The 71291-nt window shown below is 47.3% G+C and overlaps 5 protein-coding genes and 1 pseudogene across 5 annotated transcripts; 4 read left to right on the forward strand and 2 right to left on the reverse strand.

Annotated features, from left to right (window-relative positions):
* Positions 1-20356: 20356 nt before the first annotated feature.
* Positions 20357-21531, forward strand: LOC121833272 (annotated as a pseudogene).
* An 11450-nt stretch (positions 21532-32981) lies between these two features.
* LOC121833197 lies at positions 32982-34356 on the forward strand. Its single transcript, XM_042286323.1, has 4 exons — positions 32982-33364; positions 33659-33790; positions 34001-34123; positions 34211-34356. The coding sequence occupies exons 1-4, from the start codon at positions 33157-33159 to the stop codon at positions 34354-34356; spliced, it is 609 nt and encodes a 202-aa protein (XP_042142257.1). The 5' UTR covers positions 32982-33156.
* LOC121833198 lies at positions 34357-35251 on the forward strand (the record flags this gene model as incomplete). Its single annotated transcript, XM_042286324.1, has 1 exon — positions 34357-35251. A coding segment is annotated over one exon (828 nt), but the record flags the coding sequence as incomplete, so codon positions are not given.
* A 250-nt stretch (positions 35252-35501) lies between these two features.
* On the reverse strand, positions 35502-46025 carry LOC121833199 (the record flags this gene model as incomplete). The annotated part of the gene is made up of 4 exons (XM_042286325.1): positions 35502-36450; positions 38243-38354; positions 39879-40050; positions 45883-46025. Coding segments are annotated over 4 exons (1224 nt in total), but the record flags the coding sequence as incomplete, so codon positions are not given.
* Positions 46026-50911: 4886 nt separating this feature from the next.
* On the reverse strand, positions 50912-53173 carry LOC120841327 (neprilysin-2-like). The gene has a single exon (XM_040212208.2). It carries the CDS (start codon positions 53171-53173, stop codon positions 50912-50914), a length of 2262 nt encoding a protein of 753 aa, XP_040068142.2.
* A 9119-nt stretch (positions 53174-62292) lies between these two features.
* Positions 62293-63033, forward strand: LOC120842889. Its single transcript, XM_040214095.2, has one exon. It carries the CDS (start codon positions 62293-62295, stop codon positions 63031-63033), a length of 741 nt encoding a protein of 246 aa, XP_040070029.2.
* Positions 63034-71291: the final 8258 nt, after the last annotated feature.

Below are 71291 nucleotides of genomic sequence, written 5' to 3' on the forward strand. Positions count from 1 at the left end.
TGCGTCTCCGACTGGTGTGTTTACCGCGTCTTGAATTGTGTTTCCCATTTCCCCCAATTTATCCTAACTACGTCAAGGGGGTATCATACTGTTCCCTGTCATGGCGGCGTAGTAACGGAGGTCTGTGCGAAATAGGTATGTTCTGGGATAGGTCGCTTTATGCAGCATGAGAGTTCACGGGAGCTTCTGTACCATGAGTTGAGACGCTGACATAATAGACTCGCGCTCGCTCATCACTATCGCCGCTACTCCTTCATGCAAGCAGCACTGCGAGAAGATCACACGCCTGCTTCTGTGACGAAATCTGATGCTACTTCACGACACCTTTCAGTGTACCGCTAGTGTAGGGCGCTAAACAGTCCATTCCAAGACACATTAAAAAAGAACGTAACTAGTGGTAGCCATTTTTTATTTGCGTAATCTTACAGGTATATGCAAATCAGTGTTTTTAAGTATATCTACATTTAAGAAGAAGCTACTGCTCGGGATTTTGACCGTTTTACTAACACTTTGTCTAATGTGTGTGATTTATGAGCCCTTCTAAACCACTCTGTTTTTTGCTAATCAGAGTATTAAAGATTTTATAAAATCACAATTCATAATGCCACTATCTTCGATCGGATGTGCCACACTCACGCAAGGATGGAGTGTGGCTCTGGGTCTTTGTCATGACATCGCCCGCTACATCATCCATTAAAGCACGGACGCCCAGGACCATAACTCTTAGTAACTGCAGTTAAGTTGTTACTACCGCCGTTCTTCCGTCGTCAGTGAACATCGTACTTCACAAATAAAGACACTGAAGGTACGTGCATAAAAAAACTCACCCTTCATCAACTGTTCTCTGAACTCACGTCACGAGCAGGGTAGAAGAGAAGTAAAATACGACAAACAAACACAAAAGTATCTGGTACACAGGCAGCCTATTAAAACTGGGTGTTTGTGTGTGCGCGCGCGTGCGTGTGCGTATGTGTATGTGTCCTTTTCTACTTCCCATGGTCTCAAGAATTGTGTCATATCCAAACTTACCAGCTCGTTTGCTCCCGAACTTTCAGAATGTAGATACGGTCAAAAAGATGTTAATATTCTTGAGAAAAAACTAAAAACACACACACACAAAAAAAAGCGTTGAGGAGTCTTAGGAGTGCTATCCATTAAATTTGATAAATATCTGGCTTTTTCTTTGTATTCTTTAAAGGATAGATATTTGCGAGCGAATATTCAACGAACAACCGACGAACTTCTCACGGTGCCATGTTCGAGTTGCCTGCGGCGCAACATCCCATGTCTGACGCCAGGAGCAAAGCGAATGCCGCCGGACAAAATTCTTCACTTTTTCCGCTCAATAGGGTCCCGCCTAATGTTAATTAAAAGGTTTCCAGAGTAAGGAATCGTGTGTTCAATCGCCGCCCTTGCCTGTTTCAAGCTGGATGATCATCGTACCGGCTTTAGGGTTGTGTATCACTACTGCCTGGTTCCGTCAGTTTCGCTGGTGTGGAACGAGCCCCTGCAAGTCAATCAGATTTGAATTCAACATTGCTGCCTCTGGAAGTAATGCTGAAAAGTCGGTTTGTGCGCGGCTTGCAAGACGATCATTTACAAAAACGGTTGTTCACGGAGGTCAACTTACCCTTCCAGAAAGCACGTTATATCGCGCTGCGGACAAGGAGCGCCGCTCAACACAAAAGAAAAAGGATAGACCTGTTGCAAACCGTACAGCGCCACGACGACAGGGGAGTTTGGGAACCCTCGGTACAGATCACGCGCTTTGTCGTTGCGCCTCCGCGAATACGCGCGCGTCCCGGCTGCTACCGCCAGCAGCCGTTGCAGTCATCCGCCATCTCGCCCATCCGAAAAGTCGTACGTCGTTGGCGGCGTACCGTATCTGTGGCAGCGTAAAGGCATGGCGACAGGTGAACGTACTTGAATACGTTATTCGTCGTCACTTACCTTCGCGTAATGAAGTGTCACCGAATCCACTTATTTGGCATCCCAACCGTGGCAGGTCTCGACCAGGTTCGACAAAGCAATGGTGCAGCAGACGACAAAGCCGGTACAAAGGAGAGGGATGAGAAAGGGGCAGCGGTTGGCTCGTCGCTCGTCCGGCTCGGCTGCTCAAAAGGTGTCGCCGTGGTAACCTGCGCCTGCTCGCATATGTGCCACGCGGGTGGGAGTGGCGTACCGAGACTTCAATATTCGTGGCCCGGCGCGCGCGGGTTTTTGGAATCAAAGGGTCTATCGAAAGCTGAGGCGCCAGAGGTTCACGAAATGCTTAAAGCGAAGACACCGTTCAGACAGGCAAACAATAAGAAGTGAAGAACACCCGAATTATGAAGACGTTAGAGATGCCAGGAACAGCATGCTGCCACCTTCTACAGATTTCGCAACGCACGATTTTTATTTTGCCCCAAGATGGGCCACATGGAAAAGTTTTGCTTCGCGAAAAACAGAAATCAAGTAACGTAAGCATACTAAACATAACGTGAATAAGAAAGAAAACATTTTCCAGGTCACGTGAGCACTACCATGTGTTGCGAATGCGAAAGAATGCATATCGTTCCTCTGCTCTCTTAGTTCGTCTGCCGTGTACTGGGGTGGACGGCCACGTTTCGCTACTGCCGAGGTTGCCGAGGGAGTTCCCTCGTGAAGCGGCCGCCAATGGCTATTTAGGAGCCGTTTTCTCAGCCAATGGGAGAATGGAGACTTCTTTCGCGTTTTTTGCAATTACAGACGCCGGCGGCTCCGCTCCATGGGATGGTTAATTCAGTAGGGTGAACACTTAAGCGAGTTAGTTTTGCATAGTTAATGGTTTCGCAATAATATCATCTGACTCTGACGACTGGTTCTTCGGAACTTCAGAAGATTTACATGAGTTCAATGCAGTGCTGCTACAAGCACGTCACCGAAGTTCTTGGCACCCCTCAACATTGAAGAGCGATTCTTGGAGTTTGAAGTAGACTCGGGAGGGCTGTACTCTCAGCAGCGACGGTACCTATCGTCAGATGTGGCCAAGATATTTCCCGAGGCTAGACCAAGATGATGGGATCTTACACATCTGATTAAGAGCAGGAGTGCGAGTGCTCGGTACGGCGAATGTACATGTGTGACACTAGTACCAAAACTACGCGCTGCCCCCGGTGATGACTCGAGGAAAAGGCTCCCGCTTACTAGGAAGAAACTGGTTCAATGTACTACGAAGCTAGGTGCGTGGAGTACATTACGTCGCCATCAATGACGGCGTAACAAATCTACAAGATACACACTGGAGTGTTTTTGATTCCAAGATCACCCGACACAATGGCCTACAAAGACATCTGGTGCTCAAGGATGACGCTACGCTACATTTGTTGAAGGAGCCATGAAACAACTTTTCTACTTTGCTAAATACTACTGAGAATTACTCCCCAACGTTAATAACTAAATAAACTTTATAGGCCTTTGACTTTTTTAAATAATCAATGGAAGTCGCAAGAACGATATCGAGAAATATCAGCATTGTTATCCCTCGACTTGGAGCCAGAACAAGCGGCCACATGGCCTGGTGCCTATCTTATGCCACCAACTTCAATAATACACACGCGATGGGGTTCGTAAAGTAGTAAACGCGTGCTGAACTCAAAGCATTGTTAGGAGTTCGGCTATTCTCAGCAGCGCAGTGTTTGGACACGAGCCACTACCCGAGTTTCCACCGAGGCATTGGCCGTTACGAGTCGAAGTCGAGGGCTCACAGAGTTCTCGTGTTCAATCCATGAGACGGGCTCGACTGTCGTCAAACGTGTATTTTCAATCCCACAATTACGTAATCAAGCCTTGCGAAGTCACGACTGCGACAAAGGAGCTTCTGAATCAATGGCAGTCTGTGTGAGTACACTTAGGCCAGACTAGCATTTGTACGCCTCTGCAAAGTCATAAACATTCCATCTCGATATCGTTTTATGACTCCTTGAAGGCACATCCGGTGCAGTTTTCGATGCGTTCGGAGAACAGTAGAGGCATAACTATAATGTTTCAGCCACCAAGGTACCCTTGAACCAACTCAACGCTCGCAGTGGGCCGCACGAGTTGTGCTCGTGCGAAAGAAAGATGGCGCGATCAGGTTCTGCGGATCGAGACTACCATAGCACGGTAAACAAAGAAGCAATGACGGCCGTGTTCCGAACGCCCGCACTTCCAGAGATGCTAGCACCTCTGCACGGCGGATCACTATTTTCAACTCTGGATCCCACTGAGGACTACCAGCAACAGCATATTACAGCAGAGACGGCGGAAGTGTTGGCCGTCAACACCACAGAAAGACTGTTCAAAGTCAAAAGGATGCCGTTTTGTAATTTAGCAGTTCCAGCGATTTTACAAAGATTCATGGAGACAGTGTTGCAACTTGGCAGGCATTCTACAAAGAACGACGTCATCATCATCATTATCATCAACCCCATTGGAACATCAATTCAAGTCAAATTTATTTGTGATCACATCAGGCAAACAAGACAAGCAGCAGTCAGACAAAAAACAGCTGCAAAAAACAAACAAAAAACAAAAATGCAGAATGAAAGAACAAGAAATATTGCATGAATTCAAACGTATTTTTATACAAATATTTGATGTAATGAATAGTTTAAGCCCAAAAATTACGCGAAAAAAACGAACGTTAAAAACACGAAAAACAAATCATATTACATAACTAAGCCCTGCGCGCGTAACAGCTGGATCATCCGCATCCGATCCGTATTCGCAGGCTTTGTATCCAGATCCGATCCGCATCCGCATACTCCGCGTCCGCATTCGAATCGCATCCGAACCGAAATCGGTGAATTCCTTTTACAGTGTGAAATCGAGCGTGGATATATAACACAAAGCATCTGCATGGCATCTTATAAGCCGTCTGCTTAGTTTTGTACCAAGAACGTCTCGTGAATACGGTGAAAGTCATTTCATCGCATTCTGTTTTATCGTATGAATATTATCAGTAATCATCCTTCTAAGGACACTTCGCATCGCTGGGAAGATGATCGCAGTTATAAGATCGTATTGGGGGACCGTGATCCCTCTGTCCAAAAAATGCGGTCGAAAAAACACTTTTTTTTTTTTTTTTTACTTTTTGCTTTGTAAAATTCACTTATTGCAGACGCACATTTTATGAACCTAAAAATTAACGAAGGACATTGCATTATTTTATTTAGGATAAACAATGAAATAGTGGGAGAAAAAAGGCGGTCACTCGACGCTGTAAAGTACTCGCATATAAGGAGCGAGTACACCACTGGGAAAAAATCACAATAATAGACAGTTTTAATGGACCGTACGCTATAGCTTTGCGTACGCAAGGAAATTGCGGGTCGTGAGTGCGCATGCGCAGAACGCAATAGAAGGGCTAGCGTATTGCGTATGCACGCCACGCTGGGGATTTTCCGTGGCGGGCTAGCGGGCTTTGCGGGACGCTCTCGAGAGATCTCGGGCTCAACGAGAGCACCAGTTTCAAGATGGCGGTTGCCTCGACTGGCGCAGCAAGGGTGACGTGGTGTTTTCGAAGTTCTGTGTTACGTGAAATTGCGTGGTGTTAAGCTCGGCGATTTTTTCTGGGACCTACCGCGGTCGAATCAGATCACCCTGCAGCTAAAGGAGTGCACAGTGGAAATGTTCGCCGCTCGCAGTGTGCGTCGACGCTGCGATCTGCTCAACGCTAAGCCTAATCCCACAGTTCATCGCCAACGGACGAACGACTCTAAAAGAAATCGCCGAAGTTCTCGCTATGCACTGGACATCAGGGTCATGAATTTCATTCCGCGATAGCATTCATAAAAGGTGCCGTTTCCACGGGACGACTGACGGAGGCTCCGTGATCGAATTTGGCTACGCACTCGTACTCGTAGCGTCTGTACCCCAAAGAAAAGCGCGCTTGACAAGACAGCTGTGGCTTGGTTTAATCTGAAATAAAATGATTGGACACTTTTTCTTTTTCAATATATTTTTCGAGGAGCATGGTTGCGCTAAAAGCACGCGTAATTCTACGGCTCTAGCAAATTTAACCAAGATCATGCGCGGTGTTCACTCTAAAACGTAACGCACAACTAAATTCGGTCCCAGCAGGTCATTTTTAGCGTACGCTATCCTATTGCGTATTGCGTACGTAAGATCCAGCAACGCTATACTAAAACTGTCTAATGATGTCAACAGCTCCGATCGGTTTCAATCTTGAAGATGAACTGCATGATCCGAAACATACTTAGAAACAACTTGTCAACTGTCGAAAAAAGAAGAAAAGAAAACGAACATACATAGATATATATACTGAGGGCGTAGCCTAATCCTTCCTATGAACCCTAAGACCAACTTTTGTTGTCGTGTGAACTGTAGGTAACCACTGGGCCGTGTGCGATTGGAGGGTGAGGTATAGATGACGCGTATAAAAGAAGCGTCCTGAATAAAATTTAGTAGCTGTGCTTGAGACGTGTTTTGTTTGTCCCCTCTTTGTAGCCTCCGTTTCAAGTTTAAAACATAGAACATACACACAACGTTGTACTTGTCGTCGAAGTTGTTGTGTACAAGAAACAAAATATCGTCATCATGAGCAGATTTTAACTCGTTTGCATCCCTTAAACTAAGGCCAGCTAATGAGAAGTATCTTTCCCTTTTTACAACTTGCTCGCCGTCTGCCACTCAGTCCTTCGGGAGAGATGCACTACGCCCCAGGGAGACATGCTGCCTTGTTGGCTGGTACAGAACGCCAAGTTCATTTCACAAGCCCAAAGATATAATGTCCCGTAACAAGCTTGTGACGACAGAACAGAAAGCATGTTATCCTGTTGACAACAACAAAGATCGACTACACAGAACAACAACATAGCAACAAAGAGTAGAACACGGCGTGCTTTGCTGGAATGATTACAGCATTTCTCATTTTCTTAAACTTGTAGACGCTTGATTGGGTTTTGAGTCCGCGTCGATCGATGTAATTCAGGTTGGTCTTCATCAGTTGAAGCTGGAACCTCCTGCTGTCTTGGCGCCTCCTGGTTGCCCGACTTACGGACGAATTGGGGGTCGACCGGTTGTTTCAGCAACCAGTCCTCTGAGTCGTCCTCGAGTGTTCCCTCTCCTCCAGGCTAAACTTGTCTGCTGCGGACCTGCTCCATCTGTCGACGGACTGTTCCCTCTGGAGTCTCCACGAGTAGCATCCTCGATCCAAGCTTGGTCTTGACCGTTCCCGGGGACCATCTTTGGCCTTGACCGAAGTTCCGGACCCACACGGGTGCTTCAAGGTTCCAAGGTTTCATTGGCTCCTGCGCATCGTCGGATAACATAGGGCGGACTGGCACATACATGTCTTGGCGCAAACGCACCCGGAAGCCAAGAAATAATTGCCCTGGAGACTTCCCTCAAGCGAGCGGCGCCCCACGGTAGCTGAGAAGGAACTACCCTAGCCTCTTTTCGAAATCTCCCTCACTTATCTTGCCAAGACCGTTTGCGATAGTTCTGACGGCGTGTTCAGCTAACCCGTTACACTGAAGGTAATAAGGCGCGCTGCGAAGGTTACACATACGGTTCTCCTTCAGGAACTCTTCAATGCGCTGACTAATCAGCTGAGGTTCATTATCGGACACGATCGTTCTTTGCAGCCAGACCTGCTAAAAGGTTCTCGTAGTTCATTCACCGTGGTTTCTGGTGTGGTCGATCGTATCCGACAAGCTTCAATCCATTTTGAGTGGGAGTCAATGACGATTAGAAACATCTTGCCTTCGATCGGTTTGCAGAATCAAAGTGTACTGGCAACCATTTTTCTTTTGTTTCCGGCCAGTTGACATTGGGGACACTTGTACACAGCGAATACAACGCCTGCATATTTGTTTCACCTCACCGCCAAGTCCCGGCGACCAAAACAATGACCAAGCATTCCTCTGCATGGCCGATACCCGTTAGTGGGATTCGTCCAGCAGCGTCAGCATGTCCGGGTGAGCCTTTTCAGGAATCACCAGGCGTCCACTTCAGTAAAGCAGTCCACTGCATGTTGATAGCTCCCGTTTTCTAGTAAAGTATGGCTGCAACTTGACTGTACGTTCGATAGCCTAGAGGGTCAGCCGTTCTGAACGTACCACCAGCCCTGCATCAACGTATAGTCCGCTCTTGTTAGGTTCTGGAATCTCTGTCTGGGCATGAACGATTCGCCTACAACCTGCATTGTCAGCACGTATTTTAGAAGATCCTCCTCTATTAGTGGTCCTTGCTCTGGAAGTGGCAGTCGGCTCAATGCTTTGGCGTCCACGTACTTCTTTTCTGGCCAAAATTCTATGCTGTACCGAAAGTCACTGAGGAGCAGTGCCCACTGATGAATTCGTCCGGATGCCAGCAACGGAGCGGGCCGGTCTTCTTGCAATATTTCCACGAATGGTTGATGGTCCATGACTAAGACGGATTCGCAGCCAAGCAGGTAGTCGTGAAATGTAACCACGCTAAACACCAAAGCAAGAGCTTCTTTTTCGAGCTTCGAATAGTTTTACTCGGCTGACGCTAGTGTCCATGAGCGAAAAGCTATCGGCCTATCGACGCCATTGACCTTGAGCGGGAGCACAGCTCCCACCCCGGCTTGTGACGCGTCACACTCCAGTCTCAGAGGTTTATCGGGGACAAGAAATGTTAGGATCCGTGACGTAAACAACACCGCTTTTGCCTGTTTTACGGTCTCCTTCTGCCGAGGCCCCCAGTTCCACTTTTGATCTCTACCGAGCTGCGCGTACCATGGCGCTAGCAAGGTGGACATATGGGGCAAGAACCGGTGGTAGTATGTCAGTAGCCCAAGAAAGGAGCGAATTTCGCTACGTTTGCCACAGTCGGAACATCTCGGATGGCCTCCAAGTTTTTTGAAAAATGGCCGGCGCCGACGCAATTCCAAAAGGTAGGCGATTGAAACTAACTAAAAAGGCTGCGAAGGGTATTGATCAGCACTAGGTTCTTAGACTTGCATTTTTTCCTTTATTTGTTTTGCTGATTTTATCAATCCGCATAGGGTGCAGAGATAAGGCATGATGCCTAACAGCGCCTCTGCCCTCTGCAGTTCATACAACGGAAATAACAACACAAGTCACAGTGAGAATAAATAACAAGACAGCCATTGTCATAAAAACAAATAAAAACAGTCATTATAAAAATATCTGAAAACATATGGAATACAATGACGCAACTCAAACTACGCAAGCGGGCCAGTCTTGAACAATGACGGACGATATGCTTTTCATAACACAGAAAATAAATAAAATAAATATAAAGATAAAATATAAAAATTTACCCACATTTCTACAAATCTACAAAAAATATAAAACAAGGATTTATAAAACAAAGGGAAACAAGCTAAACCAAAACCGAAAATGAGGCTACAAATTCGAAAATGAGGCTACTAAAGTTTTATATACGTTACGTCTCATTGAAAATAAATATAAATAGATGTACAGTGCCCCTCAAACTTAACGCCGCCACTAGATCGTCCGGTTTATTCACTTGTTGAGCTATTCCTGAACCTACTGGTCGAACTACTTGGTGAACATTCGCGTCTCCGATAAGAACCCAACCAGGGGAAGGTATTCGAGCAGCTGCAGCGACCAATTTATCTTTGGATAGCATGCAATAGATCAATATTTGAGCAACCGAGTGGCGGCGTTAAGTTTGAGGGGCACTGTACATGCCTTCAATAGATGAAAATACGATATCACAGCAAACCAAAGCTCGTCTGCAGTCTTTTTTGAACCTTAGAAAAGGCGAACTGAAATTAACATCAATACCGTGGGAATTTAATAATTAAGTACTCATGAAGGATAAAGTTTGCCTTCAATACTTTGTTCGTATGCTTGGGAGTCTACATTAGGGGTCTCGTAAAGTGCATGCATTAGAATGAGGTATCAGTGTAAAATAGAGATACTTTTGTAGATCCATTAAAATAATTTAAATTTAAATATATGGTCTGCCTCTAATATATTTAACGAAGAGTGGTTGAGTACTTAAATTTCTTACATTGCCTCTTACATTTTCGCAAATACGAAGAATTCTTTTCTGAAGGAAAATTTGTTGTATTTAGATGTAGTGGTCGTTCCCCACACCAACATAGCATAACTCATCTTAGAATAAAAGAGAGCGTAATATAATGCCATTTTAATCCATGTGGGTAGTAAATATACCAGATTAATATTATATATTAATATATTATTAATATTAATAGTATGGATATGAGCTCTTCGCTAAACCAGACTGCCAAGAACTTTTGATTTGCAACTTGTTCTATAACGGTATTTTCAAATGTAATGTTAATAGAGCTGTTGTCTGGCTTGCGTTTATCTTCAATCTATTTACTCGCAGCCTATTTGAGAAATTAATGAGGTAGGCATTGCAAGCATTTTCTAGGTACCCTTTGTCACACCAGGACAAGAGACATTTGTGCCATCCGCATACATTACTAACTTTCGGGGCCTTGTATTATCGCTATGCCGTTCACGTAAACTATGAAAAATAAAAGACCTACAATGGAGCCTTGAGGAACGCCGTGCCGTATTCTAAATTTACTAGATGTTAGGTTCTTAATACAGACGATTTTTATGAAATTTTCTATTAGTTTTAGCGCAACTCTTCTTATACCTTAACTTTCAAGATTTTTAAAAGGATATCATGTTGAAAAATATCGAAGGTTTTTTGTTTGCTTTTTTTTATACTAGAAACAAACCAAACGTGAGCTGTTCCTTTTGCACAATTTCGCCCTCAATGTCTAGGAGTGCTTGCTCTGTTGATTTATGTTTTTAAAAGCCATATTGCTCTTTCGTTATTATGTCCTACTTCTGAAAAAACCTAGTTAACCTATTATTGATTACGGGTTCATAACTTCTTGAGAATATTGGAAGATGAGAAATTGGTCTGTAATTATGAATATCTGTTGCTCCAGCTCCCTTGTATACAGGATAAAGTCGGTTATTTTTTATTCGTCCGAAAAGTCACCACTTACAATCATCTTGTTTATATTATCGTATAGTAAAGGACTCAGCAGAGCTACTGTACATTTAATCGGCAGTGCCTTTATTCCGTCGTCACCGGCGGAAAAAATTGTTTTGAGCTGGCAATAATTTTATTAACTTCCATTGGCATCGTCGGAGCTAGCATTATGCATGCAGACGTATTAGCGGTCGTTCTGTATTCATCCGTCTGATCAAGTTGCTCAGTGTACTTGCCGTGACTACCAAAGTGCTGATTTATTTTTGTCGGCAAGTGCTTTACCAGAGACACTTTGATTATCTACTAGGGTATGTTCCAAATGGTTGTTTCCTACCCTTCTATTGGTTAGATTGTTTACTCTGTCCCATATTTTTTTATGGTCATCGTGACTGCGCTCGAATTCATTTAGAAAATATTGCCTCTCGCCGGGCCGATAAAGTAACGCTCGGTCACGGACTTCCAGAACGTTCTCGTTTATTCTTGCTCCGGACGTAGCTTCTATCGTTCCCCTGCTTTCTTGTTCTAGAAAGTGCGTGTTCATTCTCGCCCCGAGCGCGCGACGTTCGAGCCTTCTTTGCCGAATCTTCGAGATGTGACACACTCTAGATAAAGGGTCTCAAACTCATTCGAGTGTGGGGGCCAGATTGCTCACCCCGAAAAGGCAAGGACCACCGGAGAACCCCCCCCCCCCCCCCCCCTTTTCCTCTTCGTTGACCCTTGTTCTTTTGGTGCAATGTTTTGCTATTCTGGAATAAAACTATAAACAAACAATCAGCAGTGTTGTTTCACGCTGCAAACGCCAACTGTAACAGTAACACCCCAGAGATTTTCTAGAGAAGGAACCTTGTGCTCTGCTTTTCGTAAGCTCAAAGTTTTGCCAGCTTTAGCTTTCATTTGCATATAAAACTACTCTGGGCCAACTTCTGATGTTATGAGAAGATTTAAAACACGAACGTGCTGGCAGTTTTTATTAGATCGAGAACAAGCACACCGTCCTTGACCCGTCGCATAACTCACTATAGTTGGTTGCAACCTAAGAACGAAGGGCGAGGGTAAGACGGGCCGGAGAGGAGGAAGCAGACGGAACCCTGGAGAAGAGAGGGGGAAACCTCCTTCTCTCTTTAGCGTTCCCTCTGCTTCCTCCTCCCCGGCCCGTCTTACCCTCGCCCTTCGTTTTGTGGTTGCAGCGGACTATTAGCTCAACGGACGTAAAAAGGATACCTTCATATGGCAGCTTTTTCTTACCAAGGGAGAAAATACCTGCGTTATAAATTTTTGTCAACTTGAACGCCGAGCTTATAGCTTTATCTTCGGCAGTTGCTCCTGCTAAGCAGCAGTTCGTGCAGCCGATGTGTCTCCCCGAGCAAAGACCTCGCGCTTGTGGCCTAGTAGTGGTAGTGCCGTTCTCGTTGATTTATATGAGAAAAGGCCGAGAAGAAAATATTTAAACAAAAGTAGTACACCGTCCAAAAAAAAAAAAAAAGCACAGACACAACAGATTAGTACAAAATGTGTGAACATGTTATATGAGCAGAGGCTACAGGCTGCAGAGCTCTTCTTCGGTCGAAAATGAAGCGACAATATAAAACTATATTTAATGGCGTTCGAGGCATGGGAATTGAGGTTCGAGTCCGCGGGATGCTTGCGGGCCGCATCCCAAAAAGTCGCGGGCCGCGTGTTTGAGACCCCTGCCGGGCTAGATCAACGTTACTGGAGCAAGCTCAGTTTCACAGCTCCCTATTCTTGCCTGCAGAGGTGAGTGGCCCAGGTGGCGGTCACGAGAACTAGCGGGGCTGTAGTCATGTCTTGCTTCCCTCTCTCGCGAGTTGTCTACTACCACTGCATTGAGAGCTTCCTTTTCTTTTTCTTTTCTTCCTTTTTTTTTCTTTCATGTGTATAACAGCGAAAAAAAAAAAAAAAAGATGATGAAGATGAAGTGTAATACACCACAGAGATCAGAGTCAGCGCATTGTGAGCGTTCTTTCTTTGACTGTTCAAAATTTATCTTTGTGTGCGTCTGTTTCCTTGCGCTGTGAAGTGTTAGTATGAATCACCAACTCGCCCAAGCTCAAGTATTGCTATACAAAATTGGCGGGCTAGACATCCGGAAGCAGGACTCGACTGCAGCGCTGCTAGTTCTCGTGACCGCCACTGAGCCCACGTCGCGGGCGGAGCTGTGAAACTGAGCTTGCTCCAGTAACGTTGCTCTAGATCAGGGGTGGCCAGGCTGACGCGGCCTAAGAGCCGCAAAGGAAACCACGAAACTTCTAAGCGCCGCCGAAAAAGGGGGGGGGGGGGGTAGGCACAACAAACACCGATGCCTGGTTACCCCCCCCCCCCCCCCCCCCCAAAGCATAAAAAAGCAGCTTGCGGGTCACAACTGCAAGCCGGTAAAAATAACAATGAAAATGTTCCTGGTCCTTTGTGAACTTCAACATAACGTTTGTGGCTAGTGATGGGACGAATCTTTATCCCGAATCGAGATTCGGAGCCGAATCTCACGCGAATCGCAGAAGTTCGGAAAGATCCGGAGCGTTGCCATGGTTGCCAGATCACATTAATGAGTGTTTCAATTTTTCGTGTTGTTAAATTCACTAAATTCTACAAAGTGCACAAAATAATGTTGTAATATATCATAGTAATAAATAAAATCTTACGCTTAAGGCTACGGTCCCACGGCAGCCATCTTGAACAAGGCGTTGGTTCAACCAATAGATGGCGACCCGCACCCGTGGTGTGGTCGAAACATTGGTTCACAGTGGGATGGCTCGAGCACCATCACGTTCCCCTCGTGGCCTTGCTCGCGCCGCTACCAGCTGTGCTCAGCTAGCTCAAGTGGCGTGGCCCAGAAAACGGATGTATGCGAGAATGTCAGGCTGGGTATAAAGTGTTCTCTGATATGGGGACATGCAGTTCGGCTGTTGTAAATCTTACCAAGAAGGAATCAAATGTTGATTGACGTGTCAATATTATTATTATTATTATTATTATTATATTCTATCAATGAAAATGTTCTCTGCAGGAATGCACGCTGAGGAGACTCAATCTTCCAAGACACCAATGGAAGCGGACGTCAAGTAAACTGCTTCGCGATTTACGGTACTTACCTCACCATTTTAATGACGACTAAAAAAAAGGTCGCGAAATATTATGTTTCACGGGGTCCGGAAGATGTTGTAAAGGTTGTTACATTATAGGTTCCCAGAAAACAGACGCCGTTGCAATATTTTCGGAAGTACCGACACACATAATGTTGTAAGTACAGCTTAGGAGGAATATGATGAAAACCATCAGAAGAAATAGGAAGACGTTTATTTGCAATGAAGACGCAATGAATGAACGGCGTTTAGCGACGGCAAGTTATGAGCGTTCGGGAATTTATAAGTTGACGTGATTTCTAACTATGGACATGCGGACAATGAAGGCCAGTTTTGTCGGGAGATGATGTTGCGGTGATGAACTGATATCGTACGACTTATGGCAGACGAACAAGCAAGTTTCTTCTCAACGAATGGTAAGTGTCCAGTGTCAAGCACTACACGTGGCTACCGACGTTGTCGACGTTTCGAACACTTACCGCTTTCGACAAAAATCCTGGCACCTGGGCTAACTTTGTGGAAAGACTCGAAGTCTTCCTTGAGTCCAACGCCATCATGAACAGTAACTGAAAAAGATCCACTATTCAGTCGGTGGGTGGCGAAACGTATCCACATCTGCGGAGTCATGGGCGATGCGTACTCTAAGCGGCTGGAAGTTTACACGATGCCTGCCACGACGTCCAGACACGTCATTGACTTTCTACGGTCTCTTACCTACCTTTGCCCTACCGAAAATACTTTTCTCTGATAAAGCACCAAATCTTGCTTCAAATGAAATAAACAAGTTTTTGAAGAAAAAAAAAACCGGCATCAGGCATCACATTAGTACACCATACCATCCTGCAACTAACGGGCAAGCAGAACAGATGGTGTGCGAAACGAAAAAAGCCCTTTTGAAGCTTACGGAAGAAGCAGTTCAGTGAAGAATAGCCAGATTCTTGCTCCGGCAGCACGCGACGGTCTCATCTTACACAGAAAAAAACCCGCCGAAGCAATATTCGGCGGACGAAGAGCCGCACCCCTCGATCTCTTGATACTATGGCCTACAAACAAAGATCGAGATTCCAAGATCGGGAGTAATGGCAGTTTATTCGGTCGGACAACTCGTCTACGTGAGGGATTTCAGTGGAAGCCGGGCCTTCCATGTAAAACGTGAGTAGAAAAGGCTCTATGTTGGTTGACTAGAGGTGTCATCTCTCTGAATACGTTGGATATCAATGCCCTTAAGTGTAAATATAACTAAATCACAAAACTCTCTTTGTGTATTGTGTAACTGCCCTTGTATTTGATAGTAGAAGCTATGGTGGTGATTTGGACCTTTCACACAGGCAACTTTTTCTTATTTTTCGCCTCATACTCCTTTGCGGTTTAAGTATGCTTCAAGAATCTTTTGGAACGGGGACACTTTACGTCAACAAGGCCCACTTGTTCCAAGTAGTCAATCAGGGAATGCTGCTAAAAATCCGTCCCTCATATTAACGAATAAGCCGCACTTCTGCACAGTGCAGTTTTCCTGTTCCACATACAGTTATAAAGCAGCATCCTCATTGATTCTACCATATACTGTTGCGGGTGAAGAAAGTCTTTGGATACACGATACTTGAAACAAGTCTGGCACTGTACTTTGTGGTTCGACACCCACTAATGTCGTCGTCCTTATAGAGCCTCATGATTTAATCATTACCTCGTCACCTCATATTGTCACGGGTGGTGACCAAAATAAAAGGAAATAAACGGGAAGAAATAAACGTTTAATGTGGCGAACTTGTGCTAAAAAAATAAAGGGAGAACAAAGATAATAACAGAGCGTCGCGGGCGTCGAAGTCGGCGTAGCAGCACAGTCGAACGCTGGAGCGAAAACTGACTCCGGCTTGCCTGCGGAGCCGCTTTTGTACAGACGTTGGCTTCTGGAGCATTCGACGTAGAAGGTTCGACGCGTAGAAAATTCTGACCTCGAATCAGCTAGACGGTTCTCGATTTCACCAGAACATCACATTACAGTGTTAACAAAAATGCATAGCCGCGGCCAGGAATCGAACCCTGGCCCTTCGCGTGGGAGGCAAGCGCGATAACCGTTAGGCTACGGCCGCGCTGCCTACTTGGCGCGCGGCATTACTCCCCCCTTAAAAAGTGCATCGCCCCGATGCATTTCAAAACAAAACAAACCACATAAAAAGAACGGTAAACTAAAGAGTCACTCGAAACACATCAGATTCAGAGTCCTATCGAGCGTAGTACGGCTTCAGGCGCACGACGTGGACGACTTCAGGTCGTGGTGGGCGGCGTGATGATGTTCTTGTTCCGTCGGGCATCACCTCGTAGTTCAGCTCGCCGAGGCGACGAAGTACCTTGTATGGTCCAAAGTACCGTTTCAGCAGTTTCTCACTGAGGCCGCGGCGACGGATGGGCGTCCACACCCACACCCTGTCTCCGGGCTGGGAGTGAACGTCCCTGCGACGAAGGTTGTGGCGGCCCGCGTCGACGCGTTGCTGGTCTTGAATCATGAGTCGGGCGAGCTGGCGGACTTCTTCGGCACGTTGAGCAACCGCCTGGGCGTCGTCGCTCTCATTGTCAGATGGCTCATGGGGCAGCATTGCGTCCAGCATGGTCGTTACCTTCCGACCATGTACCAGCTGGAAAGGGGTGAATCCAGTGGTCTCCTGAACCGCCGTATTGTAGGCAAACGTGACGTAGGGCAACACCTCGTCTCACGTCTTGTGCTCTACGTCGACGTACATAGAGATCATATCGGCGATTGTCTTGTTGAGTCGCTCGGTCAGCCCGTTGGTCTGCGGGTGGTATGCAGTGGTTCGACGATGGCCGGTGCCACTGAGACGAAGGATCTCTTGCGTCAGCTGGGCAGGAACGAAGATCCGCGATCTGTAATCAGAACTTCGGGTGCGCCGTGCCGGAGGACGATGGACTCGATGAAAAACTTGGCGACTTCCACAGCAGTCCCTGAAGGAAGAGCTTTCGTTTCGGCGTACCGCGTGAGATAATCTGTGGCGACGATGATCAAGCGGTTCCCCGACGTCGAAGGCGGAAAAGGACCAAGTAGCTCCATTCCGATCTGCTGGAAGGGTGTAGTTGGAGGAGAAATGGGCTGCAGAAGTCCGGCCGGCCTCGTCGGCGGTTTCTTGCGTCGCTGGCACTCGTGGCATGATCGTGTGTATAGGTGGACGGTCTTGGGGAGCCGAATGCGGGCCAGTGTCCGGCTGTAACCAAGGTGTCCGGATGTCGGGTCGTCGTGGCAGGCTTGGAAGATCTCCTCTCGAAGGTCACTCGGGATTACCAGCAACCACGGTGTGTTGTTGTCGCCGAAGTTCTCTTTGTAGAGTACACCTGTCGGATGGCGAAGGTCGGCAGTACTCGTGAGAAGACACGTGGCACGGTACTCCTGCCCCCTTCCAGGTGCTCGATTAATGCGCGCAGCTCAGAATCGTCCCGTTGACGTCGTGCCATATCGTCGGTGTTCACTGCTCCTAGGAAGCACTCGTCGTCATTGTCGTCGCTGCAGCCGGAAGGGGTTTCGACGGGAGCTCTGGACAGGCAGTCGGCGTCGCTGTGCTTGCGGCCTGACTTATAGACCACTGCCATGTTGAACTCTTGTAGTCGAAGACTCCATCGAGCGAGGCGTCCTCACGGGTCCTTCAGGTTCGCAAGCCAGCAGAGCGAGTGGTGGTCCGTGACTACACGGAACGGGCTCCCGTACAAGTACGGACGAAACTTCGTTATTGCCCAGACGACCGCAAGGCATTCTTTCTCAGTTGTGGAGTAATTTTTTTCCGCCTTGGACAATGTCCGACTTGCGTAGGCGATGACTCGCTCGATGCCTTCTTGCACTTGGACTAGTACTGCGCCCAGTCCCGCGTTACTTGCGTCCGTGTGAATTTCTGTTTCCGCATCCTGGTCGAAATGTCCAAGCACAGGAGGAGTCTGGAGTCGTCGTTTCAGTTCGTCGAATGCCTGCTGTTGCTCCTCGGCCCATTCGAACTTCTCGGCGTCCTTCGTGAGATTCGTAAGTGGTGCGGAAATCTTTGCGAAATCCCGAACGAAGCGTCGATAATAGGCACGAAGTCCAAGGAATGTTCGCACGGCCTTCTCATCTGTCGGCGCTGGAAATGCCGCGACGGCGCGAGTCTTCTCGGGGTCTGGGCGGACGCCTTCGTTACTAACCACGTGGCCAAGGAACTTCAGTTCGTCATAGGCGAACCGGCACTTTGACGGCTTGAGTGTGAGTCCGGCGGTCTGAATGGCTTGAAGAACAGCTCGGAGCCGTCTCAAGTGCTCGTCGAAGTCAGCTGAAAATACTACGACGTCGTCAAGGTAGACGAGACAACTCTGCCACTTCAGCCCTGCGAGTACGGTGTCCATGACACGCTGGAAAGTTGCTGGCGCTGTGCATAGTCCGAAGGGCATCACCTTGAACTCGTACAGTCCATCCGGCGTGACGAAGGCTGTCTTCTCTCGGTCCCGTTCGTCGACCTCAGTTTACCAGTAGCCGCTCTTCAGGTCCATCGATGAAAAGTATCGAGAGTGGCGCAGCCGGTCTAGAGTGTCGTCGATGCGGGGGAGTGGGTAGACGTCTTTCTTCGTAACCGTGTTGAGCTGCCGGTAGTCCACGCAGAACCGAAGAGTTCCGTCCTTCTTAACCAGCACGACTGGAGAGGCCCATGGACTGCTTGAAGCTTGGATGATGTCGTCGTTCAGCATCTCTTGAACTTGCTGATGGATCACCTCCCTTTCCTTAGCGGAGACTCTGTACGGCGATCGATGCACAGGGCGCGCGTCGTCCTCGGTAACGATGCGGTGCTTTGCAACCGCGGTCTGGCGCACCTTCGACGACGTCGCAAAGCAGTCGCGGTATTCGGCGAGGAGGTTAACCAGCTGACGCCGTTTAGGGTCCGGAAGCTTAGGGTCAATGTCGAGCTGCGCTGGCGACGTACTGTCTTGCTGGGGCGGCGAGGATTCGTCAGTAATCACGGTGATTTCGGCGGGGTTTCGGAGTTTCTCGACGTGGTCCACTGCTGCACCTTTCGTGAGGTGTTGCGTTTCGTTTCGGAAGTTCGTCACGAGGGCCACAGTCCGCCCATCCTGAAGTTCAGCTACTCCCCTTGCGACGCCTATGCCTTTTTCCAGGAGCAATTGGAGGCTTCCCTCGAGAAGAACTTCGCCAGAGGAAGCTTGATCGATCCCGACAAGTACGAAAACACTCGACCGCGGTGGTAGGTTTACGTGGTTTGCGAGGACTCGGACCGTAGGTGACGTCGCTTGGGGTTCCTCCGCTGGTGGAGCAGGTTTTCGTAGCGTCAGCCGGTTTGTTCCGAGGTCGATGACGGCGCCATACTCGCAGAGAAAGTCCATTCCGAGGATAACGTCCCTCGAACAGTCATGCAGAACGACGAACTTGACAGGGCACGTTTCACCGTGGATCTCGACGCGAGCAGTGAATCTCCCGACTGGTGTGATGAGATGTCCTCCGGCGGTTCGTATTTGCGGTCCTTCCCACGGCGTCATGACTTTTCGAAGGCGGCGGGAGAGCCTCCCACTCAGGACTGAGTAGTCTGCTCCGGTGTCCACGAGTGCCGATGCGTCGTGGCCGTCGATGACGACGTTTAGGTTGTTAGACACCGTTGCAGGGGCGTCGTAGCGATGCGTGACGTCGGGAGAGTGGGAGCGCTCCGGCGTTCTTGGAGGCTCTTTACTCGGGTCGTCTTCGGCAACGGCACCTCCAGGCGTTGCCGCACTTGGTTTTCCCGACGGGATAGGGTGGACAGGCTGTCACGGCGCGACCGACGGAAAGGCGACGCGGAACGTCGGGGGGATGGAGAACGGGAACCTCGTGGTGCGGTGGGCGCTGGTGACGGAGGGCGACGGAGATATTCTTCGATGTCCCTTGGTCGTTCTCCAAAACGAGGTCGACGGTCGTTTGGAGCGAATCCTCGCAGGCCGAGCTGGCGGTAGGGGCACCTCCGGTAAACGTGGTCAGCCTCCCCGCAGTGGAAGCACACCGGGCGTCCGTCATCCATGCGCCACACGTCGGTCTTTCGAAGTCCACGCTGCTCTTGGCGCGGCGCGTACTGCGGCGAAGAGACTTCTCGTCGGTGTGCAGATGGGTACTGCCGAGCAATAGGAGGCTGCGGACGACGAACAACGGCGGCATAGGTCACAGCTGGTGGTTTCGGTGCGGCGTCGGCGAGAACGTCTGGCTGGAGCGCTTGCTGGACCTCTTCTCGAACAATCTCGGCGATCGAGAGTGAAGCTCGAAGATCGAGAGTGGACACGGCAACCCAGCCGTGATGATGTCGCCTAATGTACCACTACTCATGCAGGTTTGCACTTGGTGCCTACTCATCGCTTCGGGCCAAACGTCGTCTTCATCGCCTATCGGATATCGCGCTGACATCGCTCATCTGCAGTTGCTACACGTGGCCAACATCTACAGCGCACCCTTCACGGGCACGATGACGTCAGAAGAACTTCAAGAAGCAGCGCCACCACTGCCTATAAAGGAAACGCAAGCGGCTGCGGGCGTCAGTGGACACGGCAACCCAGCCGTGATGATGTCGCCTAATGTACCACTACTCATGCAGGTTGGTGATAGAAAACATGTTTTTCACAGCGATTACCTCTGTTTGATTGTGTTGCCGTGTCCACACACAATTGCAGCTTGTGTACGCGATTGTTTCTCTGTAGCAGGCCTGTTGCTCATACTAGCTGGAGATGTGGAGGAAAACCCTGGGCCTATTACGCAAGAAATGTTTAATGATATGATTCGGACACAAAAGGAGATCCTTGCTAAAATTACTGAGGTACAAGTAAAACAGACTTCTTCGGAAGAAAGTATGCTACAAATGCAAAACAGGCTACTTGCGATAGAAAAAAAACTTGAGAGCGTAGGTGAAACTGAGAACAGGCTTGCTAAACTTGAAAACTCTGTTAGTGGCTACGATGTCGAAATAAATACTCTTGTAAAACAAATTGATGACTTAGAAAATCGTTCACGACGAAATAACGTTATCGTAAGGGGAATTAAGGAAGAGTCTTCTGAAAACGAGGATGTACTAATGAGGAAAATCAACAATGAGGTGTTTGACGCTATACTAGGTCAAAAACTGAACTCTATCCAACGTATACATCGACTTGGAAAAAAGATGACTGGTAGAGATCGCCCTGTAATACTTACAGTTGGGGATTTTAAAGAGAAAATGGCTATCATGAAAAACTGTGTCAAACTTAAAGGTACCCAAATTAGCATCAATGAAGACTATTCCAAGAGGGTTGTTGAGCTTCGAAAGAAGCTCAACCTGTGGAATTCAACCTGTGGAATTCAACCGCAGAGGAGAGGAAAAACGGTGCCAAAGTCAATCTAGTCTTTGATAAGCTGTGGCTTAACAATGTTCTGTACGCCTGGAATGAAGTCAGCAATGAGAGATACAAGTGTCGCGTTACACCGGAAGCAAATAACGAGTGACTAAAACAAAATGATTCAGCATGTTTTAAAATATTAAACATAAACGCCAGAAGTATTGCAAACGAGGTTGACGCGTTCGAAAGCATAATGCTAGAGCACGATCCTGAAGTGGCCGTAATTACCGAGACATGGCTTCATGAAAATATCTTAAACTCCGAAGTTACTCCACCGAATTATTCAATAATAAGAAAAGATAGAGAGGGAAGGGGAGGCGGCGTTGCTATTATGATTAAAAATAACATCAAATTTGAAGTCCTTGAGGAAGTACGGGATGTAGAAGCATTATGGATCAAGACAAAATTGAATAACCGTACAGTTTATATTGGTGGCGTGTACAGAGCCCCGAATTCGCCAGTTGAAATGCTGTTAAAACTAAGGGGCTACATGGATTCCAATTTACATTACGGAGACAACATTTTATTACTGGGAGATCTTAATTTACCTGGGATTGACTGGTCATCATATTCTCATGGAACGGCGGAAGTAGCTAGTTGCGATCAATTATTAGAACTTGTATTTTGCTATAACTTATCCCAGGTGGTAACAGATTACACTAGAGTATGTTCAAGAACGTCAACAATTTTAGATCTAGTTTTTGTTTCCGAGAGTTTAAAACCATATTTTTCGAAATGTGAAACCGAAGAAGGCCTATCCGATCATAGGATGGTACTCGTCTCATTGAATGTTACCCCAGAAAAATCGCACAGTCATTCAAGAAAGATGTTTTTGGATTTTAGAAGTGCTGATGATGTAAGCGTACTTGATTGCCTTGAACAATCGTTTGATGATTTTATGTTTCTTTACCAATCAGATGCTAGCCCAGACACGTTATGGGACTATTTTTCAAGCATGACGTTACGGTGTATTGAGCGATTTATACCAAAGCGCCCTAAAAAAATCGCGAACAAAAATCCTTGGATTACAAGGGAAATAATCCACGCAAAACGACAACTGAAGCGGAGACGAGTGAGTTCACATGGTACAGGTGTAGAAAAAAAAACTTGCATTCAGCGATTGAGTCGGGAGCTGAGGCGTCTAGTTAGAGAGTCTAAAGAAAGGTTTTATAGTATAACACTTAAAAAAATTCCTTAGCGAGGCACCTGAGAAGTTCTGGCGGTACGTCAACCCTTCGGCTAAGTTCCAGCAGCGTGCCTCTGACCCAAAAAATGAAAAGCAGAGCGTTGAAAATTTTAGCACTTTTTTTTCATCCGTTTTCACCAACGATGATGGAAATTTGCCAAGCTTTAGTGATTCTTCCAACAATCCTCCCATCAATAACTTAGATATAAGTGAGCAAGGAGTTTTTAACCTTCTACTTAACATCGACTCAAAAAAGAGCCCAGGTCCAGACGAAATTCCGAATGAATTTTTAAAAAGGTATGCTGAGTGGGTTTCTAAATACCTTACTATCATCTTTAGATTGTCTATGAGTAGCGGTTCTTTTCCCAGCGCTTGGAAAATAGCAAAAATTATTCCCATCCACAAGAGCGGTAGTGTTAATGACGTCTGTAACTTTCGCCCCATTTCCCTTACTAGTACATGCTCAAAGCTCCTTGAACATATCATATCTAAACATCTACTGGCTTACCTTGAAAAATATGACATATTATTTAAATCGCAGCATGGTTTCCGCAGAGGTCTTTCCACGACTACCCAGCTCATAGAAACTGTTCATGATCTCTCTCAAAGGATAAACTGTCGTGGTCAAACTGATGTAATATTCCTAGATTTCGCAAAGGCGTTCGACAAAGTATCTCACCCCAAATTGCTATTGAAAATCAGTGCTGTTTTTAAGAATCCAGCCATCACGAAGTGGTTTTCCTCTTATCTTTCATCACGGAAACAGTACGTTAAAGTTGGGGGTAGCAAATCCACTATGTCCCCAGTTGTTTCAGGCGTACCCCAGGGCAGTGTCTTGGGTCCTCTTTTATTTTTGATTTACATTAACGATCTGCGCAATGACATCTCGGTTCCAATCAGACTATTCGCCGACGACTGTGTGATTTACAATAAGATTGAAACATCGGCTGATCAAGTCGAATTAAACTGTAACTTAGAAAAAATTAAAAAGTGGTGTCAAAATTGGCAAATGGTGCTAAATCCTGAAAAATCTGTCTTCATGTCTATTACGAGAAAAATAAATGTTTTGGCTTATAATTATTGCATTGCGGGTGCTGAGTTGGAGAGAGTTAAAGAACATAAATACTTAGGCTTAATATTTACTCCTGATCTAAAATGGAACACTCACATTGATAACGTATGCATCAAAGCTAATAAAGCACTGTGGTGCCTTCGACAAAACCTCGCTATTGCAACTCCTGAAATAAAAAGTCTAGCTTATAAGACACTGGTAAGCCCCGTCATCTAGTATTCTAAAATTGTATGGGACCCATATACCGTCACAAATTGCAATAAGCTGGAGAAAATCCAGCGACTCGCATCCAGGTTTATTTTTAAGAAATACAGCCACGTTCATTCCCCCACAAAACTATGTGAACTTGCCAATCTTCCTACATTTGAATCAAGAACGAAGTATGAAAGGTTAAAGTTTCTTTTTCAGATTATTCATAATTGCGTAAAAATAAGGAAATCCGAGTACTTTGAAATTTCCTCCACCGAATCCTCAAGACATCGTCATAGCATGTACATTCCTAATCCATCTGTTAAAAACGATTGCTTTAAGTACAGTTTTTTTCCGAGGGCTATTAAAGATTGGAATATATTACCTGATTCTGCTGTGTCATCTATGTCGCTAAATGAATTTCTGGACCGTGTCAGTGATATTATTGTATGTGCTACAAACTAAAACCACTACAGCTTGTGTAAAGAAATGTTTCACAACTACGAAGTGATATTCGTTTCGTAAACTGCCGAAATGACGAAGCCTCTCAATATGTCTGTAACCTTTGTGTATGCTTGCGTGTAAGCGTACATGTTTGTTTGTTATTGTCCTTTTTTTTTCTCCACCCCTGTAATAGCTTTGTGCAAGGGCTGACAGTATCAATAAATGAAATGAAATGAAATGAAATGAAAAGCTGGGTGTTCGGCGGCAGGTATCAGCTTCTTCAGTTCTTCACGGACGATGTCCCGGACTATTTCTCGGATCCCCGGAATATTGGTGCTGAGGGCGCAGCGACGGCAGGAGCTCGGTGGAAGTGAGCGGCTCGTGCTTGCAGGGCCCGTTCAATGTTGGTCGCCTCTGTTACAAACGTTTCGACGGTGGTCGGCGGGTTGCGGACGAGGCCTCCGAAAATGTCATCTCGTACGCCTCGCATCAGGATCCGCAACTTCTTTTCGTCGGTGGCTTGAGGGTCGGCGCGAGTGACCAGGCGCAGGACATCCTCGACGAAACTGGTGATGGTCTCGTTTGCGCCCTGGGTTCTCATTCGAAGAAGGTCCTCGGCCCTCTCCCGTCGATACTGGTTTGTGAAAGTTCGCCTCAACTCATTCTTGCAGGCGGTCCACGAGATCAATGATGTCTCCCGATTCTCGAACCAGTGCCTGGCCGTTCCTTCGAGCGCGAAGTAAAGGTTCTGCAGGCGCTGGTCGTCCGTCCATCGGTTGTGCTGGGCCACCCGCTCGTACTGTTGAAGCCAGTCCTCGACGTCTTCGTGGGCGTCCCCGTGGAATGGCGTCGGAGTCCGGGGTGCGACTGGCAGGTAGATGAAGGCAGGAGCGGCCGGGGTCTGTGACTGCTGGCCGTCCATCGTCGGCTTCGTCGGCTGCTTGGTCCTGGGTGGCAGAAGTCCGTATTCTGGGTGTAGACCTTGGGTGCGGCGACTGGTCCGAGTTTCAGGTTCCGCGTCGAGTGGTCTTCTCACCGGGCTCGGAATCGGGCTTGCACTGCGGGCCCTGGGAGGGGAACGCTGCACGGGCATGCGCTACCCAGCACCTCCACCAAAATGTCACGGGTGGTGACCAAAATAAAAGGACATAAACGGGAAGAAATAAACGTTTAATGTGGCGAACTTGTACCAAAAAAATAAAGGGAGAACAAAGATAATAACAGAGCGTCGCGGGCGTCGAAGTCGGCGTAGCAGCACAGTCGACCGCTGGAGCGAAAACTGACTCCGGCTTGCCTGCGGAGCCGCTTTTGTACACACGTTGGCTTCTGGAGCATTCGACGTAGAAGGTTCGACGCGTAGAAAATTCTGACCTCGAATCAGCTAGACGGTTCCCGATTTCACCAGAACATCACATTACAGTGTTAACAAAAATGCATAGCCGCGGCCAGGAATCGAACCCTGGCCCTTCGCGTGGGAGGCAAGCGCGATAACCTTTAGGCTACGCCCGCGCTGCCTACTTGGCGCGCGGCAATATTGCTCTTCATAAACAGTAAGTACAATAGGCTACCGCCATATTACAAACCAAGAGTTAAAAAATTTAGTCGTTCAGTCATTCAACAAGTTAATTATTTATATAATGTTATTACGTTACATTACCTCGACACGATCGACGTCCATCGTCGATCTTCAAATAGTTATACCTGTATGTAAATTAGACGCACAAGGGGAGGGGGGGGGGGGGGGGAGGTCGGTGGCCGAGTGCATGGTCTAGCGCACACCAGCTCGGAGCACTTGGAGCGAATGCTCTCGCTGCAGAACCCACCCCGCCCCTGCCCGTTTCTATTTGGAAGAGCATCGTACCGGCGTGCGGTCGTGTATCACTACAGCGTGGTGCACGTTAAAGACCCCAGGGCCCGTTTGCTCGAAGCGCTAACCGCGGCTAAAGTTAGCCGCAGTACCTAGGAGAGGGATTTTTTTTTTTTAAATCACGTGACTGGCTCGGTAGGGATGCGGGGAAACATGGCGGCGCCTTAGCGATTGAGTGCCGCTCGCTTTGGAAATAACATGTCGTTGTAGCTGCAATATCGGGCGCGTTAGCCAGCAACGAATGGTGCAGGAGGCTTTCGCTTTGCCTTACCTCGCTTAAACCGAAAAGCATGGGCAATAACATCGCCGCATTTTTTAGATAGTCTTTCGATTCTGGGCATTCCTAAGCCTAAATGAACGCGATAATTGTCGGCATGGCAACGTCTTTGGAAAGCGGATTGTTGATAGCACACAAAAGCAGACAGCGTCCCAACATACCTTTTTTCTAAATTATCAAACCACCGAGGTGCATGCTACGACTGTAGTAGCACACGTCGCACGTGCTGGCGTCTCCAGTAGTAACCGTTCTAAAGCAAAAAGTTTAAAACAAATTTTGCCTTGCACGCGCGTTCGTTAAAGCCTTATTATGATTTTTTACTTCGAATCCTTTATAAGAGGAAGGCCAGCGCGCGTGGACCGTAGAATTACACTTTCAGCTTTTTCTTCGCGATGCTTGGATAATTTAGAAGAAAGTCTGTTGGGACGCTGTCTGATTTTGTGTGCTATCAATACCCGGCCGATTGAGTCAAGGCAATCCGCTTTCCAAAGACGCTGCCATGCCGACAATTAACGCGTTCATTTAGGCTTAGGAATGCCCAGAATCGAAACACTATCTAAAAAATGCGGCGATGTCATTGCCCATGCTTTGCGGTTTAATTGAGGTAAGGCAAAGCGAAAGCCTCCTGCACCATTCGTTGCTGACTAACGCGCTCGCTATTGCAGCTACAACGACATATCATTTCCAAAGCGAGCGGCGCTCACTCGCTGGGGCGCCGCCATGTTTCCCCGCATCCCTACCGAGCCAGTCACGTGATTTCAAAATTCATCTCCAAGGTACTGCGGCTAACTTTAGCCGCGGTTAGTGCTTCGAGCAAACGGGCCCAGGTTTGCGGTTGCACCGCACTCGCTAAATTGCTCATCTACAGCTGAGACACCAGACGCCCACTGAGGCAGACTGACTTCCGGCTGTATAAACATACACACAACAATTTGCTATTAGACGGATAATAACAAAGAACACAGCGTGTCGCCTCTTTTCTTTGGATGCCTTTTTTTTTTTTAACCAGCGCAAGCTCGTGCGTTCTCGGTTAAAGCGGCGCGATTTCTGCCGTCGCGGCGCTCGTGCCGCAGAATTGCTGGTGCTGGCCAGAGCGCCGCGACGGCAGAAATCGCGCCGCTCTAGGGCCAAAACCGCTGCATGTGAACTAGGCTTTAGAACGGTCGCACATAAAACCCGCGTTTCTCCTACCCGCCCGCTTCCTCCTCTCATTATGTGTATTTGGTTATAACTAAATAAGGTATAATAATGGTGTATTATTCATATTTACTTTCAGTTTCAGTCAGGGAAAAGGAGTTTCGCGGGAACTAGAGCCAATAAATGAGCTGCGCTTAGAGTATCGGCACTCTCTTCCCCAACAGTGTTGTGAACGCCGCCATTTTGGTGCTTGTGCAGAGCAGGCGCAACTGCCGATCATCATGATTCAAAAGTGCGACATCCTCAGCATTAGATTGGGCCTTAGGAAGCTCATGTAATGTTGCTTTGCTTTGTCGCAAACTGTTTAAAGTGGAGGACGGAAAAGCGTTTCTTGTGATTTCAGATAAAGCTTCAAACAACTGGCAATCATGATTTTAAGCCACAATAAGGCCAAGTGTCGCTACTCTGAAGCGTAGCTTATTTAATGACACTATTCATGCTCTTGCTCAAGAGGCTTGTAATACCTGGAGGGGCCATGACGTAAGCCCCGTGGATTCCACATGCCACTACCTTTTGACACCTGCCTCTTTATTGCTTCCGCTTGTGCCAGTAAATTAGCTACGGTTCAGAGTAACGACACTTGGCCATATTGTGGCTTAAAATCATGGTTGCCAGTTATATGAAGCTCTATCTAAAATCACAACAAACGCTTCTCCGTCCTTCACAAATGTTTAAAAAATCCGCAACAGAGCATTGCAATATTGCATGAGCTTACTAGCACCGCATCTAATGCTGAGGAAGTCGCACTTTTGGATCATGATGATCGGCAGTTGCTTTTGCTCTGAGCAAGACCCAAAATGGCGGCGCCCGAAACAATTTCGGGGAACGGAGTGCCGATACTTGAAAGCTCATTTAGTGACTCTAGGCATAAAGGGAACTCGGGTGTATTCTTTTCCTCTTCGTCTTCATTGTTTATTGATTTCAAACATATCGAATAATGAACACATTATATCACGCTACGCTTGTGTAATTATTTGTCTTAGATTTATTAGCCTGACCAAGTGCTTAAACCATTCAGTTATCGATAGTAAATTGTCCAATATATTTTTTTAAATGTGAGGGTAAAAAGACACGGAGATTGATGATGATACAGACGCCAGCGCCGCCCTCGGAAATTTTTTGAACACTAGAAATCAGCAGTTTGTCTGCAATCCGCCAGGTGGCGCAACAAAACACCCAAACACTTTTTAATTGTTTTTAAAATTAGCTAAGTTGTGCACCTATTAAGAAACCAAAGCAAGATCATTGTGAAAATTTAATACATCGCAATGTATATCTATTCCTAACAATAAATATTATTAGATGCCTATAAATCTGCTTGATGTCCAAAAAAAATATGCGTCAAAACAGGTAAGTTTGAAACGCTCCTGGAGCGTTATGAATTTGAAAATGGAAAAAAGCCATCGTCCATCTCTTGGGCAACCAGTGCAGCTCTAAATGTTATAAAAGATTTTATCATAGTTTAATTATTTCCTCAGCGGCATTCGAAGTACCATGACTCGAAGCACAAAAAAGTGCTACGTTTGATATAAAATATCGAAACAAAAAATTTTACGCAACATTAAATTTTTTTTGCATATTACCAATTATAAGCACTACATCTGTAGCTAATTTCATTGCCCTAGCGCGTGTCATTATAAAATATTTGTGCTGAAAAATGTCAATTTTAGGGCAATATTTGAAGGGATGAAAAAAAACAAAGTAGTGCAAATACCAAAAAAGTGTATCGTTCCATTCTGCTCCGACATCATCTTAACAAAAGTGCTATATTGGAACCGTGTTATCTTTAATGGATCTTTCATGAAACATGAACTAGCGGAGCAAGTGAGGGTCCGCGCCATCATATTCGCAACGCGAAAAATGCGCATTAACAGTAAAAACCAACACATACATAATATCAATTGAAAGAGGATTGCATTGCCTTTCGAATGACATCAATCCCACAAAGCAGGATTTAAAAGGAGATGAGTAATGACCTGCCAAAAAGTACCTAAATTGCCACATTCAGTGGTACCGTGGCCTTAATTTATATTATTTTTTATGTTTGTCGAGAAAGATATCGCGGAAAAATTGGTTTCGATTCCGGATTGCGACTAAAATAGGCATGCTCGGTAGCGGTTGGTACATATGAAAATACAAGCGCATGTTTTCATCACCACAGGACATTGATGCCGTACGTGCTGCTCGGTAGACTCATTTCGTGCCCGTCATTACGTCCGTCATAGTGGCACACACCACACAAGTGAGTCTGTTTGATTCGATTATCTCCAACGTGTTTCCTCTGAGGTATTGTTATCGGGACACGGGAAACAATCTGAAACTCCTTTTGTCGTACTATGACAGTCTCCTGTACTGCATTCGCACCTCTCTGGTTAATGATACCCGATTTAGTTACAGTGTTTGTTTCCGAACAATAAAGTATCGTTGGACACCCCCGTGTGGTGTTTCCTTTTCGTCAAATGCTACACGTAATGTTTCAGGGCCGACTTGCTGCCGAGAACAGAGAAACTCTACCGGTGACGGTACGCGTTCGAAGTTGGGACAAGCAACTTCATCTCGTGCCTTACAGGTACAGACATACGCAGCTCTAGGGAAGGAGACGAATCATTTCCCTACCTGAATATATTTATTGTGCGTTGCGCCACATTATGTATAATACACAGCATTTCGCTATATTTTACCGATCACCACCAAACCGCACAGAAACCTAGACCGTGCATTGGTTAGGCCTACGTCAACCACACCGATCCCCTCAGCTGGACCTAAGCGCGTCTCAGGGTTTAGAATTTCAGTAAAGTACATACCATACGTTCAAATAAGCAAGACAAAATGTGGTTATATGCAGTAACAGAAACTAAAAATAACACAACTGACGGCATTTGCGAGCTTTACGACAAGGTTCACGCTGCCGTCCGCAACCAGCGACGAATCTCCGAATCTGCCGAATATTCGTCGCGAGAAGTTCGAAAATTTCCGAATCTGTCCTAATCCGAATCTCCGGTGATTCGTCCCATCACTAGGGAGTTGTAGTAGATCGTTTTTCTCCTCCGCTACGCTATTCCCAAAGAAAACGCCGCAGCTGTGCATGCTCGCCGCCAGCCTTGTCTGCATAGTTCAAGGTCTTGTGGTGGATAACGGAGCGCTATCCGGATGCTTGGCGGGCTGCGGGAACGGTCTACCACAATTCCCTACTATTTGTGACTAGTGGACGCTATGAATGAGGTCAACCCGGGCTTCCGCGACCTTCAACAAGCATCGATATAGAGGGAACATCCGTTACCTAAAGGGGACAAGTATCACCGGCGAGTGACAAAGGCCGTGTAACAGAACATTTCCTCGACCCCAAGCCAAAGTGCATGCATGTTTTCACAGTGCCTGTCCTAGATGCCTTTTCCCCTAGGGTCCAGCAAACTCTCCCCAACAATGAAAAAAACAGGATCTGTGGAAACATACGAGTGAAAAGCGCTTTGACTGTACGCCTGGGGGCACAAGGCTGCCAAACCTCAAGCTTTTCTATATCCTTTCCATCTTCCTGGGGAAACGTGGAAATGGGCGAGAGGGGGGGGGGGGGGGGGGGAGGTCCCCTTACGAGGGATCCGCGAGCCGCGCCGTGACCAGCAAAGAGCCGCATGCAGCTCGCGAGCCGCGGTTTGGCCACCCCTGCTCTAGATAATAGGCCGCCCGCGATCTTGTCGAGAGAGTCTCGCCCCAGCGTTCAATTCAGCTGTTTCGCCAACTTCGACGCACGCGACGCTCTATTGTTATTTTCTGTTTCCTCTTTTACTTTGGGCACAAGTTCGCCATCCATTAAACGTTTATTTCTTCGCGTTTATTTATTGTTCTTTCGGTCACCATCCGTGACAGTATTCACGCTTTGGCTTTTTTTAAGTCTGAGTTCAATTGCTTTCTTATACTATTAAAATAATTCAGCATGTTTATGTCACGATCCCTGATAAAAGCGTGAAACTTCTTATCCTTATCCTTTATTCTTTTTAGCAGGTCAGCAGTCACCCAAGGTTTTCTTATTTTTTTTATTTCTTACTTTTGTTTCCTTCAGAAAAAAAACCTGTATCAAAGCAGTTTTTGAATTTTACTAGAAATATTTTATAGGCTACCATGGCGTTGCTTTCGATGTAAACGTAATCACAGATTTCCTCTCTTATAAAGGAACTAAAGTTGCTTACAGTCTCTTCGCTTATTGCATGATGCCAAAATGTATTTGAGTTTCTTACACGGGCCATTTCAGGAGTAGATCTCAACCGAAAAATTGGATACTCTTAAGTATCCGAAACGTATAATGCAGAGCAATTTAATTAAACTATTTTTCGTTGAAGTTCGTTGCGTGAAATATTTAGTTTACTTAAGTTACATCAAAACGCGAGCAGAATGGAAGGGCCACTGGAATACTCGTGTGTGCCACGCCCCAGCACGAGATTTGGATGTAGCGTGTACTTCTCGGCCGTGCATCACTGCTGCGTGGTGCACGTTAAAAACCCCAGGCTAGCAGTTGTACTGCACTGGCTAAAATGCTTATCTACAGGGGGTAACAATGTCGACAGCTTCAGGCCGACTAACCTACTGCTGTATAAACAACTAACGACAAATTTGACTTTTTGACTGCGTTACTGCAACTTCTCTTGTGCTGCACGAGAAAGAAAAATATGTTCCTTCGGTGGTGAAATTTGCGCTGAAGTAGGAAGCAAAAAAGAAGAAAAGAGAATACTTCCCTCAAGTGGGGTTCCTAATAGAAGAGGAGGAAAAAGAAAATCAGTTGTTAGTCCCACGGTGTGTATGGACTTTTCTTTATGTCTATGTTTATTCTAGTTAAACTGGCCTTACCTGAAGTAGTTGCTTTAAAATAAGGTATATCTCTCTTTCTCTCTACTTGAAGTATGGACCAACAAGCTCCACTTAAAGCCTGTTACCGTTGCTTGGTTTTTCGCTCAGCCAAATCGCTTATATGGGATGCACTCAAATGAAAAAACAACCGTGTTGAATCGTGTAAGAGTCTTTAGAATATTTATCGATCACGCCGCTGAACTGCATGGCTCGGCGAACTTCCTTTTTGTGAGCGCCTTCTCTGCTTGAGTTTGCTAGAAACAGCCACTTCGATCCGAGGCAATCGATGATAGCGTTGGTGACATCACCAAGTACACGACTCACAAACCACTGGTGGACTCCAGTGTTTTTGCCAACGGATGAAAGCCGAGCTGGTTATTGACAACACGGTTTCCTGAATTTGCAAAAAAAAGAAAAAAAGAGCACAGAGACCTAGAACCCAACCTAACCTATTGGCCCCGAGCGGGACCGATTAGAGCGCTGCGATCGCTCGACCGTGACGTAGGATAGGGGATCACGTGATAAGGACGGTTATTCTGCCTTGCTTTGGTCGGGGTATTCGGGAACCGTTCGGTCGTTATTTTCGTGTTTTTTTCTGTGTTTGGAGCCCGATTAGTTCACGCGTGGATCGGCTTCGGCAGCCGTCGTGCTCAGGAAGCAATGGTGAAGTACTGTTCGGTGCCGCAATGCCGCAGTTACGCGACCGACCCGAACGTCAGCTTTCACATCTACCCCAAGGAGAAGCAGCTGCGCACGGAGTGGCTTGTGAAGTTAAGAATGGGCAAATTAAACTCCAAGAGCTCGACAGTGTGCAGCAAGCACTTTAGAGATGAAGACTTCGTGTATGCGGTTGGAGCGAAGATGTTTGGTAAGTGTTCTCCAGTTATTTCTGTGAACCTCCACAAAAAGGGGGGGATTTTGTTGGTACCCGTGGGAGATCGACGCTCTTGCATTTTGCACGTGAGCTGCAAACACAAAACGTTTTCGCAGAGAGTGATATCACGCATGCGTGTATCTAAGTGCTTAACACTCGTTAGTTTTCCTGGGCCACGACGCCCCAAAGTCACGCGAGCGAACTGAGCAAAGCTGGCGATCAGACGGCCGAGATCGACGCATGCTCACGCTCCGTCGTGATTGATTTTCTTCCTTTTTTTCTCGTCAGGCTGGAAAAAAAGGACACTCGCCCCAGGAACCGTGCCGTCCCAGAATCTGCCTTTACGGCCACTGGACAAGCCCCCGAAGCTGCGACAGCCCCTGAAGCCGCGGGCAGGTGTGGACACATGCAAGCCTCGCCGTGAGTGCTCTCGTTTGTAGGGAACATTCGTGGTATCAGTGGATGCTGTGTGATAAATAACCAGATTTTAAATATTTGACTCCTGCATACCTGTTTACTTTTTTTGTTTTGCAGTCATCAGAAGATAAAACATGGTCGTGTCTATTTCAGTCCCAGTGCTGAGCTGTAATTTTAGGTTTTTCTGTTTTTTTTTTTACTTGGATTTAACAGCCAAGGATGACCTGCCAGCAGCAGTTACATTGGCAGGGCTGAACTCCGAAGAAGCCAGCACCAGTGAGGGTTTGATTGAGCAGGAACTACCCAACCAGGATGCCGATGCTGCAGATCCCATTGGTGAGGAGAAAGCAAACATTGCATGCCCAGTGTGAGTCATGTCAGCCTAATTCTAGTTGATACCAGAGTTGTTTTTTAATGTTTCAGGTCTTCAGGCTGAACTTCACACCTTGAAGAAAGATGTCGGAAGTCAAGCGGACACACTACAGCTTGAGAAAGATCAAGTGCTCGGGATAGCACGGGTTAAGAATGAACCGGCCCTCGTATCACTGACATGCATACCCTGTTTGTAGCTATTCTATAACATCTGCGACCTGTATGGGGAATCTCGCTTATTGAGCCAGAGGAAGGATTTCAGCATCAGTAACGAGGACGCAGTACTGCTAACAATGATGAAGCTGTACCACAATCTGACGTTTTCCCTTCTTGGGGTACTGTTTGGGGTCCATATGACGACAGCTTCCAACATATTTAGAGCGTCGGTACCGGTCCTAGCAGCAGTGCTCAGGCACGCCGTTTTCTTGCCTGTAAAGGAGGCTGTGCTCCAGTCCCTGACCAAGTACTTTAACAAGTACAGGGACTGTCGCATGGTGCTCGACTGTACAGAGATTCCTCTGCAAAACCCGAAAAACCTGGAGTCTCAACTACTTACCTACAGTCACTACAAGGGAACCCACACTGCAACGGTGCTTGTGTGCGAGACGCCAGGTGGCTTAATTAGCTATGTGAGTCCGGCATACTGTGGCAGATCCTCCGACACGCATATCACAAAGGAGAGTGGGCTTCTAGAGAAATGCCTGCCCTTCATCGACAGCGTAATGGTCGACAAAGGGTTCTTAATTGACGAGCTGTGTTGCGAACACAAGGTAAAGTTGGTTCGTCCACCATTTCTCCGTAAAAACACACAGCTGAGCAAATCTGACGCCGCAAACAACCAAAGCATCGCAGCCGCACGCGTCCATGTCGAGCGTGCAATTCAGCGAATGAAGTTGTTTCGTATTCTTCGGGACAATTTCAGCGCAGACCTCCTTCCGCAAATCGATGATGTTGTCGTCATCATTGCAGGTCTCGTGGACCTCTCAAAGCCCTTGTTCAGCAACGACAAATTTTTAACTGGTTAATACATTGCTGAACAGGACACGATAGCGTTTTCTTTTAGCTGCCTGTTTAAACGTTGACGTTAATCTGTAGATCACATAATGGGCAGTTCAAACATGGCATTCCACTGTCATTTGTGAAGAATGAGTTCTCTTTAGCAGGGTAGTAAGAAAGTATTGTTCGGTCACAGACTGTCACTAGCCAAGAATTTCCTTGTTAACTTCGTTCAAGGTACTCTTCCCCTGTGCCACATTGGAGAAAGGTTGTCAAAGCACAGAAATGAGTCAATATTTCTAGCTCGTGCATTTAGACACACAAGCCATTCAACAGCCTTGTAAGATATGTTTCTATGCCAATTTAATTTTGCAAATTTGATGTCATGCATACTGTAATAAATGAATGTATTAGCACGTGCTTGTTGCCATCCTTTTGTTTATTTGCTGGCTTCAAATGCATATCTAATGTTACCACACTGGCCCTTTTTGGGGCCCACTACCACGAGTATGAACATGCCAGATTCTTCAGCGTGTCAAAAATGTACTTGTCGTAAAGGGTGTGCACTGCAGCCGAACATTTAAGGAAATGTGCAGCATCAAATGGCACGGTAAGTGCCCTCCAGTCCTCTGGACTCTTGTAGACGAAAAAGTCACACACTGGAATATTCATTATCCCCATCTGGACCTGAACCAGTGTGTAGAACAGGGGCGTCGGCTTGTCCTTTGAGAAAGCTTTCTTCACCGTGTTGAGGCACTTGATTTCTAAAATACGCTTCTCACCCTTGCAGCAGGCGCAGGTGAAAGTAACGAGCCCATCCACGCTACAGCCCATCACGGGAAACTCGTTCCAAATCAATAGGCCCCTGTCTTCCACAGTGCATGTGTGGCCCCTCGACTTCACAACCGAGACATACTTGTCCCGCGCAGTGCCTTCCATGCTCAGCCCGCGCTGCATTGCTGCAGACTGGTATGTGCTCGTGCGGAGGACCGCCTTCAACAAAGGCCCCATGTTGTGCGGCATTTGCTCTATCTCGCACTTCGCTGCCCTTGTTTTGAAGGAACGGCAGACTGTACTGGTTGCCATGCCTATCCTCTGGCGCAACCAGTCCTCAGATAGCGACTGTTCCCTCGTCCTCTCCTCGATTACCGCACAGACGTCTGCAGAGAAGGTGGCCCTTATCTCCTCCACAAAAGCATCGAAGCTGGGAGCAGCAGTTGTGGCAATCAGCCGCGTAAGTGTGGGCAGTCCGGGGACAGGGGGCTCCTCAGCTGCGGTGGGGGCGGTTGATATCTCTGCAAACATGCAAATAAACAGGGAATATTGACACATTACACACTATAAAGGTGATAGGAAAGAAATTGGTTGTTGGAATGCAAAAATGAAATGCTAGGAAACAGTTCTATGTACAAAACACAAGAGGACTAATTATGACCAGTCTCATTGCTGCCATAGTGAATACGTTGAATAAGCCTGGTACTAATATGCGAGCATACGAGGGCCATTAAAAAAGTATCAGACCTAAATGTGTTCTGCATAAACAAATGAAGTGCAGACAGCATCTTCTGGTTAGAGAAGTGGAGGGAACATTAATGTGTATGTGTGAATTTTATCAGGCCCGATGAAAATGTGAGTTGTTTTCAGTCAGCCTCCGAGTGAGAAATTGTAGTCGCTGCTCGTCGTTTTTTTCCGTAACTCGAATAGGGTTCCTTTCAGCGGCATTTTCATCGTAGGGAAGAGCCAGAAATCACATGGAGCCATGTTGAGACAGTAGGAAGCCTGTTTTGGCCAAAAAAACTCAGACGCAAGGAATGAGCTGGTGCACTGTCATGATGCAGCTCCATCGTGAGAAACTTCGGCACGATTGCACGAAGTTGGTTAATCACCAGATTATTTTGGCTTGTTGAAGGCCTCTCCCCACTGACATGCAGTCATCTTTGATCTGGTTGTACCAAACCTTAATGTTTTTTTAATGCCCATGGCATCGTCCTCGAACTCCTGCTGAATATTTCGAATTGTTTCCACTTGAGTGTGAGCAAGCTTGAATCAAAATTTGATGCAATACCTCTCACTCAAACTACTTTGTCATGTTGCAAAAAAACAAAAAAAAAAAAACAAAAAAAAAAAACGACGAGCATTAACTACACGTCATCACTCCGAGGCTAACTGCCTGCGACTCACATTTTTTGCGGGCCTGATAAAATTCTTGCATGCGCATTAACGTTCCCTCTGCCTCCCCACCAGATAAAGCTATCCGCGCTTCATTTGTTTCCACGGTACTAATTCAGGTAGGATACTTCTTAAACAGACCTTGTACACCAATTAAGCATGTAGTGGCATACTTAATTGGTGATGGTGCTCCAGGCACACTTTCAGTTTAGAGTTGTGGGCCAGGAAAGTCACCTGCACCTGGCAATCTGGTTTTTTGTAGAAATCTGCCTATGGCAGGATGACAGAGCACATTGCTCAACTAGACTTAAGCCTCAGCCACTTTAAACATATTGTACTAAGGAACATTTCTGGTTGCTTTTCTGGTTCGCTTGACATTTTTTTCTCTCCTTTGCAGTCACCTGTTACGACATATTGGATATTAGTGCTTCCACTCAAATCTAATATATATATGGCGCAATCGCCATGCCTTCGGAACCTAGTACCTGTACTTTTTATTATCAACTCTGTAACTTTTGTGAGTCAGGCATGCACAATTCAGAATGTAAACATATTAAGGTTGGAGTCCCCATCCGTTGAGCGTACTGCTCACAGCTGTGTCAATTTATCACAGCCACCGATCTAAGTGGTGTACATTTATCTAGGGTTTCAATGTACACAAAAATTCTACACAGATAAATATACACAGGAGTGTACATTTATCTTGGGTTTTTTCTGCTGTGATCCAAACATCCTGCATGGCCTGTACTGAGCACAGCTTCTATCCCGTGTCGTGTGAGGCATGCCACCACTGATGTTCGTCGGATACTGAGAGAATCGATTCATAAAGTCTCTTAAGAATGACCAACAAACAGCCAAAAACCAACTGTAGCAAAGACAATGGGAAAGAGAAAGAGGAAATGCAGTTCATGAACCAACCAAGAGGACGGATTTCTTCGGTGTGCCGCAGGGCAGCTGACCTATAAGTCAGTCCCTCCAGTAGTCGACCCAGGATATCGCCTTTAGGAAGCAGGACCGGATCCCCTTCAACCTGAAAATATAAAGCAAAATTTCGCCAAAATTAAGCAAACGTAAAACAATGGATTGCAAGCGTCCCGGCTAGTGCCTCTTTCATGCAACCATGTTCGCATGCATGTAAGGGCAACATTGGCAGGCTTGCAGTTGCGCGTGCTTCGTTGTGCAAGCGGAGACAATGGCTGTTCGGTCGAAACCAAAATCATGTCACTCCGCTCTGTCGCCTACTGGATCCCAAAATTGTATGCAAAATGCAACTGCCTAGCATACAAAAAAAAAACAAAAAAAAAAAACAGTCCAGCGGTGTGCGCTTGACAGGTCGGCAGGCGAGGTACAAGCTAAACACCCAGAAAAAAAGAACCTGAGTGCATCGATGTATGGCATCGCGAGCCAGGGTCAAAAAGTTTTTGGAGCGCTTTGTCCAACGACTGAACTCGTGGCAAACAAGCACACTCTGCGGGTTCAGCTTGCAGACATTGCCTCCTTTGCTCACTTCTCGTCACTAACTCTCTTTCGCGGCAGATTTTTTACGTATCGGGGTCCCTCTCGAAAAAGAAAGCCCACCGAGAGAAACCTATGTAATCACTACTTCGACAAGCAGTTTTTGAAAAGGGGGATTTTGGTAGTGCCATATGATTTAAACGAGAGCACGAATGTTGATGAACACGCAGCAGTAACTACGTTTCAGTTTAGAAAGCGGCATATTTGTAGCGACGTGGGGACGGCAACCCGTTACATTGCACGACCACGGTGACTGTGGTTGTGCTAGTGCTTCAGCTCACAAAGCAACTCTTGCCGCGCAAAAAAAAAAAAAAATTGGTTTTGTTCCACAGCATGACGGCATGGCCGGCACACTAACGTCAGAGCATCCGCACACGCCCGTGTGTATCGTTGAAAAAAATTGAAAAAGGCGCGAGACGAGACCACCGGACAAGAGCCCCGAGATGACATGAGAGCGCAAAACCTGAGACGGCGGGAAAAGCCATGCAAGGGGCGGGGGTGATCGGACGGATGATTGATGCAGGGTACTTAGTGTTGGGCGGTTTCTTGCGCCGCCTAGGTCACGCATGCTCAATTACGGTTCTCAGTTTAGTTTAGTTTTTGAAAGGCGACCGAAACTGGTGCTTTGGCACAGGCTTGGTGTAGACTACCCATATTTTGGCAAATGTAGCAGGACGTAGCAGGGTTAGCCCCTTGGCACAGTTTCGCACAACTGGCCCAGCATACACATCACTGTGTTCATTTGATTTGCTAACTCAGGCTGACGCAACATATGCACTACATCATTAGTGAAAATCCCACAAGGTCATGTAACGCACACAAGAAAATGAAGGAGCATCCTGTGTGCTCTCGGCGTACCTATGCCGTGACACACTGTTGGTCAAGTTCCGTTAGCACAGGTGAGGGCAGAAGAAGCGTTTATATGTGGGTCTTGTACAGCCCTTTCCCGTGATTTCATTTGGCGCTGGCGGAGGGAGCTTTATGGTATGCACAAGGTCTACTAAAAGCGCTGTGCATAAATAGAAGTTTCATAGCTCACTTTTTCAAGACCCGGGAGGTTGACGATCTTCCTCGGAGCATACTTCTCCCCGACCGCTCTCTTCTGCCCCTTCCCCCACTTTTGTGGCAAGTCTGTGGACGCCAGTACGTTGAAGTTCCTCTTGGCGTTGATATGTAGCAACATTGCCACAACGTGCTTACACTTGTAGTTCCTGCAAAATGGCAATGTCCTTAGCTTGCAATTAAACAGCATATCCAATATCAGTCATAAAATGTGAACAGTCTCACCCTCTAGCAGTACCTTTCTCATGCAACTTCAATATTATTTGAATGAGATTAAAAGTGCATGTACAAGTTGGCAGTATGCAATGCCAGTAGAGCTGAGTGTTAATAGACTTGAAAGAGTAATCTACAGAGAATAGCAAGACATAAAATTTCACCGACTATTTTAACGTGAAAATCACTCGCAGCTTAGTGGTATCTAAGCAACCAGCAGCTGCATAAATGTGAGAATGTTATGTGGCTCCATTGATTTTAGTTTAAAGGTTGCTGATCGAGGGCAGCTGCACTCGTATTTGCATGTAATATTTTCCTTTTGTAGTGCATCTGGTTACTATGTAGGGGCCGAGAGAAAACTATTCTACAACTCTAATGGACCTAGCTACAGGAATATTTGCATAATCTTTTTTGACAGAAGAAAGAAAAACAGCAATGCTGTACACAAACTGCCATTGGCCCTTGGATGATCGGATATTAGTTTATGAATTAAATTTTATCCACAAGGTTTAATACTCGTAGCTCAAAAATTCCGACATTGCAGAAAAGATAAAAGAGAATACTAAAAAAACTAAAAAAAGCAACAAAAAAAAAGAAGACGGACGCGCGGAGTCGAACTCGCGACAAGCGCCTCACGAAGCACGCACCTTACCACTGCGCCACGGGAATTTTTTTTCTTTTCTTTATTACATGGAAATTTGTTCAAAATTCAGGTTACATGGCTACAAGGTGAAATGATGATTATGTACACAGCGATGGATATGAGGTGAAAAGTTGAGAGGAATGTCTGCGTAAGCCGCACTCCAATAGCACTATTTCACTCCCGACACATCATGAACACAAACAAACACAACGTTTTTAAGCAGGCTATAATCTCGATCATTTCCAGATATTAAAAATCTGGAAGTCTCAAACACGCATCAAAAAAGTGAAACCATTCAGGCACTGGTGGGTGAGCTTCGTAAACACTTCTTACTTTCGAAATTTCTTCTAGAAAAATGGATTTTGTGGTGCGTGGTGTGTCGGCATTCCTATCAATCATCCGGCATCTCCAGAGGCTGTGGAGGCCTATCAGCATAAATAAATCATAGGGAATGCTTGTGTCGCTAGGTATGTGTAAAAACCGAATACTATGATCGGTAAAGTCTATTTCTTTTTTAAGAGTTCGCTGGAGGACATCCCAGAAGAAAACGGCATCTGTACAGTAGATGAAGCAGTGTTCTATTGTTTCCGGTCGGTGGCATAATCGACAGTCAATTGACCACGGCACAAAAAAAACCACGTTCTTGGAGCCACGATTTTACTGGAAGCGTTGATGTGTGTAACTTAAAGAAAAATGTTTTAGCACTTGGAGATATGCACATTCGCTTTACACGTTTTAAAACATCTTGTCCATCACAGTCACTAAATCGTGTCCTATACAGTGGAATGGGAAAGAGACTTTCAATCAAGACCTGTGATAGTCGCTTTCGTGGTACTTCAAACAAATATTCTAATGAGAAGCGGACTTTTAGAAACATAAAGGTATCGACTACTTCTTTCCAAAAGCCCCATAGTTTGCCTTGGGTAGAATTCGTTGTTGATATGACCAAAAAGGGCAAGTGATGTGCCAACTTCCTTTGAACAATGGCAAGCAGAAAGGGATGGGATAAATTCCTAAAAAGAAATAGTCGCGAAACGAGTTGCCGAACGAATAAATGTGCGAGACCTAAGCCGCCAGCTTCTAACGGAAGGAATAAGTTATCGCGTTTCATCCGTTCCCAAGATGAGCTCCAAATAAAGGTCGCAAAGGTTCTGTGGAAGGCTTGTACCTTTGAACGGCCACAATGTAATACCTGTAAGACATACATTAGTTTAGATATTAAAAAAATGTTGCACACTGCTGCTTTTGCGAAGATTGAAAGGTCTCGTGCCCTTCATGCTAATGATTTTTGCTTAATCTCAGTCACAACGGAATTCCAATATAGATTATTGGATCTTGTTTGATCAAGAGGAACGCCAAGATATTTGAAGGGACAGCAGTTCCACGACAGTCCAGCAAATTGTCCTGGCATGGTTGCCCACGCGCCTATCCAGAAGCCATTAGATTTTTCAGTGTTCAACCTCGCTCCCGTTAGGTCACAATACTTCTGTGTTATATGAAGGCCTTTTTCCACACTCTTCTTATTCGAACAGAACAGTGCCACGTCATCAGCATATGCCAGTAGCTTTACCTCAGTGAAGCAAATAGTATAGCCTCGGATAATTTCATTGGTAATAATGCTAAGGCAGAGAGGTTCAAGGTATAAAGCAAAAAGAAGCGGTGATAGTGGACAACCTTGCCTTACTGAAGATTTGATAAGAATGGATTCAGAAAGGGAATTGTTTACAATTAGTCTTGTGCTGCTGTTTTTGTAACAGAGCTGAATGCCCTCGAATAGCATGGTTCCTATGTTTACATGTGAAAGTATTTTGAATAAGAAAGAATGGCTTACTCTATCGAATGCTTTGGACAAATCAAGTTGAACAATAGCTACATGATCTTGCTCATCGGATACAGAGTCAATGACAGATCTTGCTACGTGTATGTTCGTTTGAATGTTTCGTTCTCGTATACCACAAGTTTGGTGCTCTCCGATTAGATTATGTATTACGAGGTGTAAGCGTTCGTTTAAAACTTTTGCGAATATTTTATAGTCCACATTACAAAGTGATATAGGTCGATAAGCTTCAACATTTTTTAGAGCTATTGTGTCTTCTGTTTTAGGAATTAGTACAGTATGACCGTAATAAAACGTTGGCGGTAGTGTTTGGTATTCGTAAGCGGCCTTTAGGACATCAAGTAGTAAGGGACTCAACAGATCAGAAAACTTCTTGTAGAATTCAGCACTTAGGCCATTAGGTCCAGGTGTCTTATTTGAAGGAAGTGCTTTTATGACATTTTGAAGTTCCTGTAAGGTCAGAGGACCCTCGACTATTTCTTTCTCCTCGTCTGATAAGGAAGGCAAGAGGTTTACAGGGTGTTCTGTATCTGAATTTTCTTCAATCGGAATGCCTTTTCCCAAAAGATTAGTGTAATAATCCACAAAGGCCTCTGAAATGTTTGCTGTATCTATTCTCGTACTGCCATTATGTTCGATTTCAACAATTTCCTTTGTTAAAGCATACCTTCGCTCATCTTCCAAGGATCTCCGGCCGGGTGTCTCTCCAAGTAGAAATTTTTGTGATCGCGATCGAATCACTGCTCCTCGATATTTGTCGGCATCGTATCGCTGGAGTTGTGTTTTAGTCATGTTTATTTCTTCTGTGTATTCACCAGGATTGTTACTCTCAAGTTCGTAAAGTGTTGATAGCGTATTTAGAAGATTCTTCAGTTCTCGCCTTTTTTGAAATGTGATAGCGCTCGCGCGTTCGATTGCCCAATTTTTAACCTCTTGTTTGAACATGTCCCATTTGCAAAATACGTGTAGTGAGGGTATCTGCTGTACGTGCAAAAAAATTTCGAGGATATGATCGGCAAATATTTTGTCATCTAGAAGGGTTGTGTTCAGTTTCCATAGGCTCCATTCAGGACGCGATAAATGCCTTTTCTTTTCGCCAATGGTAATTGACACAAGACAGTGGTCTGAGAAAAAACAGGTTTAACCGTGTAATCTGAAATAACCTTGTAGAGTTCTCCATATACGTATATTCGATCGAGTCGTGCGTGAGAATAGCGTTGGAAATGTGTGTAATGTGCTCTGCTTCCTTTGTGTTCTCCAATGTCTGCTAAGTTGTTTTCGGTAATGAAGGAATACAGTAATGCTGCACTAGAGTCAAATCTGGACGTAAATTGGGAACGATCTTTCATATTTAACACACAGTTGAAGTCTCCCAGTAGAAATAGTTTTCTATCGGTTCTAATATATGGTTCTATGAGTAAAAAGAAGTCGTTACGTGCGTTCATAGCGTTGGGAGCGTACACACACATTATGCGCCATTCGTCAGTGCCATAAGTAAGATCGCATACAATGAAGCGCCCCTCTCGATCGGTGGTGAGAGCGTTAGCAGTCAGACCCGTTCTCCTTTTCAGTAGCAAAAAACACCCGGCCGATGTGCCCGTTGCATGGGTGACACACACATCGAAATCATTTAGAAAAGGTTTCAACGCGATTTCGGTTTCTTCCTCGCCGGACAATTTTGTTTCTTGTACTGCCAATACATCTACTTGCTGTAGGGATATAAGCTGAAGGAGCTGGCACTGCTTTCGTTTAGATTTAAGACCTCTGACGTTTAACGTAGCTACACGGAGCTGAGGGGCGCTGAACATCCGATCGTTTATGGTTGAGCGTTATCGCTCAGTGTCTTGTCTTCGACAAGTTTAGGGCCAGAGGATGGCTTCAAATACGGCTTGTGCCGCGTTCCAGCCTGTCTTCTGTCAGACAGTTTTGATCTAGTTATGGTACCGTCGCTCAATGTCGCATTCGTAACTGCCTCGATTGCAAGAATGGGGTCATCTGCATCGTCGATTCCTTGCGTTGAGTTACCTTTCTCCTCAACCTCGGTGGTTCCTTTGTTTTGTTGATCATCTGTAGAAGTCTGTCCGTATTCTGCAACGTGGGAAGTTGTCAGTGCTCTTTCTGGGATTGTAGGGGGGCTGGCGGGTTGATCTGCACTCACATCAGGAGAGGGAAAGGTTCCTTCTGGAAGAGGGGATTCGGTCGGGGGTGGCTGAGATGTTGAACCTGGAGGCTCGGTCATCATGGGGATGTCCCCACTCGGTTCAACAACCTCGCTTGCATCCATCAAGTGTTCTGTGGTTGAGTCGTCTGCTGTTCCGATCCTAAGCCTGTCGGCGTAGGTGAGGACGCAGTCAGCAAGGCTGTGTCCGTACCTTTGGCACTTCGTGCACCTCGGAGTCCGGCAGTGGCGGCGGATGTGGCCCACGCGGTTGCATCGCAGGCACAAAGGAGGTCGTCCGGGGATCAGTAGCAAGCTCTGGCATTCATAAATAGTCAGTAGGTGAGGAATCTTGCTCACGCTTACGTCGTCTCGGAGTGTCAGTTGCACTTCTCTGTTGAGGGTATCCATATCTTCCATTCCCTCGCATTTCCACTTCTCTCGTACGATAGACCGCACGGTACCAAAGGGTTCCAGTGCTTCGACAACTCTCCGGTTTTCCATATGGGGGGGTAGCCACAGAAGCCTGAGTTTCACTTCTTTTGATTCTGGATCTACGACGAGGCATTTGCGCCCTTTCACCTTTAGCTCTTCGCAGGCGACGAGCTTGCTTTTCGCGAGGGAAGTCGCACATACGACCATCCAGACATGCGACATTTGGTATTGTCCCATGGCGATGATGTCCTTTCGGTCAATTATGCCACTGAGAGCATCTCGAAAGTCCGGAGCTCGGTAGGTTCGAGCAGCGAGATCTCCATGCAGGAATACTGAATTAAGAACGAGGTTACCAGTAGGTAGACGTGGCATCAGCACTCGGTAGTCATCCATCGGGGAAACGGTAGCAGCAGCAGCAGTAGACGTAGTACCTCGGCCAGAGGCCGATTTGTTTTCTTGGGCGGAGAACATGAAAACGCAGCCGTTCGAAACGGCGTCTTCTTCTTTCTCCCTCTGCGTCACGGGAACAACGAATAACCGATCGTATTTCGTAAACAAGGCGCAGCACTTCGCCGGTTATCGCAAATTGTTCGGACCCCGGCTTGAGCCGCGAGCTCTTCGATCGACTTGACACCACGCCGGCCGATAAGTACATACAACTCAACCGAGTAATGATACACGGCATGTTCCTTTACCCTGCTTTGCAGGAGCACGATGTGTCACCGACGTTTCTTCCATTCAGTGCTATCTCCAGTTCGTGCGGGTCCGAAGTCAGTGCCGACGTCTGGAGGACGAATCCAATGAACGTGTAGCAGTCATTATCCACCTTCTTGATACTGCAGGAGAAGACATGTCCCGCTTCAAGAACTCGTTCGCCCTCGAGCAACAGCCGGGATGTTTCGTGGGCCTTGTTCACGAACGCGTTGATGCTGCTTACAGGCAGCACAACTGAAAAGGGGTACACAGTTTTAACGGGCTGCCCGGTCAAATAGAAGCTAAAAAAAAAGCTTCGCTTACCTTCAACGGTAGGTCGCACATGGTCCGCATCCATCGCGGTGCCCGATACAGCCGCCGAAAACGACAAATTGGCCCGTACCGTCTAGTCTAGTCTACGCCGCCGCGCTTCCCTGCAGCGACCGGTTCCCTGCTAGCCTGCAACAGCCTCACCGGCTCCCCGGAAGCAGTTGTACGGTAGCCGACTTAGGAGCTTGACCGGATCGAGTACAAAAACGAAAAAAATGGGTTAAAATAAACCTTAAACACTCGTACTAATAGAAAAAAGCGAAGACCGAGACACTGCACCCTACACACTGAGCGCAAAAAACGGTCACGTGATCCCCTATCCTACGTCACGACGATAGGCCCGTTAGGTGGCGCCACGTCATGTTCTCGGGGCTAATATAGACAATTGCAAGCATGGCGCCACAACTGGTGCCCCATGCGTGCAAGCGCGTGCAACGCGCGGGTGAACGTAGCTTTGGCAAGCACGTAATCGCACGGGCGTGCCTGCTCGAGCAGAGACATGGCGGCGGCCAGTCGCCCAGCTTGCAATCGTGTATAGAAGTCAGTTCTTTGCACACGGGTCCCTACACGCTAAAATGTTGAAAGGAATTACCTCCTTGGGTCGTTGCTGTGCTGCTTCTTGTTGGTCTTTATCTCAATTTTTTGTTCACGAAAACGAAGCATGAGAGCTCTTAGCTTAGGCAGGTGCTTGTGCTGCAGAAGTGTTATACACATATATATGGGGAAAACTTTGTAAGGCATTGAGTTTCAATCTCTGAGGCCCCGTGTGTTCACGCGTACTCAGGGTTGACCAAGACTGTACATGGCACACCTCACTTAAAAACCTCGGGCGTAAAGAAGCAAGAGGGATGAACGGAAATGCCACTTTCAGAAAAAAAAAGCAAAACATATATTTCTTAAAGGAACAATGAAGGCAATTTCAGATATTTTCTTGGCAATTTTGCCCAAATTTCAGCCGAATGCGGCGCTTGTACCGGGATAGAGTGCATTCATACACACGCGCACTTTTGCTTGATTGGTGACATCTCAGCCACTTTTCCGCCCAATCGTTTTTTCATGCATTTTGAAGTGCGCACAATCCGGTGTTACTCAGCTCGAGCGCGTAGCTTTGGCTAGAGTGTACTAGAAGGGACGAGTGGGGCCACCGGAGTGCTAGCGAGGTACCTCCGCATGTGGAAAAAACGGCTAATCCAAGCCACTTAGGGTGCCTACATGTCTGTCTGTCTCAGGGTGAAGACATCCATTGTTGCCCTGAATGTGCGAGCGCGTGACGCTCTCGCGCACTCGTTGCGTGCCTTGGGCGGTAAAATGGCGTCTATGCATGAGCCAAAGCTACGCGCTCGAGCTGAGTGACACCGGATTGCGCGCACTTCAATATGCACAAAAAAAAACATTGGGCGGAAAAATGGCTGAGATGTCACCACTCAAGCAAAAGCGCGCGTGTGTATGAAGGCACTCTAAAGCCACTTCACTAGTAGCGCCCTCTCGGGCGCTATGAGTGAAGTGGCTCGGATTAGCCGCTTTTTATGGAAAACGCGTTTCGTTCCTACGTCAAGCTCGATCGGCACACTGGTCAAGGTCATAGAAACAATAGAACGCCGGACTATAGACGCTTTGCAGCAGCTGTGCATGGACGCCGCCATAACTGACCTTCAGTTTTTGTTTCCTCTAATTTCGTTTATTTCACTTCATCATTACCATAGCAGGCCAGGTTATTGCCACATTAGATCCAACTGCGTCCTTTTCTAAAGCATCGGCCTTCGTAGAGGATCGTCAACTACCGTTTCAGTTGCTCGGCATTTCGGTAAGACAAGAGAAGGTCAGTAATGGCGGCTGTAATTTGGCGCGTTTGTAAAGCGTCTATATGTTTTATACAACCTAGACGTCAGTCATCACGTACATAAAGTCCCCGCGACCCGACTTGTCACAACGCCATGCGACATCAGGACGACGCCTTGAAGTCAATGTTGTCATTGACGTTGACAACGTGCGTTACACGACATCAAGACTGCGTTTTGACGTCATACTGCGTTGACAACGACGACGATGTCAACGTTGACGTCGATGACGACGACGACAACGTCACGGGACGTCAAGATAACGGCGTCCTTGTCAGTGTGACGTCATAAGGACGCTTGGTGTCACTTCGTCCTCGTCGTTGTCGACATGAGGCATCTCGACGTCCCGACAACTTCAGGACGTCGACATTTACGTCATCATTGACGACGTTACATGACGTCAAACTTCGTCGTGAATGCGCGTCGACGTTGATGCTAGCGAAGGTGACGACGTTACACGCCGTCAAGGCTTCGTTGTGACATTGACGTTCACGATGACGTCAGGACGACGTTAACGTGACGTCATAGCGGTGTTTTACGTTCCGTGGGGCGTCAACGTCGGCATCGGCGACCACGTCCACGTCATCCTCAACGCGGCGCGTGACGTCATTACCGCGTTACAACGGCCACTTGATGTCGCCTAACGGCGTTGTCCTCAACGCGATGTCACGACTGCGTTACAACGGCGACTTGATATCGCGAAAAGGCGGCGTCTTGACGCGACGGGATGTCACGACGGCCTTACGACAGCATCTTGGTGTCGAGTAACGTCGTAGTCGACGATGGCGTCGTGGCGTCGTCATAACGTCACGTCGTCGTGTTGTGGTACTTTGAGGTTACCTCTGACGTCAATATAAAAAAAAATACATTATAGCCCCTAACCGCCGAATTCACAAACCTCACTCAAACTACACTCAAACTGATGGGCCCCTCCACTTCCTCGAGGAAGCCGCGAGGAAGTGGAGGGGCCCATCAGTTTGAGTGTAGTTTGAGTGAGGTTTGTGAATTCGGCGGTAAGGGGCTATACTGCCCATATGACATTGACCTGTGTCGTTGCTCGATCGCACGTAGCGAAGGTGGCGCCGCGATCGAAGTGGCTTAGTTTCACCTGATCGCTTTCCACATTTTGAGGTGCAACTGAATGCAAGAGCGGAGCCTGTAGCTCGCCCCACTCGTACTTTCTAGAACTCTCTACTTTGGCTCATGCATAGACGCCATTGTACCGCCCAAGTCACGCACCAATTGCGCGAGAGCGTCACGCGCTGGTACATTCGGGGAAACAATCGATGTCTTCACCCTGAGACAGACAGACATGTATGACATGTAAGTACCCTATTAGAGTGTACTAACCCTATAGCGGGATCTACTGGGGCGGCGCGCTGAGAGTTGCGGAAGAAGCCAGGAGAAGTGGAGCTCACGTGACCGTTGCGGGGCCAAGAAGCGCGACGTCACAAGAGAGGCGTCAGCGATTGGACGAAACGAGATATGTGCCCTCGGTCACGGTTTGGTTCGCAATTTTAAGGAAGACTTAATTTCCGCTTGAAAAGCCATGAAAATTATAAATCTGACCGGAAATTAATACTAAACCTTAAATACAACAGCACAATTGTTCTTCACTTTGCTAAGCTGGACGCGAAACGGGCAACGAGCAACTGTGGGCAAGCAAAATAAAAATAAAAAAGAACTCGCGGGAGACGCTTGGTTTTGGTTTCAGATGTCGGTGTCGGGTTTACTTTGGGAACACGCCACCCGAAGGATTCTGCAAAATGGTAGTCATGCCAAATTTGTGCGCTGTAGATGGCTGTTCTAGCCGTCGACTGCAGACCAGTGTTCGTTCGGGCGACGCCAGTTTTCACGTCTGGGCTGCTGTTCGTGTCCTTTGACGACGAAAAGAGAGGACGTTTGAAAACTAAAAATGGTGCTGTTTCTTTTCTCCTTCTTGGGGAGCGTCCCCCGCGAAGGAACCGGTTCCCGGAACGGCCGGGTCGCTCCCGCATTCTCTCGGCATCTCCCCCGCGTCCCTGTCCTTTGGCAACACGCCGCTCTCGTCTCGCCCGCGCGAATGTTGTTTGTTCACTGCTTTCCTGCTCGAATCCTGCGGGCCGCTCATTGCCGGCTGGGCAAACTCCGTCGGTTGATGGTGGAGGCCGCCAGACGCGTACTCCTGTTCCGTTGGTGTTAGGTCACTGAACGGAAGCCCCGAACTTGCTCGCGACAGTGGCCTTGTGGTCTATGTTGACAGGTTCGACGAAACAACCGCGCCACCGCGCTGCTGTAACCCACCGTGGTAACCGTAGCCTCTATCTCCTAAATACTACCGATACCGACTATTCACACTTGACGTCAATCCCTACGTCACCTCCGTTTTCGGAGGCCCTGAAAGGAGAATGGAGATAGTTCAGTTTCGGTTTCTTTTGTTCTCTCCTAGGCACAGAAATACGCGTCACAAATGTCTACGAAAAATTGAGCAGCACGCTAGGTTCCCAAGAAGCCTAATCCACCATTTAATAAAAATTAAATAAAATCGTCTTCATTGTCCCTTTAAGGCGTAGGTCTCGATAGAGTCCAGTGTCATCTGTGGTTTCAGAATCACAACAATTCAGGTTTCGATTTAACATTAATGTGGTGTTTACTCAGAGTTCTAGCTTGATAAACAAAAAGAAAGGTGATCATGGTGTGTTCGAGTGTAAAGTGGTTTTATGGTCTTCTTATATGCAACGCAACAGCGCGAATCCTATAAGTGATAACGTTAGATTTGTGAAATGTAAGCAAATGCCTGGGTTGAGATCGCTCTAACCCATTGGAGAAATTAAATATCTATGGCCATTAATCCGGCGTTGATAATGAATAAACGACGCGAGCATTAGACACCACACATTGATTTTGGGTTCATGAACGAATCCAACGGACAGCGGAAGACCTTAGCAAAATTTACGAAGTTGCGGAGTGGTCCGTTAACTCGTAACCAGGGAGGGCTGTGGGAGCTCCGGGTGAGGAGAGTGCGCTTGTACTCTTCAGTGGAACTCTGGCAGAAGGATGTCGCGTACTGAACAAAGAAGAGGGCATCCAGGCTGTACGATACTCTGCTCGTGACGTCCAGTCTAGATACCCTTTGACCAACCTTCTTTCTGAAAACCTCGTAGGCGGCACGAATCGATAAGGCGTCCAGAAGGTCAGACTGTGACGTCTTCTCGGCGTTGGCGAACTGATCAGTACCAGGGATTTTAAGTTGGGAATACTGAATCTTCAAACAAGATCGTGTGGTGTCCAACGTTTGCGTGACGTTGCGATCATTGTACCTGCGGATAAAATGATAAAGAAAGTCCAGCAGGCTCCTGTACGTTCTGATGGCCAGTCTAGGCATCTGGAAGAGGCCGACGACTGGATCGTTCGGAAGAAACGGGTTGAACGTGGCCATCGGAATTTGCAGCTTTCTGAAAGGCGGGTCGATTCTCGGGTACGTGTCAAAAAATCGCAAGTTCCAATTGGTCGAAGGTAGGTCGTGGTTTGTGATTGTGGAGTAGCGCCGTGTGCGGGCAGAGTTCTTGATGTAGTAAAATAGGTAATAGAAAACTGGCGCACCAGGATCTTTGGTGTAGATTTCGTTGGCGTATCTTGCTCGGAAGCTTTGATTATAGAAGGAAGATGGAAAGAACGCTTCCCACTTGATGGCCTCTAAAAGCCCGAGGAATTTAATTTTCAACTCTGGTCTCAAGAAAAAATATCTTTGGACATATGCAGAAAATGCATATGGAAGTGATTGCTGAACCGTATCTTGAATAAAACTTGAACTGATTCTCGTTTCGTTACCCCTCGCTAAAACCGTTAAAAGATGAGGTTCCGTGTAAAGCATCAGGAGCAGACACTGATCTTCGCGCGAATATCCCAGTAGAGAACTCGGCTGTCTGTGCGTTTTCCAATTTATTAGTTTTGTAAAAATGGTTTCATCCTTTTGGAAAGGGAGCAAGTACATCATGATGCGGAAGACAATATAATTCATCACACACGCTTTGGATACTTCAAGATTTTTGTATACGTTGAGCAAGTACTCAGGTGAAGTCAAGCGCACTTTAGCAACTACTAGGTCAGCTCCAAGAACTCCCTGAAAAAGGGAGGTCCAATTAATAAGCGGAAGAACGGGCAGCTTATCTAATTCTATCGTTTTACAATCTGCTAAACATTCGTTTTCTTCAGCAATCATGAAGCTCCGCAAGCTTCTCTCCAAGTCTGCAAAGTCCGTGATTGAGATGTACGTTTTCCCGAGGCTCTCAGCCAACAAACGGAAAGATTTGTCTAGCCATAGATAGCCGATTGTTGCGTTCTTTACGTAGGAGGAAACCAGCTGAGGCTGACCAAGCGAAACAAGAGCTCTTGACCTGTTCTCTTCGTCCTCGTTGATGCTGAAGCTGAACAAGGTATCCAAACCTAGCTCCCTGTACACAGACCCTACTTTGTAAGACAGTTCTTCAGCGGACACGTCTCTTGCACTGTGCGCCGTGTACGGCCAATGATCCAGCCCGAGGGTGTGCAGAAAGGTCTGAACCAGTTCCGAGAAGAGCGTGTCGCTTTTCTTTTGGCAAAGATTATAAACTAATCCCAACTTGGACTGCGGCTCCATGGATTTTAGAGAGGCCTTTAGAATTTGAAGGTAGTGCTCCACAGTTACGCTATCAAAGGACACCGAATGTATGCGATGCCTTTTAAGAGGATGTTCCCGCTCCCAGGAGGCACAGACGTAGCTGTAGAAGTCGTGGCAGGGATTAAACTTGGAACCTCGCAGACGTCGAGCTGTGGTTTCAAGGAAGTTCTGACACTGCGGTGTTCTGCAGACCAGAACGTCGGGTGGCGGAAGCATCTGATGTAGACTCGTTGCGGGAGTTGTTATAATGTACTTGAACAATGTCTTGTTGACCGTTGTGTCTCGAATGAGTTGAGCGATCATAGATGACCAGGAAGAAAGAGTCTTGTTTATGCCTGGGATGACAGCGTGTTGCAGTGCAGTGTGGAAGGTGAACACGACTCCGATGGTGACTGCGGCCAGGAACACGGTCTTGAGCACAACGCGGTTGGCATGTTTGAAGAAAGGCACCCGATCCCTGGACGGATTGTGTTCGTCAGACGCCATTGCAATGCTGTCTTCTTCTTCTTTAATCACTATTCGCAACTTTCAGCGATGGTGGTACCGCGGTGTGAGAATCGCTCTCTCTAGCTCCTGGATGATCGGCCTCATAATAAGTGGCCTTGCCTACACCTTTCTGGCGTGAACAAATAGCGTAAGGCTCTAATACTGCTCGTATATACCAAAACTATAATTACCTACGCGTCGCATACCCAGCCTCGTACCGCTGTTCTATGATGATCATCGAGATGACAGCCATTTTGATAGGCACCAGTGCGCCCCCTTTTGGCCGTGAAAGTTGCGACTAGCTTATAGCGAGTTCGTTTCACACGCACTGGCACCGTTCGAGTTCTCTCCCAGAATGCATCGCACTCACAGAGTGTTGCACGGAAAACTGGACTCGAACGAACTCGCCAAATGCACCGAGTGCAGAAGACTGAAGCTGCCGCCATCCATGTTGTTGAAAAGGTACCGACTTCAAACCGAAACTAGCGCCTTTCTGTTCGGAGTGATGCGTGGGAATGCGAAAATGCAGTCGGCTACCAACGTTTATCTACAAACGTTGGTCGCTGCAACCTGTAGTTTATAGTTGTGATGACTTCAAGCAGCTAGGCTGCCGTAGAGATAATTACAGATGGCGTAAATTTCCGCAACCAGCTGTCTACAAAGCAGCTGGTTGCGATCTTTCAATTCTTATAGCCGTTTACACTGAAGAAAACTGATGATGCTGTCCGAGCAGAAGCTTGATCCGTTTGAGCATGGTATTATTCGTGAACCACTGAAAGGGTACGGCTTTTAAAACTAGCCTGTTGGAATATCCAGCAAAACTGGGACTTTCGATTTGGATCGTCAGGATTAGATATTAGCCTTGGTGAGGGCGTCGAGAACGAGAGCTTTCTCGAACGGAATACGACGGGGCAAGTTAGCTGACGTAGGTAAATGTTAAACATGATGATGTTGCCCAATCCTCGGGTAAAGTTTCCATCTTTAGCTTTCTCTGATGCTTATTTGGCAGTCAGAGGTTACTGCTGGGGGAGTTTTGTTGACCAATGTTAAATTTTTCACCCGCACACGGATGGTGATAGACATCTCGGGGGCCGCTGCTGCGTTTGTTCTGAGCATTTCTTTACACACTGGTATATTTCAGCGTTTGTGCGGCAACAGAGCGATTTAAAACCTGCAAATAAATCACGGGTTGTCAATTGCTTCCTTCCTGAAATAGCAGACGCTCACAATTCAAGCTCCCGTTTGATTTCGTTGCCCGCGGGACGCGATTTCTATAAGAAAATCTTTTTTTTTTTTTTTTTCTGTTCGGTTTTGCGACACATCGTAGCAGACGAACCTTCGTCGTCTGCTCCCGCTCCTCGCCGGTCCCACCGGAGCGAGGCATGACGGGATTGCATTTTGGCGCACTCCCGATTTTCTCGGTGCAGCGAGTGCATGCACGCGTGGGGTGTCAGCGCTGAAACGAACTCGGAGAGTGCAGCTACTCGTGGAGTGCCGGCCGAAACGAACCCGTTCCACGCTGCGAGTGGGCACGCGTGGGCACGAGTGCCGTGAAACGAACTCGCTATTATTTATTCACTCTGGCAAAATTGTCTTGGCAAGGCGAATATGAGAAAGAAGTGTTCCCTGATCTCGTTTGGTTGTCTCAGTGGATACCAGCGCATGTCGGATTACATAAAACCAAAATACAGACAAACTTGCTCCCAACGCACACAGACTGTCAGTTAGCATCAAGGCTCAAGACGATTGTAGGAAATATAGTAAAAAGAAATATGACTATATATGTCATCCCTCGTCTGTCTCATTCTCCTTTCCAGCCGCTCCTAACAAAAAATCTTCAACCAGTGGATGCCACACTTTTTTTTTTTTATTCGTGCAACAAGCAAAGCTTGAGAGTTTAGATTAGGTGCGCTATGTGTGCATCCCGTATAAAGCCCAAAAGGGCTCCGGCATTTCATCGTTCAGTCTGGTACATTTGTAGTAGTCCTCAGGGAATGCTAGGTTGAGGTCTCGTGCCTGAGTCAGGGGAAGGAGGCGGTGCTGAAGATTTGGGCAATTCCAGAGAATGTGTCGGAGCCCAACTGCGGACGCCCTGGCAGAGCCGTAGGGGTACGCCGGGCTGGCATCATCGGGACCTCGGCCCCAGGAGGCCAAGACTGCTGGGGTGACTGCGGAGTCCGTCCGGAAAATGCGAGGAGGACCTCCTCCCGCCGGGGTAGGCCCGCCGGGAGAGGATGTGGGCACGCGGGAATCAGTGCACGCGTAGCGACCCTTATGCGGGCCTTGCCCACGACGAGTGAGGCCTCCGGCTCATCCCGAATGGGGGTGGGATCGGGGGGGGGGGGGGGGGGGGGGATGTTCAATCGGGGCTCGAGCGATTTGGTGGGCTTTGTCCTGGTGAGTACCGTGCTGGTGCCCAGGGGTCCAGAGAATCCGGACTTCTTTAGCAGATGTACGAGTTAGGGCATGAATCTCATGGCAAATATGTAGTGTTAGAGCCTCGACATGGGAAACGGGGGACCAGTGAAGGTTTAAAAAGGAGCGTTTAATACACGTCTGGCGGGTACGCCTGCCCAGCAAAAAGAACGGTGCGCCACGCGGGTGGTGGCGCGAGCTTGGGGTCAGTCGCCTTCTTTTGCGAGGGCGCTAACATTCGGCCATCCTGAAATTCAAGTGTCCTCACTTGATGTTTCTTATTCAATGTCAACATCAAAGGTGCTGACTCGTTTCAGCTTGTCGACGGGAACTGTTGACGCGTAGAAACCTTAAGTCCGCTTGTGGCCAGGTATATCTTCAATGCGGTAGGTGTCATTAGAAAGTCGCATTGACTTCCGCCGCAAGTGCGACTTCTTGTTCTTTTTTTTTTTTTTTTGCTTTCTAGAGCCTCCGCTGTTGCTCACGGAAGGCTTGTTGTCGTAGCCGCCGTTGTTGTTTCGGTGCTGGTGATTCGTATTGCGGTGAGGTCGCTTCCTTGGTTGTTTTCTTGCCGACGCGTTTTCGCTGTGCACCCGCTTGCGGCTGCCCTTGCCTCCTTTCTGCTTGTTCGGTGGTGCTCGCCAATTTCTTTCGGACTGTCAACTCTGATGTTGAGACTCGTGAGGGTCGTCGTAGGAAATGATGCAGGGCGTAACCCGATTGCCCCTCTTCTTCATGTGGCATTGGTGACCAAATTGGCCTGGGCCTGCGCAGTTGTAGCAGTAGCATTCCTTAACTGGCCGCGTCTTGAAAGGCGCTCGCACGATAGGACCGTCCTCTGTTGTAAGATGGTATCTCCTCCACATATCAGGGCAAAACTGAGGTCCTGTTCGTACATCTTCCGCTTCGATCGGTCCCAGGAGATCCGTCATCCTTCGCTTGAGGGCGGTTTTAGACGTTTCTGAACACCAGGACCCTCTGCCTGCTACATCGCCTTTCGAAATATTGACATTGGAACTGGATATGTTCAAAATAGGCAGAACCGTATCGCCATCTTCTGTGATGTTGATTACACAAGCAGGCAAACAGTGTTCCTTGCCTTCTTGCATCCGCAACTGTGCGTCAACAAAGACGTGTCCTGCCGCAGACTCATTGATCGTTGGATGAATGATCCCCACGTAGTTCGGTGGAATCACGACAGACTCCTTGGCCCATGACACTAGGGAGCGTGGTGGAAGATCAGGGATTTGAATCTGTCGATGCCGTTCATCATCATCAGTAGAAGTGCCTTGTTCCTCGAAAATGCGAAGCGTGTTCCTTCTTCGCACGATGGTAACATGTGGTTTCTCTGTAAACGGCTGTCCAACAAGAAGAGGAATCGCTTGCGCTTCTTTTGGAACAACGTAGATTGGAACACGGGCTGTCACCTGGTCTACGGTGACACTTGCTTCCGTGATTCCGCATGGTAGGACCTGACCAAAACCATAGCCTGCAATCTTACATCCTCGGGATGGCTTGTTATAGTTAATTCCCAAATCATCAGCATCCACCTTGCGCAGCGTAACGCACTGACTTCCAAGGTCAACATAAGCTTGGACAAGCTTCCCGTCTACGAGAGCGTCTTGAAAATACTTTTCGTTTTGGGCATTTACTTTTTCTTTGTTTTCGATATGATGAATTTCTACCGACACACTTTCTCTGCCTTTTGATCTGCATTCAGCTGTTTTATGTCCTGTTCGGTGACATTCGCTACAGTGTTCTCGCTTATTGGGTTTACTGCAGTTTACAGACATATGACCGTATTCGTCACAGTTGAAACATCGCGGTTCACCATTAGAGTTGAATGGCGGTTTTCGTTTCGGGAGTCTGTGGGCATTTGGGTCGCTGGGTGAACTGTTCTTTCCTGCCCTTGAACCGATTGCCGCATCGGATCGGTGGGACGCTTCCCCGACGGCGGTGAGTCGGTCGTCCATACGTTCGAGGCACTCTAGCAGATCCTCTGGAGTAGAGAACTTGACTACGCTCAGGCTTCGAACGAGAGATTCGTCATTGATGCCGGTTATGACATAATCCACGATCTGATCTTCAGGAAGTTGACAGAGTCGAGCTAGGCTGACTTTTTCATGAAAGTACTGCTCGACGGTTTCGTTTGCCAATTTCCGTCTCGCTTCCATCTCTTGGTGCCGGCGCTGTAAGCATATGACGGGTGGAAAAGCTTTCTTCAGCTCCGCCTTCCATTCAAGCCACGAGCGCTGGACACTGACGAGGCCGTCGTACCACGTTTTGGCAATGCCCTCTAGCTTCGTTAGGGCAAAACACGCCGTCTGTATCTCGGTCCACGAGTATATCGCCGATAGTTCGTCAACTTTCCGTATCCAATGTTCAACTGCCTGCACCGGATTAGTGACGGGGTTGAACACTGGTACCAGCTTACCGGACTCTGCAGGTGGTCTTGGGCCGTGCGTGTGCTGGGTTGCGGCACGAAGCAGGTCAGCCATGCCTGCGACCGCTCCTCGCACGGCGGCTTGTACAGCCTCTTGTACTATAGTCTGAAGCCCAGACAGATCACCTGTCGGTTCATACAACCCAGTCTGGATTGTTGGTAGAACGTTTGCTGGGCCTGCCAGCGGTATTCGTTGCCCCACGGTGTCGGTATCGGAGCGTTTCTACACCTTTCCAAAAAACGCTCTTTGGCCGCCGCTATGTTGCTGATGCTAATGCGGCTGGTGCGACTTTCGAGCCCGCTATCAGCTATAGTCGGTTACAGGTTAAGAAAAAAGCTGGAGCTCCGCCCACAAGCGTAAAGCGCCGCTTGAAATGCCTACGCCGTCAAAGAAAATAGCTCCCTAGCAACGCCGTTTTATCCCTCTCAAAGAAACGTCTTCTAGGCCAATACATAAATAATTTAGTTTATTCACGATACTTAAAGAAGTTGAGATACGTTATTGTCCACGCACGGGTTCAGTATTACTAGAGCCACTCGATATGGCAGCGTAGCTGCCAGAGTAGCGCCACGCTTTTCCCTGTGCCGCCTCTCACCGCGATTGGTCACACGGGGTACCATAGCAACGAGCTGAGCTGGCTCGGTTTCCGTAGCAACCAAGTGACGACTCGTCACGTGAACTGTCAAGAGCCGTGATGTCATCGGTAAGATGGCAGCGCCCAGATCTGGTGGATACGAGCTTGTTCGGTGCGCGAAGTCGTGATGTGCCGCAGCTTGCCGACGATTTAGGGCTTCTTCGTGCTTTCTGACGTAGGTATAACGTCAAGATATGAAAGAATGATACTTTATACCCTTTCTGTGCAAGATCGCTCTGGATATTAGCACCTGTGCGACAGCATCAGTAATATCGCCTTAGCGGTGCTCGGGTTTCCGGATGTGTTTGAGGATCGATAAAACATTTAGCATGCAATTTTCGCATTCCTTAGCTTTATTTGAACGTTGGAGTGTCTGAGAATCGATGCGAAATCTATGCGTCGCATGTTGGGCCTTGGGGAATTTGTTTTTGCCCCAGGTAACCGCATGATCACAAACTTTTAGCGAGGAAGCTCCTGCGATGTTTGCGTTTTGTACTAATCAATCAGGGAACCTGGGTTCAATCCCCACCCCTTCCCGTTTCGATCTGGATGAGCACCGTACCGGCCTGCGGTTGTGTATCACTACTGCGTGGTGCACGTTAAAGACCTATAGACCCCAGGCTAGCGGTTATACTGCATTGGCTAAATTGCTCATCTACAGCGAGTGACTCGTCGCAACTTTGAAATGGCTGACCAACTACACGCTGTATAAATATTCACACAACTCCCAAGCATACTAATCAACGATTTTACGATATGCGCAGCGCAAGTTCGTCTGCTTCTTTTAGCAGGCGTTGTGGTGACGTCAGAACGCCGAGCTCTGATTGGTTCTGAATAAAAAATAGTGGGTAGACCTCAAGGCAGCTTGCTTTGGGGTCTACCCACTATCCTTCAATCAGAGCCACTCAGATCTCGGCGTTCTGACGTCACCACAACTCCTGCAAAAAGAAGCAGACGAACTTGCGCTCCACATAGCTTTTAGGATAAAATTTGCGCATTTTTCTAGCTTCCTTTGAAAGTCTGAATTTCTGAGAATCATAACGAAAGGTACACGGCGCGTGTAGGTCCTAGGGGAAATTGTTTCAGCCCTGGGTCACCGAATAATCCCAGCATTTTTTAGCGAGGAAGCTCCTGCGATCTTTAACCTTTTTTACTAATCCCCAATTTTACGAATTGGCAGTTCTGAATATTTTGATATAACTTTCTTTCATTGCAATAGCTTGCATTTGATCGCAGTGTTTTTTTGTTTGTTTTTCAAGTGAAAAACTGGCGTTTGCTCAAGTGACGTATATGAAATGTCCTGCTATATAACAATGCATCAACACATACCATTAAACTTAGATGCTCAGAGGTGTGTTCGTCTTTGTAATTAACATGTTACAGACGTATTTATTTCTTACGAGTGTAATATTTATTTTCTGTAGCTGGGCACGTTTTGTGCTCCTTAATGTCAGTGTGCTATGACGTTATCGTCATGTGTGTATGGTTCTAAATATCCTCTTTACAATGCCTACAAAGGCCAAAATGACGTCAGCCGACCCGAACTCACACATTAAACACGAAAACTGCGTCGCTCGGATGTATGCGCTCGTCAGCAAGCAATACGTCCATGGATATTTAAATTCGCATTCCTGGCCAATGAGTGTCCTGACAAAACTTATCATCACTTGCAAATGCCAAGTTCTACGGTGTGCTTAAAAAGCACGGTAAAAGCTTGGGGTCATCGCACCGGTGCCCTAGCATGTCACGACTGCGTGAATTCACAGTTCTCTTTTGAGTTGGGGATTACAGGTAAGGAAGAAGAAGTTTAAAAATAATTTCGTGGCCCCTTCAACACGGATATGTGTGCTACACCAGATAAAAATATTGACTTTTTGAATGCCGGTAAACTTCCGAACGACCATTTGGCCTGTCGGCAAGAACACCTCATATCCAGCGTCCGTCTCTTTTGATGGCGTCAACAATTCCCTAGAGACCACCATGCCGTCCTTCTTGGTTGAACCCCGTCGACGTCGCACCTCACCAGTTGGTGAGAAAATCTAACCTTGAAGGGATGATCGGGTCTTGAAGAAGTATGATGCTAAACATATACTCGCTCACTATGGGGCAGTCGAGCAGCAGTCATGTCCCGAGCCAATCGTCTTGTCGTGGCCGGCATAATCGGATTTTGTTACATTGGAGCGAAGCCCGAATGTACTAGGACGGTACGTTCGTCCCACGAAGCGGCCGTCATCCCGGCGGCGCCAAAAACCACTCGCCTTGTCCGGGCACGAACGATACCATAGCAGCTCTCGTCGCCCGACTGTCCCCGGGCTGCAAATCGTCTCACTTTTCAGAAAAAACAGGCACCATTCCTCCAGAGGTTCTTGCCGTACCGCGATGCCAAGCGTCTTATACCACTTTTCAATGAACGAATGGAGATATCAACTAGACTACAAAGGTTGCCGCCCGGCGTCGCTGGAAGCACGGTTACCATGCCAACCTCCCAGGCCCAAAATGGAGATCACTATCAGCGCTTCTGACGTCGTGCATCTAGATAATTTTGCGTCGTGTCGCTACTCTGGCAGCTACGCTGCCATATAGAGTGGCTCTAAGTATTACTGGACAGGGGTCATGTCTAATGTTCCGCCTTCTAACTGACTTCCTGTCTAAATAGCTGTCTGAACTTCTGTCTTCCAGTGGTTTCGGTTTCGGTAGTCGAGAACCAGACTTTTTTGAAAAACTAAAAAAAAAAAAAGGACATTATTATTTCGTAACTAATGCAAATTGCCTTATTTTTTTTAGTTTTATATACTTTATAGATGAATAGTGTATGTTTAGTTGATTTGTTGAATAGAAAATCTTTTGCGTTTCCAGTTTCGACGAATTCGCGATTTGGAAAGTCGTTCTCCGGTTGTGTGTTCCACATGTTTTCCGTCATGGATCCCAACGAGGAAGCTGCGGAAAGTGATTCTTCGGATTCTTCTTGGTCGAAAGACCTACGGTCTACGCCAAAACGCTGGTTCAAGAAGCACAAGAGCGGCCACATCTTGAACAGCGGCCAACGAGAGCTCCTTCTGAACATGTACGTTCGGATGCGGCATACGGAGCCCGACCTCGACGTGATTGAGGCCTGCAAGGCAGTCAGCAAACTGGCAGGTGTCAGCGTGTCCAGTGTGCTTGCAATCAAGAAGGAGGCAAGTGCGAATGATGGACAACTCGCGTCACCCTCTCGGAAGCGCCCAACAAATGCAGGCAAGAAGCGGCGTACTGCCAAGTTCGGTGACCTCGTGCTGTGTGCCTTAAGATCGTGTGTGCATCGGTTTTTTCGCCGGAACGAGATGCCCACGGTTGAAAAGATAGCAGCCGAGTTCCGCACAAGCCCAGAACTCCCCTCGCTGCAGGCGTGGACCGTGCGTCGTCTCCTTCTTGACATCGGCTTCAGGCGAGAAAGGAGGGCTCGAAACTCGCTCATGGTCGAGCGAGACGACATCGTCGCTTGGCAGCAGACGTACTTGCGGGACATCACGCGTCACAGGCAAGAGGGCCGCCAGATTTTTTACCTCGACGAGACGTGGGTGACGGCCAGGCACACTGCCTCGACGGTGTGGGTGGACAGCACTGTGACCTCGTCCCACGACGCCTTCATGCGAGGTCTCACAACGGGCCTGAAGCAGCCGTCGGGGAAGGGCCAGCGCCTCATCGTTACGCATATCGGCAGCGAAGATGAATTTGTCCCTGGGTGCCTGGACGTCTTCCGCGGCAAAAAAACCGGCGACTACCACGAGGAAATGGACGGCCCTCGGTTCGAAAAGTGGTTCGACGATGTCCTCCAAAAACTGCCGACGGGGAGTGTCATCGTAATGGACAATGCCCCGTACCATTCCCGGCGGTTAGAGGCGGTGCCGACGACCAGTTCCCGGAAGGAGCTCATCCAGGGCTGGCTCACGTCGAAAGGTATTGCTTGGGACGCCAAGATGCTGAAGAGGCAGCTCCTTGAGATCGTGTCGTCGGTCAAGCCGCAGTACGTGAAGTACCGTGTGGACACTGCTGCAGAAAGGGCTGGTTGCACAGTGGTCGGGCTTCCACCCTACCACTGTGAGTTCAACCCAATTGAACTCATCTGGGCACAGATCAAGAATCGTGTCGCAGCCCGAAACACAATGTTCAAGATTGGCGACGTTGAGAGACTCCTCAAAGAAGAAGCTGAGCAGGTCACGGCTAGTAACTGGTGCAACGCTGTGAGGCATGTCGTCGAAGTGGAAGAAAGCTTCAAACAAGGAGGAACGACAAGTGCTCACATCGAGCCAATCGTCATCGCTCTTAATGAAGGTGACACTTCTTCTGAGAGTGACATGTCCAGTGTGGGGCCCCTCGACTACCCGTGATGTCAACATCAAGGGGGATCAACCCTAAAAACAAAACGGTCCTTTTAAAGGGAAGCTGAAACACTTCTTGAAAAAAACGAGTTAGAGGTGAATTCTGGCGTATTTTTATCCCGTGAATCTGAATATCACTTTTGTTTTCCCTGAAGATGCAACTAAAAGCGAAAAAACATTCGACCAGTCGTGACGTCATACTAGGATCTTCGGGCCGCCAAGCGCGTGTCGCTCATGTGGGCAGCCCGTGCAACGGCAAGCTTGCCAGGTATATTTCCCCGCACTGACACCAGTCGTGACATCTCTTTCTGACCTTTCTAAAAATATCAAGAGTGCGCGTGCATAGCTTTGACAGGCGCTGAAGATGCGCGAAAGCAGAGATTCCGAAAGCTCCTAGTGTGACGTCACGCCCCGGGAAGGAGGGGCTTCGACGGTACTTTAAAAATTAATTTTTGAAGCCTCCGTGCACCAAATTGAAAAATAATCTTGATATTCCTGATCCTGGAGGTAGAATGAAGGCCATTGAAATGTTTTTTCTCGAATAGAGAACCGCTTCAGTTTCCCTTTAAGGACCACTCATATGCTGTAAAATCGGATGCGTGTCGTACACGTCTCCCGTGTCTCATGTTGTTGACGTGATGTTGTGCTTCATTACCTCATTGCACTGGTCAAGGCTTTTTGAGGTCTTTAAGGTCTGCCTTACATATTCCACTGGGCCGTAAGTGAGCAGCATAGAGTTTCCAATCCCTCAGCACTTTTCCACTTCCTCGAGTCGGCTGGCCCAAAGGCTTAGGAGGTGCAACTCAGAGCTTGGAGTTCCTCCATGGACCTCGACCAACTGGGTCACCGCCTGTGGTAAGCGCAGTTAGAACGGAAACGGAGAGTCCGTATTGATATCTGTATGGATATCACCCCAATTCACAAATTGTGCGGTGCAATAGGGAGGCTGAGCTTATAGGGCTTGCCTACAACCTCAGTCTCCTGCTATCATGCCGAGTTTTATGGTTTACATTCTCCTAATGCCGAGCATTACGAGAACAGCGACTAGTGTTAGAAATGGGGAGAGCTAACTTTCACTTGCCAAGATTCGCGCTATTTAACAAGCTTTGCACTTTGTCTGTTTACTTCTATAGCTCGTTTCTTTTAGTACTGTTAATGTTTTATAGCTCTCTCGGATGAGCGTTAACACAAAGAATGTCAGTTCAAACGACACCGGGAAAAGGTAGGTATCGTGCATACCACTGGTTTTATCCTCCCTACATGCAATCGAAGGTGCAAAGGAGGCCGCTATAGCAATCGTCACTTACCATTTGATTGATAGCGACGAAAACTTGGCAGGAGTTGCACGGTTCACAACTGAGTGAATGACGCCGTACAACGTCATTTCAGTAGTTACACTTCGTTCATTTATCCACCGTTGCAAGCGAGGGCGCAGGCAATGCCTAGCAAAGGAACCCGGTGCTGGGGGTGCCGGCAGTTCACTCGTGCTGCTAATCTCGCTCATACATACTGTTGTTATCACTGGATGATGAGCGCTGCATTTTCATCTCGCCCCACGGAGTCCACAGGGAAGAAAAACGGCGATACCGGCACTGTATTGACAGGCGACTCGAGGCAGGGAACGCAGACCTCCAACGAGAGGAAAAAAAGAAGACGACGTCAGACGAGCGGCCCAGCGATGCTAAGCCTTGCGTCCGCTTCGAACTTTCCGATGGCGATACCATCGCCGGATCATCACGTCGTCGCACAAAAGCTACTGCGAACGCAAGTCGTTACCGTTGAGACTTCGCGGCATGGCCTTGCGTTAGTAAAATACCGTGGCAAGACCAGCATCTTGTCTTCGGATCTGCCGCATCCTCTGGGGGGCTATGTTGCGCTTTTTGCACTCCCAGGAGACTAGGGAGAAGGAAGTGACGTCAACAACGCTGCAAATGCAGATTGGATGTTGATTTTGTTTTCTTCTGTCAAAATCCAATCTGCGTTTGCTCTAGTCGTTGACGTCACTTCCCTCTTCCAAGTCTCCTGGGAGTGCTATGTTGCGCTTTTTGCACTCCCAGGAGACTCCAGAAGCCTGGAGGCAAATCCGCTTCTTCAAGGATTGCATTCATGAAGCCTGCCACCGAGAGGCACCTTTCGATCAAGCCACAAGGCGCGTTCAGAGAGAACTACAAACCGCATCACGAATCATAGAGGTCCAGTGGCTTCAGATCCTGGCCACGCTACCCAAGAAAAGGGAATACCGCTCACCGGAAGGTCAGGCAGTCCACGTCATCAGCAACACCGACGTGCCGGACAAGGCACGGCGTGCCCTTTGCCTAGGCCCCAAATTCTGCAATCAACCCGAACTAAGCAAGCCCGAGCTGCTTTCCATGGTAAGAAGCACCGCGGCCCGCGCGGACGCAGAAAACGTCGAAGGAGTCATCCGAGACGGCGTGGATTGTCTCCGCAGATCATCAAAAGGCACCAGTTCGATTCGCACTGAGGACACAATCTCCGCGCTCCGTGAGGCAAATTTAAAGTTGCTCTTGTCGGACAAAGAAGGCGGGTTCGCCATAGTTCCCGACGACATCTACAATCAGAAGGCCGCGGAGGCCATCACAAGTAACTTTACATTATTGAAGAGTTACAAACCTGAAAAGACGAAGAAGGAAGCCGTCAAGATGTGCGAGCGGCTAAATCTAACGAAACTCGCTTCATCAGTGAGGAATTGCAAAGGCCTTTCCCTGGAGGCCTTCTTTTCGGCCAAGACACACAAGATGGCTTGCCCTTTTCGGGTCATTGTCTCGGAACGAGGAACATGGCAGCGCCTTCTGGGGTACTACCTCCAGAAGTCCTTATTCGTCTTGGAAGTTGAAGATCCCTACGTGGTCAGAACACCGTCCATGGTGTCAGATTACCTTCAACAACTTCCCAAAGGGAAGGTTTTGGCCTTCTCTGTGGACATTAAGGACTTATACTATTCCCTGCCTCACGACTCTATTTGTGAAACAGTCAACGACGGCATTGATAGATACGGACCTCTAAAATTTCAGAACTCAGTCGGTATCGCAGCTGAGGACTTCTTGAATCTCCTCATGCTTTACTTACGCTCCACAACAGTAGTGTTCAGGAGTGAGTTTTACCGGCAACGCGAAGGCGTTTGTATAGGATCATGCATAGCCCCGGCGCTCAGTGATCTACTCCTAGCCTTCTATGACAGATTATTAGAAATTTCACTCCGGGACTCGTCAGTCATCAAAATATTTCGATACGTTGATGACTTTCTTGTCTTGTACAGACCATCCGATGACACTGGATCAAAAGATGTGGGAGATATTTTTAATACGTTCAAGTCTACTCTTCGCCCGTTCACTCTGACAAATGAGTTACCCGAGGAGCAACAGCTGCGATTTTTAGATTTGACACTTCTATTCGGAGATCATGTCTGTTGGAAGTATTCGCCCCGCTCTAAAAAATCCTTCCTTCCGTTTTCATCCGCACATTCAAAGCTAGTCAAGAGAGGCATTGCGGTCGCAGCCATAAAAAACGCCCTTCACAGGTCTTGTCACCACCAGGTCTCGAGTAGCTTTATCACTCAAGTGAATCGACTGAAAAATGCGGGCTTCCCAGATCATAATATATGCAGCGTGGCGGAGAGGCTTCTACAAGAGTCTCGTAGCCAAGCTGAACCTTGTCAAAACGTAACCAAGGAAAAGTTACCCACGGCAGTCATCCCGTATCTTCATGGAATCTCCCACAGCCTCAAAAGAACTGCAGCCAAGGTAGGAGTCAGAGTTGTGTTTTCGGCACCCAACAAGCTTGGCCGGATGTGCAAAAAGGTGAATTCTACATCCCTCTCCATCTCCCAAACACCATGCGGGAAGAAGCACGCGAGACAATTCACGGAATGTACAGAAGGTGCTGTATATGACTTACCTCTCTCCTGCGGTCGTTCATACATTGGGCAGACCGGAAGATGTATCAATGATCGACTGAGGGAACATGCCGCCTCCATAGGAAACACCTCAGGCAGTAACTTGGTTAGGCATTGCAGCGACTGTTTGTGCTCCCCTTTATTCGGTCAATGCACCATCCTAAAAAGACATCACGACTTTAGGACGCGGGAGATCGTGGAGGCCTTTTCGATATACAAAAGAGGGGAAGGAGCCATCAGCTCTCCATCAATAACCTTGCTTGCCAAAGAAATAGAATTCCTTGAAGAGCAACCTAGGCATGTGCGGGAAAGGCCTTAGTTTAGTTGACACTTTCCAAGATCATTGGTCACCATCAGGCGAAGACCGCTGGACATCACAATGCGCAAAATCTACACAAAGGCTCCTAAAAGAAGAAAGGCGGCAATCGCACGCTCAATGGTCTCCAGGTGGCGAAGGTTACCACGCCTGGGTCAGCAAACTATAGCAAAAGGTGACGCCTGCTGGCACAGGCCATTCCCGTGCAAAAAGCTGCCGCGCGTGTGTTTAATGAAAAAAGTGCATTTTGGCACTCTCGAGTCTCGCGCACTTCATCCTCTTCTGAATAAATAGCATCAGTTGATAGTCAGCGCTCGTCCTGTCCTCTTCTCTTCTAGCTTCCTGTCGTCTTTGCGCTGTTCAAACACTAAGACCAGCATATTCGCTGAAAAATGCTGGTGTCCTGTTGCTAGGTCCAGGCTGCCATGTTGGAAGCTTTCGTCCGGAAAAAAATCAGGATTGGTACGCAGAGGCCGTGACGTCACGAGGACGCTCGAGCGCGATTGGCGGTAAGTTGACGGCGGATGAATACATATCGATGTGCAGCTTTTTTCTTAACCTGTAACTGACTATAGACATTTTCTGCCACTCTCTTGAACTGTGAAAACCCGCTCAGTGCGATTCTCTACCTATGTTTTGCGGTTTTGCATTCGACGTTTTCTGGCCCCTCTTAAAAGTTTCCGCTTACTTTTTCTGATGCATACTGCGTACCCTCTCTGTGTTATCTTCCATTGTGAGAAATAGGGCTGGTAAGTGCCTTCCATTCGAGCTTTTCTGCTCGACATTCTCGGGAAACGAAGGAGGGGAAGTAGGTCGAACTAAGGCCCCTGGTGGAACGACCCTCGACGCGATTTTGCGAACAATGACAATTGTTCTCCCCCCTCCCAAAGATAATCCGCGTAGGGTCCTCAGTCATCTCCAAAAATAGTTGTCCGGGTTGGGGTGGGAAACGAATCAGTCACGTGCGTTCCTCTGTCCATCGGTAAACATGCAACAGAGAGTTCTAGCTGTGTGCCATGAACTGTATAAATAATGTAAATAAAGTTATCTGTAAAAGGAAGTTATCAATAGCTCCTTTATATTTTAAAGTATACAAAAGTAATGCGAAAGTAATGTCATTAGTTTTAAAAGTAATTTGTAATGGTAATTAATTACTTTCTGGCTGTGGTAATTTGTAATGTAATTTAATTACATTTCAGCAATTTTCAGCAAAGTAATTAGTAATGTAATTTAATTACAAAATATGAGTAATTTGGCCAGCTCTGGCTACAAGTGTGCGAACCAAGTGGCTATAGGGTGACAGATGTAGGACTTCCTTTGCAAGGCGGTCGAGGCCATCTTCCGTTCCGAGATGTTGCCGGAATCCAATTTGGTTGGGGTGATAGAGACAGTGGGCCTCCAGCCACCAAGAGATACGTTTAGCCATCATGCGCTCATAGATTTTGCAGATGGTGGGAGTCAGTGATATAGGCCGCAGAGCTGTGAGGCCGGTCGGTGCCTTGCCCGGTTTGGGAATCGGCACTACAATCGAGTGTTTCCATGATGTGGGGAGCTCGCCGGCTTCCCAGATCCTATTGATGATAGCTAGCAAATCTGTGACTGCCTCTCCCTCGAGGTTCTTGTACACTTCGTACGGGAAACCGTCACGTCCTGGAGCAGAGCGGCGACTAGCACTCTCGATGGCGTCTTGGAGCTCAGCCAGAGTGAAGGGCGTAGTGATGCCAGTAGTGTCAGGCATAGCCGTGACAGGGCGCGGGACCGACGGGCTGGCATGTCGAGGGAAAAAGGTATCCACCGCGCGCGCCGCAAACTCATCGTCGGTGAGCCCCAGACGCAACTGAATGTTGCCAGTCCGGCCTTCAGCTTGGCGAGGTCGTTCCATAGGGTGAAAAGTCCGCCAAAGAGCCTCAGGGTGCTTCGGGTTACTCAACGAGGCACACCAGTCAAGCCAGCGTTGGCGCGTAAGTCGTTTCTCGTGGCGGCGTGCCTTAGCTGCCACGTGGGAAGCCTCATCCTGAAGTTGGTGGTCGTCGGAGTGTAAGGCTGCCAATGTGACCGCTTCAAGTCGCTGTTGCCACAGGCGGAGGAGGTGGGGATTAGATGTTGGTTGATCACAGTGCACCGATGCCACACTTCAACGGGGCTCGGTGGCCGCGTGGGCTAGCGCACACCAGATCGAAGCACATGGAGCGAAAGCTCGCCCTCCAAAACAAAGGAACATAGCCTCGTCTATACTGGCAAAGCCTGGCAGATTGCCACGTTACACGGCCGCCGAAAGTTAAAAGGTAGAGCGGCAGACACGAATCAAGTAACGGGCGCCCCGCTGCGGCGAGCCGCCGAAACACAGTTGTCCCGAGCGATGGAATGTCCGCTCGTGCTTCTCAATTTCCTCGGGCTACCGCTTCGTTTCTGGTGGGGTTTGAAAACCATGTTTCGGGTCCTCGCCACTGCAAAAGCTGTGCGCTGAATAACAGACTCCCCAAGAAATGCTCCGTGCTACCAGATCCTCACGCTCCAAATCTGATACCGGGCACTTTATGGCTCCGTCATCGAACTGCGAGGCTTTGTGAGTATAGAGGAGGCTATGAAAGGGATCAAGGGTTCAATCCCCACCCTTGCCCGTCTTTATCTGGATGGGCATCTTACCGATGTGCGGTCGTCTATCACTTCTGCGTGGTGCACGTTAAACACCCCAGGCTAGCAGTTGTACTGCACTAAAGCTTTTTTTTTTTTTTTTTTTTTTCCATTTGAAATAAAAGATTGCCAAGCAAGAAATGTTTAGATGAGGCTGAGCGCGAGAAAAATGAAGTGCTCTTCTGAGCAGATTGAGGTGTTGAGCTTGATTTCTGGCTTCAACTGTACTTCCCAGCTACAAAACGTCCTTTCGCAATAAAATCAAAAAAAGGAAAGGAAAGCTAGAAAAGTAATGTCGGATCGCAATCAAGTCGGAGCTCGAAATAAGAATCAAAGTTTTTTTTGTTTTTTTTTAACTAACTAATAAAATCTATCTATTTATGTTCAAGTATAGCAGGAATTACAAAAGTAGGAATTCGTTTACTAAAAATAGATTTACATTTACAGTAATTATTTCTCTCGCATTGTTTTCAGTGTTCTAACAAATTGCTCTATGAACTTATCGTGTTGAAATAAACATCTAGTTGTAAAGAGTCTCAAGTTCGTAGTTACAATGATTTATATGAAATTTATCTGACCTAAATAAAAATAATCTGATTTATTTAAACTAAATTATATTTATTGGAATAAAAATCATTATTGTTTCAACCCTGGTTTATAACATTCGAATGTTGGTTGCTGGCTGCGTCTTGCTAGAGGGGCGACATTCATTGGGACAAAGCGGCTCTGCCTTGAGAGAGCAAATGCTGCCTTTTCATGACTGCGACCACTATTTTTTTTTTCTTTTCCGATCTGTTACTTCGTACAGAGCGCGACACTGTTAGTGCGAACAAGCGATCGCCGGTTTTTCCTGTTTTTCTCTTTGAAACCAAGAGATGTCATTCAAGTTATTATTGCTACGGAAAGAGCTCATTTAGTTCTATAATTTAAGCGATGAAATTTCGTGCTCGCTAATACTATTTAGAAGTAAAATGCGAAAATGCGCCGATGTCGTGTTCGCGCTAACAGTGTCGCGATGTGTACGCGTGAGACCGGCGGACAGGATGGAAAACATTATGTTGGTTCTTGAAAAAATTAAGTTAATCGGATTTATTTTAAGAAAATAAATACTGTCAAAAATAATGATCTTTATCACTTGATGTGTTGTTCAACATGGTAGATTAATTGATCAATTCGTTCGATCAGCTGTAAGAATTAAAGGGCAACTCCGGTCCATACTTTCGATTTTGGGATTATGACTGTTTTTAGTGCAGTCAGCGTCTCTGAATTGCAAGGTGTAATTTTTTTCTCCTTATTGTACGTAGTTTTAAAGATATCGACGCCTCAAAATTTTGCTTGGGGCGCGGCCAACAAAACCGAAACTAGCCGCTCGAGGCCCCGGCAACACTGGGAATTGGCTGCTAT

Source organism: Ixodes scapularis, unplaced genomic scaffold (assembly GCF_016920785.2).
Source record: "Ixodes scapularis isolate PalLabHiFi unplaced genomic scaffold, ASM1692078v2 PGA_scaffold7__128_contigs__length_106722199, whole genome shotgun sequence".
NCBI lineage: Eukaryota > Metazoa > Arthropoda > Arachnida > Ixodida > Ixodidae > Ixodes > Ixodes scapularis.

Coding starts and splice junctions, on each gene's coding strand:
- LOC121833197 (XM_042286323.1), top strand. CDS start 33,157: ATGGTGAAGTACTGTTCGGTGCCGCAATGCCGCAGTTACGCGACCGAC. Junction 33,791..34,000: donor GGACACATGCAAGCCTCGCC/GTGAGTGCTCTC, acceptor TGGATTTAACAG/CCAAGGATGACCTGCCAGCA. Junction 34,124..34,210: donor CGATGCTGCAGATCCCATTG/GTGAGGAGAAAG, acceptor TTAATGTTTCAG/GTCTTCAGGCTGAACTTCAC.
- LOC120841327 (XM_040212208.2), bottom strand. CDS start 53,173: ATGGCGTCTGACGAACACAATCCGTCCAGGGATCGGGTGCCTTTCTTC.
- LOC120842889 (XM_040214095.2), top strand. CDS start 62,293: ATGCGAGGTCTCACAACGGGCCTGAAGCAGCCGTCGGGGAAGGGCCAG.